This window comes from Papaver somniferum, chromosome 5 (assembly GCF_003573695.1).
Source record: "Papaver somniferum cultivar HN1 chromosome 5, ASM357369v1, whole genome shotgun sequence".
Taxonomy (NCBI): domain Eukaryota; kingdom Viridiplantae; phylum Streptophyta; class Magnoliopsida; order Ranunculales; family Papaveraceae; genus Papaver; species Papaver somniferum.
In genome coordinates, this window is record NC_039362.1 from 155,012,403 (window position 1) to 155,084,491 (window position 72,089).

The window sequence follows — 72,089 nt, forward strand, 5'->3', positions numbered from 1 at the left end:
CAAACAACTTTTACGTATTGAAAACCCTAATATAGCTCTAGAGATGAAAGCAAATCGGATTGATTCCTGATTCAACCAATCAAACAATCAAATCCTAAAACACTATAAACCATGAATCATAAACAATAAAGTTGAGACAAAACTAATCCATAGAATCAAATAACATGCATTGAGAAATCAACTTTAATCCCATAACCAACAAGGGTATTTAGTTACTCATAATAACGGAGTTCATCATCATCAGTAAAATAATAAAGATGATGAAAGCAAAGCAAACCCTAGAAATAGTTTTCTCCAAAGCTCCAAGAAGAATAATAAAAACGTGATCTCTCAAAAGTTGTAGGAGTCTTTCTTTTATATCCCTTTGCTTTCCAAAATTAGGTCTAATCTTCAAAGTCCATTAGGTGAAAATCCGCGTGGCCCAAAAGTGATAAAAACCCATATAGAAACTCTGCCAATTTGTCGCCGAAAAATGGCCGGAAGTTGGACGGAGAGTCACCGGAAATCGGCTGGATAGGTGGCCGAAAATAGTACTCAAGTGACCGGCAAAGTCCACCCGGTCACCGGTCAGACGAGTCAACTCGAGTCAATGAGTCAGCATCTTACTCAACTCGAGTCAATGAGTCAGCATCTTACTCAGCATCTTGCACAGGCCAGAGCTGTGTTGCACAATGGTACTTCACCAGTTTCAGCCTCTGCCGCTTCATTTTGTTCTCTCTTGTAACTGCAGCTCAGTCATATCTTTGGCAACCAACAGTACCAGTTCATTGCCTCATTTGCACACGGCAACTTCGACTCCATCTACTTCATTAGAGCTCAACATGACCAAATCCACCAGCAAAACATCATAACCTGTAACAACATCCGAGCCACATTCCACCTGCAACTCCATCATACATTCTCCCATCTCAGGCCACTAATAACTCGAATTACATAGCACCTTTCTGCAGATTTCATCCCTGGCATCACCACCAGTACCCATTAGCTCCATCAGTCACATCACCAACTGCATCAATCCATCTTGAGAACAAACCACTTACTTACACTATTGCCACCATCTGTTGCAGCTACTTCTTTGAGTTTCAACTCCCTGTAAACCCAACATACATCTAAATCATATGTAGCGGTCCCATTCTTCACAAGTCATCACCATAATCTTCTCAGCTCAATTATGCAAAAACTATTGCCTCAATCCATCTGCACCAGCAAATCCATCCCATAAGATCTCCAAATTCATCTCAATTGTTCATCTTCACCCTTGGTACTCAACTGCAACCAACTTCTATTAAGCTCACTTCCATTTCAGCACCACTTGCGACTTAAGCAACCCATCTGACCTGCAATTGCCTCAAGCCATCATCACTGCATTCTGCAATTCCCATGAACCAGTTTCATCAACCACCATTGCAGAGCATCCATTCCCATGACAATCAACATTGTTCTCAATTCAGCACAAACCACACTCCATCTCAGATAATTATCACCAACTGCAACAACTGTTAAAACTAACATTTCTTCCATTTGTTCACTACCTCATATTCATGACTACCAACAGCAACCAATTACACCCCTACGGTTCATTATCAACAGCTGCAGTTCATGCCTGCAACTCCACTGAAACCAGCACCACCACCAGTTTCTCTTATTCAAGATACTCAAACACCGCCAGCTGAGCACCACTATTAGTCTTGTCACCACCAGATTCCACTTCATTGTAGCCTTGTTCTTCATCTCTTTCTTCCCCTGACCTAACTCACCACCAGGACCAAAAATATCAACCATTTGAATCATTTCAAACCCTAATTCGTAAATCAACAGAAAACCCCTCTCTGAGATCTTAAATTTCACACCTAGACATTCACAAATTCGAGATTTGTTTCAAAGTTTCAAACCCATCTTTCTTCCAGTGATTAAACGCTAACTCTGTGTTTCTCCATGTTCTTCTCTTCCAACGAAATCACTTAGCAGAAAACCACCATGATATCTCTCAATCGATCATATCTTCGATCTGATTATCTCAGCAGTAACATCTTCTTTTCAATCTCCCTGAGTTTATTATCACCACCAACAACAACGTATCTCTCGGTTTCAGACTGAATAATGAGAAGAATTACAAATTCTCTGAATTCTGAATTTGTGTATGGGGTGGAATTTATATTGACACCCGGTACATTAGGATAAGGGACACCCATTTCATCTATGGCATGTCAGTTTCGCAGAACTGACTGCCTACACTCTTCCTTGCTCAGCTGTCAGTTGTGGGGAACTGACCGTTCATTCTTCTCCTACTTTGCGCAACCTTAGTCCCCTCCAAGTATAACTCGCCAGTGAATTGACTTTGTTTCCTTTACGCTCCAAATGGACGTTTTCTCCTTCTTTTGCTCCAAACGACTCCAAAGTATCTAATAACTCAAATTCAAAATAAGATACATAATTTATAAGAAAAATAACAAAGAAAGCATAAATACTAGATATAAACTTAGGTGTTTTAGACACCTATCATGTTCGAGCAAGCTCAAACGAGCTAAGACCGTTAAAAAGGGTATTAAATACATCATGACCTTCCAACTTTTCCATCCTTGTTGGACGACTGAGATCTTTCCTGGAACGATCAAAAGGGTGCCGGTGCACTCACCGGCGACCCAACTTCTTTTCTGCTCGATATCGACTTGCTTGTAGCAAGACCAGAGGATATCAAATTGCTTGCCAAAACCAGGGAAAACGTGCTATTCTAAAACCCTAAATTTGAGTTGCGGCATTATATAACTATCGCAAATCAATCACGAGATTCACAACCATCCAACTTATCCAGCCTAATTGGACGGCGTACATCGCATCTCGAACGAGTGGAGAAGTACCAAAGTGTTCATTGGTGGCCCAACTCCTCCCTTGGTCGATTGACCTACCCGCAACAAGTCCTCAATGCATCAAGTCATTCGATCAAACAAGGGTGGACGTGGCCATTTTTAAAACCCTAATTGGTGTTTGCGGCAATATGTTACCGCCGCAAAACGATCACGACCATCCATATTCGCCAACCACATTGAGTGTCTTAGATCTAATTTTAGCTAGCCCAGGAGATGTCTGCATGCTCGCCGACAACCCACCTTTTTACATGAGCGATTGACCTGGTCGAACGAACGCCCAACGCTTCGAATCGCTCACCCAAAAGGGGTTGGTCGCGCAACCCCTAAACCCTAAGTTGCGTCAACAACATCATGAAGCTGCCGCAAATTATCTCATCCATTCAACTTTGCTAGCCTAGTTGGATGGTGTAGATTCATTTTCAGAAAACCAACAAGGTAGCATCGTGGTCAACGGTCGCCGTTCCTTTACAGGGAGTGATCGACTAGGTGATAACTCACCCCTAGGGTCTTCAAACGATCACCCAAAGAGGGCCGGTCGTGCTGCTTTTAAGACGCTCAATCTGTGACTGATTCGATCGAGCTCAAAAACAGCGATGCTTCTAACACATCGATTACTTTCAGCTGCTTATTCGAAAGCGATACTTTACATACATCGACTATAAGAAACGCCTTATAAATATCGGTTTTGCGAATAATTCATTATTTGTCCTAAAAGCACTACATGCTGATTTTAGCGGCAAGTCACATGACTTGACCCATTCACTCGAGACATCAAACATGTTACAAACTGGGGGATGCTAAATGGGGTATTGGTCTGGCGGTTTACAGCTTGCAGCATGCAACGCGCCAATTACGAGAAAGTGTCAGGAAAGGCGGACAGTTAACGGTAATGAAAGTAGTGGGAGGACGTGTGGTCGGTGTTCCCTCATAACGGAAACACGATGATCACCACCTTCGGCACAAACCCACTTCTCCACTACTTTAATCTTCTCCACTTCCTAAGAGATCAGGGTGCGCTCAATGACTTGTATAAATAGGTTTTCGACTTATTTCAACAGAGATAACATAAGTATTATCAACACAAGTAGCCAGAAACCATTTTTCTGATACACAAGTCATAAACAACCAAACCTTCATAATTCAACACTATGATCTCAAACACCTTCTCCGCTGCCCTCCCTAAGATCAACCCTTCTCCTTCACCTTGTGACCGTATTGGATCTGGAACGACCATTTCTTGGTTTAGGCCAGAGTCTTACAGATTGATCTCTCGAACCGTGCAGTGCATTTGTTTAGGGTTTGAATTCGTTTCTCGTCAACACACCCCAAATTACCAAAAACAGCAGAATCAGTTTTACCCCAAAATAACTGGCGACCACAGTGGGAGATTAATATCTCGGTCGTGAAGTTAATTTTTCAATACCCAATTCGATTTTCCTGATTTCAAAATGGTGGATCTTAGGTCTGGATCGGCAACCAATTCCGATGGAACTAGAACTGACAACACTCTCGGCGTTGATGTCCCTGTCAGTGGCGCTACCATACAGCCTGTCAATACGATCAATGCATCTCATGGAAGTATGTCCTCTACAACCAACACCAGGGAAGCAGGAGATATTCCCTCGGGTGTGACACCTCCTATCACTAGAGCCAGAGCAGCCACAAACCCCAACATTTCTTCAAGTGTAACGCCTCCAGTATTCACCAGAGAAGCTGTTACTCCCCCGTCAGGACTAGGGGCTGGAGGAATCATAGGAGTCCAACCCCCTATTACCATTGTTGATTTGATGGAGAGTCAAGAAGTTCTTGCTAAGGCTCAAACGGACATGGCTACAACTCAGAAAGATGTGCTTACTTTTCTCAAGACATTAACATAACGATTGCCACAAGATTCACGACAGCCCCTGGAACCAACAAGGAGTACCTTCAACACGCCTGACGCGAGACGTGCCTATCTAGATGAAGAAGCCCGTATTGCTCCTGAACACCCATGGGAAAGGAACCAGCCATCCAACTTCATCACTCGTGAGGATCTGGAACGACTTCTCCAAAAATCGAGGCAAGGAAAACCCGGTGGACCTGCACCAGCACCAACCTCCGTATCCTCCTGATGTGCAGAGAGTTCCCCTACCGAAAGGATATTCCTCTCCTCAATTTTCCCTTTATAATGGTACTGGTAACGCTCGCGAACACATTTCTTATTTTCTGGAATCTTTGGGAGAACACGAATACAATCACGTCCTCCGCCTGAAAGAGTTCTCAAAGTCACTTACTGGAAGAGCATACACCTGGTACAACAACATCGCACCAAACAGCATATCAAACTGGTGTGAGATGGTCACCGCTTTTTACAAAAAGTATTTCTTCGTGTCCGATAAAATCACTTTCTCGGACTTGGGAAGAATGTTTCAGCGAAACAACGAGCATCTGAACGATTACACCAAGAGATTCAGAATTCAAGCTTTGGATTGTCACGACCCAAATATGACCGAAGGAGTCGTGCATTGACGGTATGGTTCCCATCTATCGTGCTTTACTGGAAAACCTGCGCTTCCAGAAAACGATCGTCTACGACCGCACTAGCACTTCTAGAAAGAGCCAGACCGACCAGGGGTGAGGATGCGCGAAATCGAGGAAACATGCGTCTTATCAACAAGCAATACAACACCGGTCTTTCTGTAAGCGTGGTAGGTGAAGGAGGAAAAAGGAAAGCTCCAGCAACGGAGCAACAACCCAAACACGCAGCGCCAGCGCAGACGACTCCATACCGAAAAACCACGGCTAAGACTCTTGAAGCTGGAGATGCTTCTCCAGACTTCCCATTTCCAATAGATGAGGTCATTGAACTCCTGGAAGCGTGGATTCAAGATGACGAAATCAAGCTACCTCCTCTTAGACGTCCGCCAACTGAAGAAGAGATGGTGAATCCCAAATACTGTCGTTATCACAGGTTCGTCAATCACCCAACCAGTGACTGCAACAAGTTGAAGCGCATTTTCAAAGAGAAGGTGGACGCAAGAGAACTTCAACTAGGAAATGAAGGAGTCAACAGAGACCCTCTTTCTGTCAGGAGCTGCATGATTTCTAGGGACTCTGTTCACAAGACTATGCAGTCTATGATGGAACATTTATGTGAAATTCTGTATTTCTCTAAGGCACAGTGTCAAGACATGTTTGGGGCTCTCAACCGTGTCGTATCATACAAGCGTCTGTTTCCAGTTAAGGAAGTCGCTCTTGAACCCCAATCCTTCGTGGGAAACGCGAGATGTAACTGGGGACTCCTAACCATCGCTCGCTTGAAGGATGTCGAGTTCGACAACGCGCTGATTAATGTAGCATCTCATTTCAACATTGTCACTGTCAAGGCCCTAAAAGCTGCAAATATTTCGAAGCAGGAAGCTGTTTATTTCCTACCCATAATTAAAAATTCTGAAGGAGAGTCTAGAGACGCTTATGGGTACATCGACCTCAAAATCAAGATAAGAGACGCTCTAACACGCCGTAAGTTTCATATTGTGAAAGATTACCCGGACTATGATATGATTCTGGGGCACTCATGGGTGCACAAAAACAAAGCAAAGTTAGGTGTGTGTCCTTTGCCAGTGTCTATACCTGTAAGGATTACCAACAAGCCATCAAATCCCGAAGATTATCTGTCGCCGTATCGACAACTGGCCAATGTGACGCAATTACCTGGAGAGGTCCCATCAGCATACGTTAGAAGGTTCCGGACCCAAGTAAGTCTTATCGAACAACTTATTTTGCAACCAGTCACTCCTTCTTCCGCTAAGTCTCGGGGACTCGCTCCAATCAACAACCCATCCGCCACTAGGAGATGTGAATGGGATGCTGGTCCTTTCAAACGCTTTGTTAAAAGTTTAGAAGCTGTCTCGGTCAAAGACGGCAAGCCCAAGGATCAAGTATATGTACAACGCCCAAACCCATTTCAAATTGGAGATTTGGTAATGAAGGCGACCGCGTTGCAAGTTGGGGATGTTACATTGAAGGTGACCGCTCAGTCTGATTCACCTACAGGAAGGGAAGATAAGCCATACCTGGTGGCAGACGTTATCTCAGGCGGGTAATGCAAGCTTGTATGGGCTGTTGTAGGCTCAAAAAATTAATAAATATATTTCTCACTAATTAACTGGCAATATAGAGGTAGTAAGAGATCGTTCCCATATGGAGCTGTGTAATTGATAGGTTATTTGATCAGCAAAATAAAGTGAATAACAAAAGGGGGTTTTGGTTTTAAGATATAATGAAAAAGACAATAATAAAAGAAAGATTACTAAGGAATCCTTCGTCGTTACCAAGCGTTAACAGGATTAGAATACTTATCTATCGTTCGTAAGAACCATTCATCACCAACCGTGGAATAACTGCTAGATCACTGTTATCCCCAAAACTCCTTCTATCACTGGATACGGAAGTTCTCGACTACCAGATTCTATCCAATGAACCACCAAGTAGTAGATCACTCAAGGTGTAATCCAATCGAGCGCCTTAAGCTTTGTGAATTTAGGTTGATTCCAGTAGTTAAACTCTTATATCAAGGTTTACTTGTTGGTGTTGTTTTTACACACGATTGCTCCACGGAATTCCTCTGTAAGGTCTCGCGATTTCTACTTGTGTAGATAGTTAATCGACGATTACTTATCTCATAACTTATACTAGCGATAGAACAATCAATAGATCAATCTAGCGTGCACTCCAAATCAATCTAAGAATCACTCAGATACCCTAGATATGGTAAAGACAAACGATGATGATAAAAACTCTCAATAGATTTGTATTATTAATAAATCTTCATGCTTAAAACATTGAATTCATCCTTAATCAACAAATAATTTAGATACTCATATTACAAAGAAGATGACAATGGTGGTTTCCCCCTAAAGGGGTAAACCCTAGGTTTTTGATATAGAACTTGTGATATGAGATTCGATTATATGATTTTACATAACCTAATATATTTTTATAGGTTTACATTGCTTGGTCTCCAAGTATTTAGTTCGGTTTAAGAACCTGACCCGAAAACACGAACTAACGAAACCAAACGTGCCCTTAGGATTTCCAAGGTATGCATAAATGTTTCCTACTGGCTAACTACGCGAAACCAGTCCGCGAACTTCAAATTCCAGCATATAACTTCGGAATTAAAGTATGAAACCCATCCGCGAACTTTACTGTCTTCGGTATTCAATAAAAGCTTGTTTTGGCCACAACTTCTTCATCCGAACTCGAACTGACCTCATTCTTTTTGAATTATTTTTATCTTTCAATTTTCTTCAACATGATGATGATAAATCCTTAATTTGAATGATTTAATATCGGTCTTTGGCCCTTATCTTGATTTTGAGCGTTTTGCTCCTTTTCGTCGCACTTCTTCAACTTCTCTTGGACTTGGGCACTTGGATAATTAGAATACTTCTCTTACTAGATATTTTCAGCACTTTGTAGATCCTTTTTTGATGATTCACCTAATTGACACAAATAAGAGAAAACCAATAGTAATAATACGAATTGCAAGAATAATAGCTAAAACAAGTATGGAATGGACACTAAAATCATATGAATTATGCACTTATCAAAGCTCGTCAATGCCGACAAACTGGAGGGCGTAAAAATCCATTCACGATGGCTCAAACCTTTCAATACCTAAAACGCTATGCTACCTTTTCCTCCAGCGTTCTCTTTAGTATTTCTTCCAGCAATTTCCTCTTTCATGCAATATTTGTAATTCCTCCAAAATGATTGCACTGCTTGCATTCATAATTAGGGTTTCAATTTGTCAGTTAATCGAAGTATTATTTCCTTTAATAAATCTCTTTACTCCTGAATCATGACACAAAGTCTTGAACAAACTTAAAACCCTCACCTACCCATCAGTTCAAACCAGAAAGAAACATCTCATATCTTTCGTGAAAACATTAAAGGAGTAAACGCAGAGAGAAAAGAGGCAAATGAGTCGTATGATTATTAGGGAAAGCACCCCGTACTCTGAAGAGAATTCCACTCCAACAATAAAATAGCCTCTCAATTGCTACGCGGTTAGGTGGATTGCAACACTTTATTAATTGGAGGGAAGACAGGTTCGTGATCAATCTATGATTTCCATTATTGCATCCCCTTCATTGTTTTTAGGGTTACATGCAATCATCATGAAGGGTCACATAAGGACCCATCACCACTTATGAATGATCACGTTCTTTTCGGCCGTACGACTTGATGGAACAGAGAGATTCCATTGCAACCCTACTGGAAATGCTACAACTAAGGTTTCCAAGATATCGTAAAAAAAAAATCAAAATCAATCATCCAATGAAAACCAGGCTCAGCCACAAAACTACTGAGTATAAAGGGAGATGTCTACAAAATATGGAAAGTGCGAATAAAAGCAACAAAAAGAAGTCTAGTCATCGGAGGGATCAAAAATATCTTCACTGGAGATGTTATTGGAAGCTGCTTCAATGCCTTCATCGCGATCCACTACTGCATCCTCTCTGGAAGCCGCATCGACTTTCCCTTTTGATACCGCTGCGACGCCTCCCTCAACAGTTGCCTCAGTATTCCCTCCAGGAGACGCGCCGATATCATCCTTGGAAGTTGTTTCAACATCTTCACCAGATGCCGCTACCATGATCTCCTCAGCAACCGCTTCAGTGTTCCCTCCGGCGGTTGCTTCAATACCCTCCACGGAAACTACTTCAACCTCTCCCTCAAGAAATTCCCAAACAGCCTTTTGAGGATACTCTGGTTCGTCCATGTCGGAATTGAGGATGATGATTCTGTTACGGATAGGGTAATCATACTTGTTTTCACTAGAGGGCCTCTCATGCTCGATCCTTCGCCGCCTTATCTGAGTTGCAACTCGTGCTTCGGTTGAAACGCTTCGTTGCGCCTCCATTCTTCCTCGATGCCAACTGGAGTCAAGAAAGCCTGAACACGCTCCCGAACGAGACGTAGGTGCAGAAGAGAGATACCCTGAATGGAACGGCCAGCTTCACGAAACCGGGGATCTATTATGGCCATGACCTCCTCAGACGCACTAGCCTTGGGTTTGTCGACTTCAAAGCTCTTCTATGGAGAAGTAAAAGAGTGATCATCACCGGGAGTTCCTATCATACACTGTAAAAAGGGACATTATGATCATACCAACAGATGGTATATGTATATAAAAAAAAAGAAGTCGTTATCATCAATCAAAACCAAACCGCATAATGAAAATGGAGCAATACCTGGAACAAATAAGAAAACAATTCTGCGATGGGAGAGAGGCTCAGCGTCTTCTTTATATTCCACAAATCAGCAGGATCCCGGGAAGAAAAGGAGTCTCTACTTGCCGTGTATAAAGGATCCAGGTGCAGGATGACAATAAAGTAGATACTTATCCATCCGAAGACAACAGATGTGCGATGAAAGGAAATGCATCTTACTCAAGAGCTGAGTCAGCCTCTATCCGGGTAATGTACGCCGGACTCTTCTTGTGAATTTCTTCGTCTATCACCATCTAGTGCTTATCTCGCAATAGTGTCACCATTACGTGTTAAGAAGGGGACTTAATGATGATGGTGGTTTTTAGCTCAGGGTCAAAACTGTAAAACCCTGGTGCGCATACTGGAAATCCCAGATATTCTGTGAATTCTATTTTTGCCAGCATTACCAACTAATACATGACTTGCCTAGTATTTGTACATGTTATGTTCTCAGCCGAACTCTCATTATTGACATGACATCACGATGAAGTGATCACTCGCAGCAGAGTAGCATGAATCTCCTGAAGTGCCAGTATTGAGATTTGCATGAAAATACTCACACAGGCTGCGTCACTCTCTAACAAAGATAATCTCGTATCGGCGCACTTTAAGTTAGTTCGATCACGCTTGAGTTCCTTAGGAAAATCTAGACTGTTAATATCAGTCTTATAAACGATCAGGCCACACAATTTGGCCGCGTATTTCAGCAAGCCTAGACCACTCCTGACAGAACTACGCAATCACCGTAGTGACCATTGGCGGGCCCACTAATGCCCTAGTTGATAGAGTTTTATTCAATTAACTCTCAAGCACTCCGAACGTCAACTCTAAGATGGGTGTTCGCGCAAGCTCAAACGAGCTATGACCGTTAAAAAGGGTTTTAAATACATCATGACCGTACAACTTTGCCAGCCTTGTTGAACGGCTGACATCTTTCCTGGAATGATCAAAAGGGTGTCGGTGCACTCACCAGCGGCCCAACCTCTTTCCTGCTCGATCGAATTGCTTGTAGCAAGACCAGAGGATACCAAATCGCTTTCCCAAACCAGGGAAAACTTGCTATTCTAAAACCCTAAATTCGAGTTGCGGCATTATATAACTATCGCAAATCAATCACGACCATCCAACTTAGCCAGCCTAATTGGACGTGTAGATCGCATCTCGAACGAGCGGAGAAGTACCAAAGTGTTCATTGGCGGCCCAACTCCTTCCTTAGTCGATCGAACTACCTGCAACAAGTACTCAATGCATCAAGTCGTTCGATCAAAAAAGGGTGGACGTGGCATTTTTTAAAACCCTAATTGGTGTTGGCGGCAATATGTTACCGCCGCAAAACGATCACGACCATCCATCTTCGCCAACAAAATTGAGTGGCTTAAATGTAATTTTAGGTGGCCGAGGAGATGTCAGCATGCTCGCCGACAACCCACCTTTGTACATGAGCGATCGACCTGATCTAACGAACGCTCAACTTTTTGAATCGCTCACCCAAAAGAGGTTGGCTGCGCATCCCCTAAACCCTAAGTTGCGTCAACAACATCATAAAGTTGTCGCAAATCATCTGATCCATTCAACTTTGCTAGCCTAGTTGGATGGTGTAGATATCGTGGTCAACGACCACCGTTCCTCTACAGATAGTGATCGACTAGGTGATAACTCCCCCCTAGGGTTTTCAAACGATCACCCAAAGAGGTCGGCCGTGCTTCTTTTAAGACGATCAATCCGTGACTGATTCGATCGAGCTCAAAAACAGTGATGCTTCTAACATATCGATTACTTTTAGGTGCTTATTCGAAAGCGATGCTTTACATACATCGACTATAAGCAACGACTTGTAAATATCGGTTTTGCGAATAATTCATTATTTGTCCTAAAAGCACTACATGCTGATTTTAGCGGCAAGTCACATGACTTGACCCATTCACACGAGACATCAAACATATCACAAACTGGGGGATGCTTACTGGGGTATTGGTCTGGCGGTTTATAGCGTGCGGCGTGCAACGCGCCCATTACGAGAAAGTTTCAGGAAAGGCGGACAGTTAACGGTAATGAGAGTAGTGGGCGGACGTGTGGTCGGTCTTCCCTCATAACGGAAACACGATGATCACCACCTTCGGCAAAAACCCACTTCTCCATTACTTTATTCTTCTCCGCTTCCTAAGAGATCAGGGTACGCTCAATGACTTGTATAAATAGGTTTTCGACTTATTTCAACAGAGAGAACATAAGTTTTATCAACACAAGTAGCCAAAAACCGTTTTTTTTTATACATAAATCATAAAAAATCACACCTTCATAATTCAACACTCTGATCTCAAACACCTTCTCCGCTTCCCTCCCTAAGATCAACCCTTCTCCTTCACCTTGTGACCGAATTGAATCTGGAACGACCATTTCTTGGTTCAGGCCAGAGTCTTACAGATTAACCTCTCGAACCTAAAAGCATTCGTGTGCAGTGCATTTGTTTAGGGTTTGAATTCGTTTCTCATCCACACACCCCAAATTACCAAAAACAGCAAAATCAGTTTTACCCCAAAACACTTGGCCTCAACTATACGAAGTTGGTTTAGATTTTGTATAGCGGCTTAATCCTGAGAGTATTCAATTCTTGACAAGGTCCCGGGTTTTTCTGCATTTGCGGTTTCCTCGTTAACAAAATCTTGCTGTGTCTTTTACTTTTCTATTTCCGCAATTATAATTGTTTTATTATAATTAGAAGTAAAATACACAAACGTTAATTCATATTTACTTGATAGCAATCTTATTGTGTTTGGTTAAGTCTGAACCTATTATCAAGTAATCATACTTCATTTTTGTATTGTCTCGATCTTGTATCCATAGTCAACCACACAAGTTATCTTATTGTTGTATTGTCTCGATCTCGTATCCATAGACAATCACACGAAGTGTGAACCGATTAGTTGTATTGTCTCTACTATGTCCATAGACAATCACTTTCGGAGAAAGAACTTATAGGTGGAAAATTTTTAGATTGAGATATATTTAGGCACCCTCGTTTTTTCAATTTGTATCAGAGCAGGAAAACATGAAAAGATCTAAAAATCTGTGTCTGGTGCGATCCAACCTATAAGAAATTGAGTCTAGTGAGTGATTCAGTTAACGTAGAGCAAGAAGATGATATACTTCAGAAAGGATGTTTGTTTTCAAAACATGATAAACAGCTCAACATTTTTAGTTCACTTGTGGAACACATCTCAGGAAATATTAACCATGATGAGTTAATACGAAAACAAATACTTGTGACAAACAAGTCAGATTCATATGACGGTAATGAGATTAAATTTTTTATAAAGCTTACTGAAAAATATAATCTAAAGGATAATATATATTATCCATCTGCCGAGAAGATCGTCAGAGAATCTTTGATTCATGAAGGTGTTGAATCTAAAGCACTTGACTTTTTTCAAGCCAAAAGGGTTATATTAGTTAAAACAAGGATACGAGATTCTAATCTGGAGAATCTCTTAATTAATATACAACACTGTGATTCTAATAGTCTAACCACTTACAAGAATCAAAATAGATGTGATTTAAGGGATAATCATATGACTAGTATCCAGTCAAAACCGTCTGACAATGATTATCTATTATACAGGGGGAAAGATCAACTCAAGTACACAAAGAAAAATGATTTCAGATCATGTTGTTTTGTTGTTGATCAACTGTCCAAAATAGAATCCAGGAAATAATCTCATCAAATGATGTTATCATATTCCAAGAAATTCCTGGGTCAATATAAGAGTTCTGATTTTTTCACGACTCAAAGGCTTTTAAGTCAAGCTTATGATCTTGTTTATCAAACTGATCATTCTGTTAAATCAGATCACTCCAGCTGTGACTCATTAAAAGAAATTTATTCTTGGAATAATCCCAAAATGGAAGATATTCGAAAATATCATGATGGATCATGTTCCACAAATTCTAAGCTATCACAAGCTCACTCCAACAACTTATGTTGGTGATTGGAATTTCCCTGGATGTGCTCGGTTCAAATAAATGGAAAGTTCTTAAAAGGAGCACAAGAACATGAAGGAAGTATAATATTATACTCGATCTATTTATTTTATGAACATCTAAAGTTTTTTTCTATGCTTGGAATACCTTTTCTATTTTTAGAAAAATGCTTTCGATCTTTGGAAAGTCCATGAGAAAATTTGGGGAAAATATTTTCAGATCCTATCGATCATACTGATTCGAAAAAATTCTTATGTTGTTTCCGAGTGTATATTTTCACAAATAATATACCTTGATTAGGTATCTCAATCTTGGAAACCATGTTTGATTTGTTATATAAACCATCTATAGGACCGATACTTCCCTCTATGTTTTATCTGCGGTCAAAGATGGGTGAAAATACTATTGACGTTGAATCTCAACTACGAAAACATGAAACCTTTCAAGTTGAGCTCAAATGCTATTTCTCAAAAGAACATAAAAATAATTATATTATTTTGAACTTATGCTTATGTTAATGGGAGATTTTGAAGTTTCTCATGAACTCATGGAAACTGTAGTTTTGAATGAAAAATTGCTTGGGTCAAATCTCTTAAACTTGATCGTGGAAGTTAATCTCTTGAAAAGGAGACTCAATCATCTGAAAGAAAAGAGAAGACTCAAAAATCAGAACGCTGAGGAATCTTCGGTGAATAATGAGAGCACTTCTAAAGATTAAGTTCTTTGCTGTAATACTTAATCAAGAAAAATAAACTTCAGTTTTTTATTTCTTTCAATAATTGTATAAGGTCTATTATGAATAAAACTATCTTATTTATGAATAAAATTAGTTTATAATTTTTCTTGTGATAGTTTTCGATTACATAGCCTTGCTTGAATGCTTTATTTTATTGCTTTATATGTTTATGGGATGTTTTATTTCGGATTTCATACCTTAATATTCGATCTCATACGGTGTGAACCCTTATGCTTTGGCTGACTTTTTGGTTTAGCAGGATTAAGTTCTAGCCCATGCTGGTAGGCTTTATCAAAGGATCATAAGGGGTTCCGATTGAAACTCATGCATGAAAAAGTCACAATATGTTGAATCGTTTTTGGTTTAGCATAAATAGCATATGTGTTTCGTGGTTTCAACTTCTGCATCGCATTAGTTAGAACTGGTTTTCAACCTTTCTCTGGTAAAGGTTGGTTTTTGTTGTTGTTCTTTTGTCTTGCAAGAGGATGATGATGTGCGTTGTTATCACAAAAAATTAATCAAGATACTTCTCACTAATTAACTGGTAATATAGCGGTAGTAAGAGATCATTCCCACAGAGAGCTGTGTAATTGATAGGTTATTTAGATAGCAAAACAAGATAAAACAAAGGGGGGTTGGTTGTAAAATAAAATAAAAAGAATAAAAGAGAATACGATGAAAGATATGATCAAGGAATCCTTCGTTATTACCAAGCGTAAATAGAATTAGTATACTCATCTATCTTTCATAAGAACCATTCATCACCAACCGTGGAATAACATCTAGATCAATGTTATCCCCAAAACTCCTTCTATCACTGGATACGGAAGTTCTCGACTACCAGATTCTATCCAACGAACCACCAAGTAGTAGATCACTCAAGGTGTAATCCAATCGAACGCTTTAAGCTTTGTGAATTTAGGTTGATCCCAGTAGTTGAACTCTTAGATCAAGGTCCACTTGCTGATGTTGTCTTCACTCGCAATTGCTCCACAGAATCCCTCTGCAAGATCTCGCTATTTCTACTTGTTTAGAGAGTCAATCGACGATTACTTATCTCATAACTTCTACTAGCGATAGAACAATCAATAGACCAATCTAGTATGCATCCCAAATCAATCTAAGAATCATTCAATAAACCCTAGATATGGTAATAACAAACGATGATGATAAAAACTCCAAACAAACTTGTATATCAAACAAAGCTTCACGCTAGCACATTGAATTCATCCTTAATCAATGGAAATTAGGTACACATGAGTTTACTAGAACCCATGAAAAATATATGAAATATGAGAAGAAAATACGTTACAAAATACCAAGGTTTCCCCCTAAGGGGTAAACCCTAATTCCTTGCTCCTAGCTTCTTCTCTTCTAGTGATGTAGAACACCTCTTTTCTCTTTCAGGAATTCTGTCGAACATTGTGTGCATAAACTCGGGTTAAGGAGGTTGGGGAGATGACTTTCTGTTGTGATTTGAGCCTCTATTTATAGCTTTTGAATCCTGAAAAGTAGAATCTGATAACAACCCAAACTTCCTTCGCCGACTCAAACCCTAAACTCGTGTTTATCATCCACCGTTCATCATTAAAATCAACGACAAAGGGATATCCTGGTGACTGTTTTTCCGACTTAATGCTCATCCATAATCTAAATTCTCGGTCAAGTTTTAGCTTCCAAAGATTACACAATCTCCACAAACGCGTAGAAATCATTCATAGTTTATCCGAGCTCCAAAACCACCGCTTAATCCTCTCCATTCATCTTATTCCATCAAGGGAAACAACATCAGTTTCCGAGATGATTTCTCTCTCAAGTTTCGAGCAGCTACACCTCCTGGAACTCCATGTTTTATTTCTTAGTGACTCTATCTGGCTATAACCACTCTTCCAATCAAACTGGGACTCCAAAGTCACAATCCCAGTCATTCGCTAAGAGCTTCTCCAATGGAATGTATATGTGGAAAAAAGTCTTAATCCACATAGGATACACAACCATATTCAAAAAAATCATCTCCAACCCATTGATGTGGGGATGAGGTGGCAAAAAAAAAGGTTAGACATCCTCTAGATGAACCTCTAGTTTTAGACATTCACTTAGAGGATGTCTTCCCATCCTAGTCACATTTTTACTAATAAAAATCAATGAGAACAATAACTGAATTTTTTTAACCAATTATATACCTACAAATAAGTAAAGAAAGATGAATAAATTTAATGGGTTGAAGATAAAATTTATTTTTTCCTAATGTTTAGGATTTTATACCTAGAGGATGTCTTAAAAGTGATGCCATGTATGAAACATCCACACTCACCATTGGAGAATCTCTAACCACCAGAACCAATGGTAAAAGCCATCTTGCTTCATCTGATATCGAGCCCAATACCAGCTCAGCCTTCATTCCCTTTATCATTACCAATCAACAACATCTCCCATTCTTTCGCAAAACCAGTGCCAAGAGTCTGCACCTTCCCTGTTCTTCTCGTCAATCAATCATCCATCTCGCAAGTAAATTATGGCAGCAGCACTTTCTTGCTCTCGAAACATTTTTACAAGCATCAGCAGCATCGTACTTCTCCATCAACCATGGCAAAAACGTTCACTGCCAGGCTTGAGGTTTTCTCCCCTACCCGTCTTCTATCAATCACCTATCCCTCCTTCTCATCACTGCCAATGTAGCGGCTCGAGCAACGCTGTAACAGATATCCATGCAGAAGAAACTGCACGCGGGATTTTTAGGTTTGAATAATGAAGATGGATATGGCAGCCCCGAGTGACACAACGGCTGCATTCAACAGTATTTAAATCCAGCTTTCCCCCTTGTAAAGTACGTGACTGCGTTTAGAAGTTCTTTTGAAATCTGACTGCCCCTTAACAGAGTGACTGCCCTTTAATGTACAGTGGGGAAGCTAATAACACTTGTCCTGTGAAATTACCATTTTCCCCTTTTTGCCTCCCAAGTTCTTGTTTTGCTCATAACTTTCTCATACAATGTCGGAATGACCTCATTCTTTCGCCGTTGACTTTATCTTTTCGTCCTCTTCAAGATGAAAAGTATAAATCTTGTGCTTTAACAAGTTCCACTTTGTCTTTGGCCCTTCTCCACTTGTAGCTAGCTTCTTTTATTGCACAATTCACTTCTTTGGATGATTCACCTAACAAAACATAAATAAAAGAAAACAAACGTAATATACAATAATTTGCAAGAAAGCCAACAAATACTAGCATGAAATTGACAACAAATATATGTAAAATATGCACTTATCAAATTCCCCCACACTTGGCTTTTGCTAGTCCTCGAGCAAACTACCCTAAACAAATACAAAAACTCCTTGTCGTTGAGGAAACGGTTGCACTTAGCATGTGCAACAGGCCTTTAAACCCCTAGGTGTCCCTAGTGGACGAGTTATGGTCTCGTGGGGGCTTACTAGAGATATACCCATAGAACCTACTCCAACTTCAAAGCCTTCCAGCGTCCCAAGCATCCAAAGAGCTATGAGGACATAGAGATTCTGCATACTAGTAATAAGAAGTTAGAAATACCAAAGAACATATTCATTCTTAAATATTGAGTGAGAAATCACCACACCATAATGAGAGAATGCGTGTTTGAGAGCGATCAATAAGCATTTCGCCTCGAATTCTGCCTTACCAATAGGGTTTTATGATAATTGCACTGAATAAGACGGCTTTTTTATGGGTCTCACATGTTTGCAGGTAAGAATGAAGAGAGAAATCCTACACACGTTGAATGGTGGGAAGGAAACCTTCCGAATTGTTTCTGGAAACTCCACATGATCGTGGAAAACAAAGATATTTTTCTGATGATCTCTAAGAAAGGAAATCAACCATTATTATTAAAAATAGAGGATGAGAGTACTTACCACCTTCACATCTGATTGCAATGATGAAAGCACCACTCTCACAACATCCAATATAAACGTCTTCGATCGGCTCGTCTTCTTCATCTTCTTGGTCTTCGTCTTCGGTCTTCAATTGCTGATGATAAGCTCTTGAACTTCGTAAAACTCTAACAATTTGTAACTCTTTATCTTCAATTTCCTTGTTGCTTGAAACTTCCTTATAGATTTTTCTTCCCCATGGCCTTATTGAACAAATAACAACCCAAATGCAAATCTTTTTGTATTTTCTCTTTCTCTTTTTTTTTTCTTTACATTTTTCATTTTTTTTTTAAAAGATTGCAACTAAAACAATAATCGTGAAATAAAATTAACATGGCCATGAAAGAAGTACTTTACCACTTTGATCTTCACAACTTGTATTGTATCGTATCATAAACTTCAATAACTCTCATCTTTTGATTTTCTTCGCTCTTGTAAATAAATCTTCATACTTTGATATAGAATTTCTCTCCTTGTATTGTAAGTCTTCAACATGTATACAAAAATCTGCTCATTGTATGTTGCTTTACTTGGATATGAAATCTCGCTCTTCCTTGTACTGTTGCTTGTAAACCTTAAACGTCTTCAACTTTCCTTGTAGATTTTGATGTCGCTCCACTCGTTGATGATGATGGTGTTTCTATGGACCTGTTGTTGGCGAGAGAGAGAATGGTGCTAACTGCAAATCAAACTACAAGAAGGTGGTTTTCATCTAGAGACGTCACCCTTGTGATTGACAAAATTAGCACTCAAGAGATCAAAGAGTAGTGCTTCTATTGGTGGGAGGTTGGGTAGCTCACCATTCTACCCGGAATTAACGTACGGTGACACACACTCAAAAGAAAGCTTTTTAGTCAGCTACTAAGAAAATTTGGTCTGGTGCCTCTGTTGATCTGAAAATAGGTAGTCTCCACTAATGATTGATCAGCAACTCTAATAATGCATTTCCCTCTGCACCTCATTTGCATCACCGGCATGACTAAATCCATTATTTAACACTCTAACAAGTAAGAAATCCGAAAGTAGTTCCCTAACACTTCCAAGTTCAGTTATGTCGGTCAGAATTCTCTATGTAATCATACCTATAAGTATGCTAGTGACTCTAAAATCTCTAAAAGTTGAAGTTTTTTATGCAAAATTTTAAACACTCTATATTCAAAATACTCCCCCACACTTAAACTTTACATTGTCCTCAATGTAATTGACTCATCCTAAGTAAACTCAAGGTGGGAAATCAAAATATTATATGAAAAGCTAAGAAAAATAAAATACATAAGATAGAGATACAAAACCAGTGGGTTGCCTCCCATTCAGAGATTAATTTAACGTCCTCAGCCTGACCTTCTCGTTATCGGCCATAAACCAACAATCTGAAAATCTGGTAGTCCTTCCAAAGAACAATCTGCAATTCTAATAACAGCTTCACAAAAATATTAGCATAAAATATAAATACTGAAGCTATCACTTTATTGAAGTTTCCCCAACACTTAGTCCTTTCTACACTCGAAAGTGGATAAAGAATATAGAATTCGGGAACTTCTGCGGGTTCCTCAGCTTGGTGAACCTGCACAATACTCGAACCACACACATCAAGTGGTGGATACTTAGAAGCAAAATAATCCGTTAAAATTTTGGAAGCACACAACTCCAATCCTAAGTGAGGTATTTTCCTAAAAGATGGATTAACAACTCTTTGAGAATCTACTTCAATGGGATGGAAATGATCAATAGATGTAGAATTATGCAAAGGATTAGACAAACCTTGTATCGGATCCTCATCTTTCTTAATTAATAGTGAATTATTTACCTCAAGTATATCGTGGTCCTCTATCAAACTTTTAATTTCCGCTTCAACCGAAATCTCAGCATCATTATAATCATTCTCAAGCTCAACTGGGTCTTCCACGAGTTCAATCAATTTAGTTTCATTCTCAATATCCATCTCTTGAACAATTTCATCATCGCAATCGGAATCCCCTTCAAAATCGTCAATAGAGAAAGACGTTCGAATTCCATATCTATGGCCTGGTTAATTTCATCAAGAATCTTTTGTGATGCACCGGATTCCTCCAATTGGTTGTATCACGCATATAATTTTCTGACGTTAACACGCTTTCCACTGTTATGCTTAATCTCCTCTTTTGGAAAGAGTGAAGGAAAAACACGATGAAGAGGAGTTGGTTTTTATTCAGTATCATAACTTTTTAGTTCCAAACTCTCTGTCATCTGCACATTACTAGAAAACAATTGATCAGAAGCATAACTATCATCCCATCCCTTTGATTGCTCACTTACATACCCGTCATTAGGTTGTTGATATGTATGTGAGCATCCATAAAGCTCCGTAGGGTATGGTTGGTAGTTGTTATATGAATGAGATTGAAATCCATATTGATTACCACTATTATATGTTGTCTGGTCTTGTGCTCTGTACATGTTATTTCCGTAAGGAAACATGACGACTCACAAGAGCAACAAAGAAAATAAAAGCAAAAACCTAAAAAAAAAAAAACAAGCTAAACAAATAATAAATCAATTACCAACTGTTCCCCGGCAGCGACGCCAAAATTTGATGTGTGTGGTTACCACAACAAATTAATCAAGATATTTCCCACTAATTAACTGGTAATATAGCGGTAGTAAGAGATCGTTCCCACAGAGAGCTGTGTAATTGATAGGTTATTTAGATAGCAAAACAAGATAAAACAAAGGGGAGTTGGTTGTAAAATAAAATAAAAAGAATAAAAGAGAATAAGATGAAAGAGATGATCAAGGAATCCTTCGTCGTTACCAAGAGTAAACAGAATTAGTATACTCATCTATATTTCGTAAGAACCATTCATCGCCAATCGTGGAATAACATCTAGATCAGTGTTATCCCCAAAACTCCTTCTATCACTGGATACGGAAGTTCTCGACTACCAGATTCTATCCAACGAACCACCAAGTAGTAGATCACTCAAGGTGTAATCCAGTCGAACTCTTTAAGCTTTGTGAATTTAGGTTAATCCCAGTAGTTGAACTCTTAGATCAAGGTCCACTTGTTGATGTTGTCTTCACTCGCAATTGCTCCACAGAATCCCTACGCAAGGTCTCGCGATTTCTACTTGTGTAGAGAGTCAATCGACGATTACTTATCTCATAACTTCTAATAGCGATAGAACAATCAATAGACTAATCTAGTATGCATCCAAAATCAATCCAAGAATCATTCATAAACCCTAGATATGGTAAACACAAACGATGATGATAAAAACTCCAAACAAACTTGTATATCAAACAAAGCTTCACGCTAGCACATTGAATTCATCCTTAATCAATGGAAATTAGGTACACATGAGTTTACTAAAACCCATGAAAAATATATGAAATATGAGAAGAAAATACGTTACAAAATACCAAGATTTCCCCCTAAGGGGTAAACCCTAATTCCTTGCTCCTAGCTTCTTCTCTTATTGTGATGTAGAACACCTCTTTTCTCTTTCTGGAATTCTGTAGAACAGGTTGTGTGCATAAACTCGGGTTAAGGAGGTTGGGGAGATGACTTTCTGTTGTGATTTGAGCCTCTATTTATAGCTTTTGAATCCTGAAAAGTAGAATCTGATAACAACCCAAACTTCCTTCGCCGATTCAAACCCTAAACTCGTGTTTATCATCCACCGTTCATCATCAAAATCAACGGCAAAGGGATAGCTTGGTGACTATTTTTCCGACTTAATGCTCATCCATAATCTGAATTCTCGGTCAAGTTTTATCTTCCAAAGATTACACAATCTCCACAAACGCGTAGAAATCATTCATAGTTTATCCGATCTCCAAAACCACCGCTTAATCCTCTCCATTCATCCTATTCTATCAACGGAAACAACATCAGTTTCCGAGATGATTTCTCTCTCAAGTTTCGAGCAGCTAAACCTCCTCGAACTCCCTGTTTTATTTCTTAGTAACTCTATCTGGCTATAACCACTCTTCCAATCAAACTGGAACTCTAAAGTCACAATCTCAGTCATTCGCTAACCACCAAAACCAATGGCAGAAGCCATCTTGCTTCACCTGATATCAAGCCCAACACCAGCTCAGCCTTCACTCCCTTTATCACTACCAAGCAACAGCATCTCCCATTTTTTCACAAAACCAGTGCCAAGAGTCTGCACCTTCCCTGTTCTTCTCGTCAATCAATCATCCATCTCGTAAGTAAATCATGGCAGTAGCACTTCCTTGCTCTCGAACCCATTGTTACAAGCATCAGCAGCATCGTACTTCTCCATCAACCATGGCAACAACGTTCACTGCCAGGCTTGAGGTCTTCTCCCCTACCCGTCTTCTATCAATCACCGATCCCTCCTTCTCATCACTGCCAATGTAGCGGCTCGAGCAACGCTGTAACAGATATCTATGCAGAAGAAACTGCACGCGGGATTTTTAGGTTTGAATAATGAAGATGGATATGGCAGCCCCGAGTGACACAACGGCTGCATTCAACAGTATTTAAATCCAGCTTTCCCCCTTGTAAAGTACGTGACTGCGTTTAGCAGTTCTTTTGAAATCTGACTGCCCCTTAACAGAGTGACTGCCCTTTAATGTACAGTGGGGAAGCTAATAACACTTGTCCTGTGAAATTACCATTTTCCCCTTTTTGCCTCCCAAGTTCTTGTTTTGCTCATAACTTTCTCATACAATGTCGGAATGACCTCATTCTTTCGCCGTTGACTTTATCTTTTCGTCCTCTTCAAGATGAAAAGTATAAATCTTGTGCTTTAACAAGTTCCACTTTGTCTTTGGCCCTTCTCCACTTGTAGCTAGCTTCTTTTATCGCACAATTCACTTCTTTGGATGATTCACCTAATAAAACATAAATAAAAGAAAACAAGCATAATATACAATAATTTGCAAGAAAGCCAACAAATACTAGCATGAAATTGACACCAAATATATGTAAAACATGCACTTATCAAATGACAACACAGTGATATTCCTCCCCGGAAAGATGCAAAGAAAAGGTGAAGAGGATGCGGAATTTGAGATAACGAATTTGTTAGTTAATCATTTTCCTGTTTAAGAAAAGCCTGATTATATTGCATATTTATTGCTTTTGCTTAACAAAATTGCGGTACAATTATTTTTATTCCCATTATTTGTGTATGGATGTGTGTGTGATTCAATTTTTTCCGGTTAAGAAAAACTATTGTTATCTTTCTTTATGGTTTGGTATCAAATGTTTAGGCTTACAAAATTTCGGTGCAATTCTGGTACTTTAATGTCTATGTTTGTTATCAATTGCTTCCGGTTGAGATAAATAATTATACAAGTTGATTTATTTAGTTTGTATGAATTGTTTATGGCTTAACAAAAAAAGGTTTTCGGGATCAATTGTTTAGTCCAATTCGATTACGGATAAGAGAAACTAATTAATTCTGATCTTACTTAGACTTATCAACGTGGAGGTTTCAGTTATTCAAGTCTAATCGAATGCCTTAACAAGAAATGCTAGTTAACTAACCTAGTACTTGTCTTGTTTAAAAGTGAAAGGTCTAAGTTATTGTTTGAATAATTCGAACCTGATGAGAAAACTAGAGTTAATTCTTATCTTTATTTTGGTCTTATCGAAATAGCGATTGTATTTGTGCAATCGGTTTAGCAAAAGAACTAAGGTGCTTAGTCAATTTGTGATTTGCTAAACTATTAGAGAAAATTGCTTCGGGCAATTGTTTCCTTGGTAACATATCAAAACAGGATTACATTGTAGTTTCGGTTTTGATATTGGTTATCTAAAATGGTGTGTGGAACCCTCGTGCTTAACTCTTATAGGTTGCAAGCCTTTTAAGATTTGTAAGATCTTTTTGGTTTGTCCTTTATTTGCTCATACCTTTGTCATTTTGTGACAAAAGGGGGGAGAAATATATGGATTAAACAAGTGATTTGATATCACTAAAGAAAGGACAATGGTGCTTAAACGTTATATCTAACGAAAGATTAAAGCATAGACTAAGGGGGAGTAACATATCATATTGATACTTGTGGTTATCTTAACTACAAAGGGAATAAAAAAAGACGTACGGATTGAAAATCTACCTATCTTACCTTTAGGGGGAGTATTAGCTTTGTTATTATGATGTCAACAATGGCATATATGGATACAATGTATACAGGTTATTGTGCTGTTGAAACTTGGAATCAAGCGTATGTGTAATGAATTCTTGTAATTTATTTATCCATAAGATGTAAGAGTTTTGTCACTAAAATTGACAAAGGGGGAGATTGTTAGAGCATAGCTCGGTTGAACCCACCAAGCGTTGGTATGTCAAGTTTGGTTGTCATATTTTAGTGAACCAAAACTCATTTAAAGAGTCGCTTGATTATTTACTAGAGTCAAATTCGTAAGGTTAGCTAGAAAGTTACTAGGATATGAGACTTAGAAGTATTACTCGAAGATTTGAAGAATGTGAAGAAGTAAAGAGCTACAACGACGACATCATCCTTCCTCTTGAGGTTAGTAATATTTGACTTGAACTGTTTCATTCATATCGTACCTTTCAAGTCGTGCATATTGAAAACATAAATGTGAAGCTGCAAATGATTATACTCTAGTTAGGCATAGTATTAAGGAATTACAATATGAAGTATAACGTCTATCCTTTGAACTTCGTATATAAGACATCGACATAATCGTATGAATGCTATTGTGATTATGTATGGGTATGGGTGAAGATTTCGTCCTAGGAAACAATGTTTTACATTCGTTAAAGGAAGTACAATTCATAAACTTGTTTTGTGAATCGAAAAGGAAATCGCTAGGATTATCGGTATTGTTATTCATTGCAAATATTTGGATTACTAATATGTGTGTTTAGTGTAACCGCTCATAACTTGTTTATGTATCTTGGTAAAACTTTTCATAAGGCCTGACTTTTGTATTGGTATGACTTTTATTAGTGAAACCGATCTTAAGTAATCACCTGAGATGGTATGATGGATATATTGTTTGGTATGACCACCTCTAGTCATTGGGGAACCGATCCTAGTAAGAGGTGCAACCGATCACAAGCATGTGGAATCGATCCTTGTAAGAGCTACAACAAATCTTAGTAATTGGTAACCGATCTTATGACTTGTGCAACCGATTACAAGTTAAATACCATAATTATGTGGTAACTGATCCTAGTACCTAGTCAACCAATTTTTGGAAAGCTAGTGTGACCGATCCTAGTACCCACATAGAGGTAAAACCGAAACTTTTTTTGGTAGAACCGTGAAACCCATTAGTGGTGATTCGATAGGATAATCAATCACATAGTTCTTGGAAGTCAGATGAACCAATTCTAAACTCGTTTGGAAGTGTGGCAAATCAGTTCCAAGATTGTAAATATGAAAAAGCATTTACAAAGTAAAGATGTCGATATACTTTGAACATGTGCAGTAATTTTTATCTTTTATTGTTCAAAGATATTCCTTAATAGCTAAAAGAGAATCCCAGATTGAAATAAATTGAGAATCTTTTAATTAAGGTTTTTAGTTTTATATGCATTTAATTTCAAGCAATTAAATGCATATCTTTAGAAAATAAAAATTGGTAATGTGCATTTACTAATTGGAGATTTTCTACTGATATTTCGGTCAATATTTGGACAGAGCATTTCCAGGAATTATGAAAACCGAATTTGGAAATATATTGCATATCTTGAGAATATTTTTGGTTTTGGAAATTCCTTGGTCTATAAATATTGAAGTTTGCATTTCGAGCAAACTAATCCTCAAAGACAGCAAAACTACCTAGTTGTGTTGTTACTGGTGGAGTCGTCTATTCGGAGAGGAAAGTACCCTAATTAGGCGAAATCTCTTACGACCGCTCGTTTTAAAGACTTATTTGGGATTGAGAAGTTTTACGAGTACCGTTGGTGGGGAACTAGTTAATTGCAGTTTATTATTAGTTTTCGATTGATTTGATTGATTAATGGTTGCTGAAATTTGATTGCACCTAGTTTGTTTATGCTTGAGAATCTTCTCTTCTGATATAAGATTCACTCAAACTAGATCGAAGTGTTGATGGGGATCTTTAGACTGTTTGTAGATCTAAAGACGTCTTGTGATAATCCATTGTTAACAGACTCTGTTCTGTATGTGATTGATCACAAGAGATTCAAGTTGATTGTGTGCAGGTGTTTATTGAAGATCTAAGAAGATTTGAAGACAAAGAAGATTTCTTATTTGAGTTCATAATCTTTGGTGTGCACAAAACTTGATCGTCAAGGGATCCAACTATAATCGGTTTATCTTTGTGATAACCTTGATTGATTAGTTGAGTAGATCGGCATCAATACGTTTCTTTGTGATTAAGAGTATTCACTGCATAGTCTAAACAATTACTTTGGTAGTTGTTAATAGATTGATCTAATAACCTGACAAAGGAGTTTATTGGGATAAACGGAAGAGCCTTTTGTCAAACTCATGTCACTTGTTTAAAAAGAGTTGTTACCGAACAGATTTGTTGTTCCTTTACTGTTTGGAATACGAACTAAAGGAATTGTTCCAAGTGCGTGACTTGTTGCAAGTTGGAGGCGCAGGGATACAGACGTAACTAGGTGAACTATAGGTTTAGTTTCTTGGTCTCAACTCTACGAAGTTGGTTTAGATTTTGTATAGCGGCTTAATTCTGAGAGTATTCAATTCTGGACAAGGTCCCGGGGTTTTTCTGCATTTGTGGTTTCCTCGTTAACAAAATCTTGATGTATCTTTACTTTTCTATTTCCACAATTATAATTGTTTTATTATAATTAGAAGTAAAATACACAAACGTTAATTCATATTTACTTGATAGCAATCCTGTTGTGTTTGGTTAAGTCTGAACCTATTATCAAGTAATCATACTTCGTTGTTGTATTGTCTCGATCTTGTATCCATAGTCAATCACACAAGTTATCTTGTTCTCGTATTGTCTCCGATCTCGTATCCATAGATGATCACACGAAGTGTGAACTGATTAGTTGTATTGTCTCGACTCAGTCCATAAACAATCAGTTTCGGAGAAAGGACTTATAGGTAGAAAAGTTTTAGATTGAGGTATATTTGTATACCCTCGTCTTTTCAGGCGATACCAACTCTAGAAAGGGTTCTGTATATATTAGGAAGACGGGGAGAAACAATAGGACATAGACGAGGAAAACAAAGTGCCCTTTCAATATCGTTTTCAACCTCAATAATAAGTCCCTCAATAAAGATGAAGAATATTGGGATATGAATAAAACTATGGATTGTCTTCATAACCTTCCACGTACACTTGACCTTCACGGACATGCAAAAGTCGCACGACTCAAAAAATCCAACGAAATGCACGAAGAAGATAAAATTACACGAGCACATATGGAACCATCTAAAATTCTTAGTAAATTGATGGAGGACAAAAAATATAACAAGTTGACTATGCAAACTATCAATAATGTAAGAATTACTTTGAGAAGAAATAATTTTCAAGGTAGGATGGTGATGCAACAATTGATGTGGTTAGGGGTCGGTGAAGCATAACTACGCTTGCCAAAAGAAGTGAATGACTTCGGTCAAGTCACACACCGTTTTCTTGCACACCCAGAATGTCTCCACTTTCCTCTCTGCTTCCCATAAGTTATTATATAGGATTGCACGTACAAGAATAACAAATATGATATGTCGTTGATGAACATAATTGTGCATACGTCGACAAAAGCACCGTTCACCGTGGTTTTTTGTTTCTTGAAAAACAAGAGGAAAGAAAGTTATGTTTGGGGGTTAGAACAATTGAAGTTAATCTTCGGGGTAGGTGCTCTTCCTAAAGTTTTCGTACCCGATCAAGATTCATCGTTGATGTATACAGGTAATAAGGTATTTCCGTATGCAACCAACTTTCTTTGCACGTTTCAGATATGGAACAACGTGAGGAAAAAATGTAAACCGATAATTCAACCATTTAAGTTGAAAGAATTAGAGAATATTGCTAAAGTACTGGAGGAAAAACGAGTAAACAAAAAGAGAGAATTCATGAAAGAGTATGACAAAAATGAGAGGTTGTAGGCATGTTTCTCCGGCGAGTGGGAATCTTTGGTATGGTCAATCTCCGAGGAAGTCTACAAAGAAAAGGTTGAAATGCTTATTGATCATTTGAGGACCGACTACCCCGACGTCATTATTTATTTGCTCAAAGACGTGGAACCTCATAAAGCAAGGTTTATGTCCTGTTTCACCAACCAACACAAACACTTCGACAACCAAGCAACAATTATGGTAGACTCGGATCATTATCGGTTGAAGAAGAATCTTTTTGGTTGCATTGATACGTTTGTCATGATATTTGATGCAATGAATGGATATTTCAAAAGTGATGTTGTGATAATTAAAGCGGCATTTGAACATAACGTATGTTCAAACACAAAGATTATGATAGTAAATTGCTACAGGGATTAACTTATAGAGTCTCCCATATATGCATTGATAAAGTAATGAAAGAAGAGCAGTCGATTGAGACATTGTACGCTAACTTGAAGGAAGAGTGTGTTTGTCAAATGAAGACATCTATGGGACTCCCATGCCACCACGACATACCTCGGTACAAGGATGGTATCATAGCATTTGAGCATATTGATCCTTTTTGGAAATAACTAGCCTCTCCCAATGGGACACGGTAAATGGGAAAAAGTTGGCGGACATGTATAGGAAAATTTGCTATATAATAAAGTAAATTATGAATTACCGACTTAACATGTTTGATAATGAGTACAAATTATTTAACCATTATCATACCTATTTTTCTGAGTTTTCATCATCATTTTTATGTTTTTCTAGTTGGTATTTTTTTCATTAACTGCATAAAGCCTACTGCCTCAGATGATGTTCAATAAGTGCACATTATATCTATGTAGATACTACCGTACTTAAATTAGAGAAACACATGACCGCTAATCTTTTCCTAATTCAATATAAATAAATTAACTATGAGTACAAATAACTTAACATAAAAATGTTAAGTTATTTGTACAAATTCAATATAAATAGCTAATCTTTTCCTAATTCAATATAAATAACTTAACATGTTTGACAATTAGTACAAATTATTTTACCATTATGATATAACTGTTACTATTTTTTTGGGTTTCCATCTTCATTTTTTATTTTTTTAGTTGATATTTATTTTTATTAATTATATAAAGGCTACTGCCTCATATGATGTTCAATGCATGCACACTATATTTTATATAGATACTACTATACTTAAATTAGAGAAACACATGACCATTAATCATTTTCTAATTACATATAAATTAATTAACTATGAATTACTGATTTAACATGTTTAATAATGAGTACAAATTATTTTACCATTATAATATAACTGTTAACTATTTTTTTTTAAGTTTTCATCATCATTTTTTTAGTCGATTTTTATCTTTATTAATTGTAGTTATTGTTACGAAATTATCACGGGGAAAAATTAACTGTATAAGGACCTTCTAATCAACTTCGCACAAGGCCCTCCAGGACTCCGAATCGTCCCTGGGTTGGTCAGCTTAACCGAGAGAGGGAGGTTGATGTTTCTTTGGAACATTTTTTGCACTTGCAAAACCAGGTGAATCAACTTAAACTGGTTGTGTTGGAACCAAGTGCCTCTAGGAAAGAAGAGCAGACTACCTATAAATGAGAATTGGAAATAACGGAAGAAAATCAAATAAAACTCCAACGGCAGTTATGTGAGCTCCAAATGTTAGTGTTAATATTTCACTGTGAGTTTAGATCATGCAAATGTTCGAATGCGCAAATGGTTCAAACTGATAATTTGCGAGAGGAGCTGGCGAAAGAGGAAGCAAATGTATCCGAGGTACAGACAACAGTGGTTCCACATACTCCTTTGCTGCCTAAGGTGTGTACTTGTGACTTAAACCTGTATATTTTTTAGTTTGATAACACCATGATCAAGTAAAATGTCAACTTTGTTGTGTGTTATCTTTGTACTTTTGTTTAACAGAATTGTTCGACTGGGAAAAAGCTGTGTGCTCATATTTTGGAGGTTGTGGATTTTGATAAAGTGTGTTCTAAAATTAGTTTATCAGAAATGGTTAAGTGTGAGGATTGCAGGGATCATGCTAGTGAGAAGAGGGAAGGCAAAAGAAGGAGCAAGCATGACAATAACGATGCAGGCTTTGTGCAAAAGAAAACAAAATTAAAATCTGTTTGGGTGTGCTTAGAATGTGGACATTTTTCTTGTGGCAGTGATGGATTTCCAAACATTCCTTTAGCACATGCCTTCCAACATTTAAAGACCAGTCATCACCCTTGCACCATTCAATTTAACAACCCCAAACTTCTATATTGCTTCCAGTGTGGTGTTGTTATTCCTTTTGAAGATGATAAAGGTAGGCAGAAAGATCATCTATGGGAAATTGTTAAAGCTATTAACGGAAACTCATCGAGATGAGCATTGATGGACGTCAAATATGTCAGAAATGTTGGAGATATAAAGAAAGTTGTACATGCTGAATCTTTGGTTCTGGACAGAGATGGTCGGTACATAGTATTGTATGTGGCTTGCTCAATCTTGGAAATACCTGTTATTTCAATTCAGTCTACAATGCATTTTATCAGTGAACCCATTGCACGATAGCTTAACGAAACTGAATCATTGTGCTGGAACTCTTACTATAGAATTGAAGAAACTTTTCCGAGAAACAGTCCTCATACCAGACTCGAAAGAACCAATGATAAATCCTGGAGAACTATTTCCTCACATTCGTGCTCAGTCCCCCAGATTTACAGCATATCAGCAAATGGACAACTATGAGTTACTACAGTGTTTACTTGACGGACTGTGTGCAGAAGAGTCGGCTTTGAGATCATCTCTTGAAACTGAAAAAGGCGAGACAAATTCATATTCACATCCTGACCCGGTGGAACTGATCTTTGGAGGCGAACTTACGGTCTCGTGTGTTGAATGTCAGAATTCAATTATTAAATATGATCCTCTTTTAGACATAACACTAGAAGTACCAGCAGAGCAACTTCTGCCTCCAAAAAGGGAAGTAAGAAAAGGTGAAAAGATCCATGATGGAAGCAGTACTGCATCTGGTCCCAATGAAGTTGATGATAAGTGTGCACCAGTTTCCTTAGACGAGTGTTTAACACAATTTACAACGGCTGAATTTCTTCTATCCAGTGAAGGAAATGGTGTGAACTGTGAGAATTTTTTAAAGATTATGCAAGATGAAGTTCTAAAAACTATGGATTCAGAGTGTTCAGTTGCTGCAGAGAAATCTGGTAAAGGTGAGGAAGTGGAAAGTGTGAAAGTAAAGAGGGACGCGACTAAAAGGATTCTTATCAGTAGGGCGCCATCAATTGAGAAAAATCTGCCAGAGTCTTTCGTACAATCCGGAAACTCTTAACAACAACTCTGGCAGATTTTTCTCAATTGTTTACTTAACGTCATACTTGCGGTTCTTAAATTAGTATAGCAGAGCCGATTCTGAGTCCTGGAAGGCCTTGTACGAAGTTGATTAGTATACAACTAATTTTTTCCCCGATAATTTCGTAACAATAACTACAATTAATAAAAATAATTTGTACTCATTATATTATAATTAGAGAAAACTCAAAAAAAATAGTTCACAGTTATATGATAATGGTAAAATCATTTGTACTCATTATCAAATATGTTAAGTTGATAATACATAGTTAATTAATTTATATATGTTTAGAAAAAAATTAATGGTCATGTGTTTCTCTAATTTAAGTATAATAGTATCTATATAAAATAAAGTGTGCATGCACTGAACATCATATGAGGCAATAGCCTTTATACAATTAATAAAAATAAATATCAACTAAAAAAATAAAAAATGACGATGAAAACTCAAAAAAATAATTAACAGTTATATCATAATGGTAAAATAATTTGTACTCATTATCAAACATGTCAAGTCGGTAATTCATAATTAATTTATTTATCTTGAATTAGGAAAAGATTAGCGGTCATGTGTTTCTCTAATTTAAGTACGGTAGTAACTACATAGATATAATGTGCATGCATTGAACATCATCTGAGTCAGTAGGCTTTATACAGTTAATGAAAAAAAATACCAACTAGAAAAACATAAAAATGATGATGAAAACTCAGAAAAATAGGTATGATAATGGTTAAATAATTTGTACTCATTATCAAACATGTTAAGTCGGTAATTCATAGTTTATTTTTTTATATAGCAAATTTTCCTATACATGTCCGCCAACTTTTTCCCATTTACCGTGTCCCATTGGGAGAGGCTAGTTATTTCCAAAAAGGATCAATATGCTCAAATGCTATGATACCATCCTTGTACCGAGGTATGTCTTGGTGGCATGGGAGTCCCATGGATGTCTTCATTTTACAAACACACTCTTCCTCCAAGTTAGCGGACAATGTCTCAATCGACTGCTCTTCTTTCATCACTTTATCAATGCATATATGGGAGACTCTATAAGTTAATCCCCGTAGCAATTTACTATCATAATCTTTGTGTTTGAACATACGTTATGTTCAAATGCCGCTTTAATTATCACAACATCACTTTTGAAATATCCATTCATTGCATCAAATATCATGACAAACGTATCAACGCAACCAAAAAGATTCTTCTTCAACCGATAATGATCTGAGTCTACCATAATTGTTGCTTGGTTGTCGAAGTATTTGTGTTGATTGGTGAAACAGGACATAAACCATGCTTTATGAGGTTCCACGTCTTTGAGCAAATAAATAATGACGTCGGGGTAGTCGGTCCTCCAATGATCAATAAGCATTTCAACCTTTTCTTTGTAGACTTCCTCGGTGATTCACCATACCAAAGATTCCCACTCGCCGGAGAAACATGCCCACAACCTCTCATTTTTGTCATACTCTTTCATGAATTTTCCCTTTTTGTTTACTCATTTTTCCTCCGGTACTTTAGCAATATTCTCTAATTCTTTCAACTTAAATGGTTGAATTATCGGTTGACATTTTTTTTCCTCACATTGTTCCATATATGAAACGTCAAAGAAAGTTGGTTGCATCCGGAACTACCTTATTAACAGTATACATCAACGATGAATCTTTATCGGGTACGAATACTTTAGGAAGAGCACTCACCCGGAAGATTAACTTCAATTGTTCTAACCCCCAAACGTAACTTTCTTTCCTCTTATTTTTCAAGAAACGAAAAACCACGGTGAACGGTGCTTTTGTCGACGTATGCACAATTATGTTCATCAACGGCATATCATATTTTTTATTCTTGTACGTGCAATCCAATATAATAACTTATGGGAAGCTGAGGGGAAACTGGATGCATTCTGGGTGTGCAAGAAAAAGGTGTGTGACTGGACCGAAGTCATTCAACTTCTTTTGGCTAGCATAGTTATGCTTCACCGGCCCCTAACCACATCAATTGTTGCACCATCTTACCTTGAAATTATTTCTTCTCAAAGTAATTATTGCATTATATATAGTTTGCATCGTCAACTTGTTTTTTATTTGTCCTCCTTTAATTTACTAAGAATTTTAGACGGCGCCATATGTGCTCGTATCATTTTATCTTTTTCGTGCATTTCGTTTGATTTGAGTCGTGCGACTTTTTCATATCCGTGAAGGTCAATTGGACGTGGATGGTTATGAAGACAATCCATAGTTTTATTCATAGTCCAATATTCTTCATCTTTGTTGAGGGACTTATTCTTAAGGTTGAAAACGATCTTGAAGGGCACTTTTTTTCCTCATCTTTGTCCTATTCTTTCTCCCTGTCTTCCCAATATATACAGAACCCTTTCTAGACTTGTTATCGCCAGTTCCACTTCACTCACAAATAATTTCAAACCGATCCTTTCGGCTTTGTTGTCCACAAACTAGTACGCAATTATTTTCATTGCGTGTTCCTCAGCCAAAGCCCTTGCTTCAGGTTTACTTTTTCATGTCTACGTTCATTCAAAAACAAATAATTAGTATGAAAAACTTTGGAATATTCCGACACCATGAAGGTAAACACCAAACTCTTACATACCAAATCATTTTGGAAGTGATCCTTCATATATTCGTGAATTACGTCTACAGGATCCGGTTGATCGTCCATCAGTACAGGATCACCAAGCACGATCTACAAAAATATCACAAGGTAAGATATTACGAAGAAAAATTAATGATAAGGTTCAGCATATTTACTAATTAACTAACAAGCCGAACCTAGTACTTTTGAAGGTTCCGCTCTTACGATATTCATTACATAAGCCGAACCATTAACAAGTTTTTTACGAACAACTCTCAAGAATAGGTTCAGCTTGTTATGAAAATTTCAAATAAGCCGAACTATGATATAACAATTAGGCGGGAAGTTAAAATATACAAGTTCGACCGATAATTCTAAACATTTCAGTAAGCCGAACTGCTCATCATTTGTAATGAACCAGGTGGATTCAGGTGATTATAAGCCGGACCTAAACCTGGTGCGCCGAACTATGGTGAAAAAAATACAATATTTAGATGATTTCAACCTACAAAAATAAAATTAAACATAATCAGAAATATACATGTGTATTACCAGCATCGGGTTACTCATCGAAGTATTGATCATCTGGATTTGGCTCATAAAAATCATCATCATGAATTTGAGTTTGAGTAAAATTCATAATTTAAGAAATCATCCATTTCCGGATCATTATTGTAGTTGATGTGTATTTTCCTAGGTTTTTTAGATGAATATTGTCCCTCCTAGGTTTTTCCCTCACTTCCCCTTCTCCAAAAAACCCTAACTTCTTTTTTCCCCCAAAATTTATCATCAACACAAACTTTTATAACTTAATTATCTTAATCACTAAGCATTAATATTAATCACTAACCGAAATTATTAACAACTAATCATTATAATTTACACTAATACTAATAGGGCAGATTCTCATAATACTGATAGGACAGTTTTATCATTACAAAAAATATTTGGTTAATGGGTTTTTGAATTTACTATTTGCAATCCATTTTTGTCCTTGTTTAGTATGCCCTGATAGGTATGCCCTAAAACAGGATTCCCCACAAAAACCTCGTGGTAAATTTATATTTTTCCGAGACACACAAAAAAAGCCCTAAATGGATAGAGTAAAAGCGTTTGGGCTTGGAAACAAGGCCCTAATAATAAGTAAGAACGTGGCTTTCCCCTGATCCGGGCCTTGTGCGTCGCACACTCTGCACCGGCTCTGTGGTATAGGTTTAGAACTTTCTCTGCCCAAGTTTTGCGCTCAAATAATATGTAGTATGAACTGAACCCCGGTATCCTAGCAGGACTCTTTTTTCTGTGACCTCTTTAACTGCTAATACAATGTAATGGTTACATAAAAACGAAGAAGTTCGGACAGAAGTTGACAAATGAACAGATCATATGAGTATTTATAAGCTGTGTGTGTCAAGTCAACAACAATCAGTGTTGACTTGACTTATTAGTTTCTACGTCCAGCTGTATTGTATCATTGGCTATATAGAGGCCCGTGATATCCCTGTAGAACTATCGATTATCACTCCATAACAAGTCTGAGTGTCTTGGAAAATTAGTTCATCGGAAACTGTTAAGTGTGAGTGTGTGACGATGTAGGGAACATGATAGTGAAAAGGCAAAGGAAGGAGCAAGCATGAGGAGAAGAGTGCATGCCCTGTCCGAAAGAAAACATAATTAAAATCTATTTGGATGTGCTTAGAATAATTGGATTTCCAATTATTCCTCTTTAACGCATGCCTTCCAACATTACAAGACCAGCCGGTCACCCTTGCATTATTCAATTTAACAAGGGAAACGCAGACAGAAAGAGAGAGTTTGTTCCTTTCAGGTCTCACAGGTCTATTTGAAGAAACTTTTAACTGGTGTGTCAGTTAATGCGCCTTCATTCACATGGATTCGTGGAACACTGAGATACACTTCCACTTCTCATATTTTCCAATTGATGTGGCACGGTACAATACTCGAAATCAGGAAATTTTTGACAGCAACGATTCTTTATGTGATTTAAGAAGTTCGGGCAGAACAGATCATTGTATTTCTTAATGTAATTTAAGAAGACTACCGATACTAGTATCGGTATCAGTAATCAGTATCCAATGCAACTCCTACAAAAAAGAAATGCTCTTTACAGAAGAGAATGAGAGAGACAGATGAATCCTGAACAATTGTAATAGAGATAAAAATGGGTGGCGAAAAAAGAGATTCTATATTTTTTCAATTTGTTATTACAAGGGTGACAACCAAACTTTGTCGTCTTCATATGTACCTGCCGCACCTGATATCTTTAACTCTTCATATGTACCTGCTGCACCTGATATCTTTTTGACTGCTCGAAAAATGGCCAGAACAACAATAGTAGCCAATCATATCCGGCCGAAGATCAAATTTACAGATAAGTGGGCAAAAGAGAGTCCCATCGATCGCCAGAAGTATATAGACTCAAACTCAATCCAACATTTGTGGATCACTAGAAACTTGGCCAAAGATATCAGGACAAGATTCCCAGTTCCCCTTTTCCCTTGCTTCCCAATAACCACCAGCATATCGGTATGTATCGCTTCCTTTATCCTTCTCAAACCACTGTGGCTTCCATCCCCTTTCTTGCATCTTCCGAGACTGCACCAAAAAAAGAAGAAAAAAAGACCAGCCAGTATCCTGTTATAACTTATTCAGCATCAAACTGGTGCATATGTTTAGACTAAAGCTACATCAACTCCCCAAATCTATTTCCCAACACATGTCCGGACAGAGGCCAATTTTGCTGACAAATTCTCATCTCGGTCGAGAATAATAACTACATAATATTGGCCATTAACTTTTCCACTAAACTCTCACATCAATGGGGAGCTAGCAATTTAAGTCAACACTCTAAAGACACAATACTTGCCTTGATTTGATACTACATTGGAAAAGCATTACACAGATAACCAAAATATACCTGGCGCTGCCTCTGCTCAAGCCGCAGTTTCTCTGAATTTGCCATTTCATATTCCCCATTCTCTAGGCACCTCTGGTCAGGTCTGAGCCTTGAGTCCGTAGGTGGCAACTTCTCCTACACATAAGAAGTGGAAGTTGTACATTAGAACCTAAGCCGAGTCAAATCGAGATACCACAACAAACATATCAACAGTTTTGTGGATATCAAACCTTCAATCCAGGAACGAGTTCATTGAGTGTAATAGCAAAGCGGGTCAAGTTATATCGCGTTAGGAATTTTGGTGGCTTGCTCCGCTTCCAAAGAATCCGTGAATCAGGAAATGATTCTGAACCTTTTCCCTTCCCTGAACAGTCTCCAGGTACATAATGCATGCTGCTATCCCATTTACCAAAAACTGTTGCTACTGTTTTACCATTCCTATCTTGGACTGCACCTTGTACCTAAAAGATGCCAGTGCATATACCTCTCATTTAGAAATTGTCATTGAATGTTTCATCTACAATTTTTTCTGGAAAGATCATGTATTTTGACTGCAGTAATAATTAAAAGGTAAATAACTTTCTAATCTATCACTGCAGTAATGACAATAGAGATCCCAACAACCAAGGGTGGTGCATAAATCAAACAAAACAAAAGTGGCTACAACCAACCTGATGAGGATTTCGGTCTATGATGGATTGCTCTTTGAATTTCAGCTTGCATGAATATTCACGATTTCCTTGTATACGCATTGTACCATAGTGGTCACAGTAGAGCTTCCCCAGTATAAGGTTGTAAATGGATGTCGTAACCTGATTGTAAAGAATCCACCACTCAGCTCAGGAGAAAATAATTCTGGTTATTTATATCATGTTTCTTTTCATACCTTATTCCATTGAAAAACTTCTCCATCATCAAACTCAAGAGTAAGAACACCGACAGGATCGAGTTGAATTGAACGTCCCCAAAATTTGCTTTTTAAGTTACTATCTCCCCAAAATTTCCACCCATTACCCTCGCAATGGCATGCAACAACCATGGGATGATGGCTAACCTGCTTTACCAGAGACGAATCAGTAAATAAATGGTGCTTAAAAGGGCATAAGCAATAACAGATGGTAATGAACAAACAATCGAATTCCAAACCAAAAAATAGAGTACAAAATCTAAGTAAAGAGTCATACAGGCAAAAAAAAAAATGATTCTTCAGTGCTTAATGGATGCATTCAACAGTTCTACAAGCTAAAATGATCATTTCACAGTTCACACTAACATGTTTTTAAGTTATCCGAAACTATTAATCATGCCCTCATCTTAGTACTTAGATATCAGAAACAAATTAAGAAATTCAGAGTTCGGGTGTTCCATTTAATCATACAGCAGTGACTGCAGTCGTTCCATGCATGACTTCGTATTCGTAGAAGAACCTGTAGTGCATTATTCCAGTGCCTCGGAACCTCTACATCCTTATAACAATACCAACACTGTTCTCCTCGACGGTGGTTTAATTAATTCTATACTAAAATAATGGACACAATAGACCAATCCTAAAGGATATGAAAGACCTATATTACAGGGCACATATCTTAAGCTAAAAGAAAATATATAATGGACCGACAATATCTAAGTAAAGAGTCGTCGATGTATTCGACAACAATTATTTGCACCCATGACATACAACTTCACCTGCACACTAATATGGAAATCCTTCCAGGAAAATATGTGTGTGAGTCTGTATACATAATAATTCCTATCAGAGCAGAAAATATATGTGTTGTGTCTATATACATATGCAGAACAGAGTAAGGCCAAACAGGTAGAAGTGAAGACGAAACCTTTTCTGAGAAAAAACGGACACCTTTGTCTGGATAGTCAGCTTCATATGTCTCACCCAAAAGTGGATTAAATGGCTTGCAATTTCTTCCCTCCGTGGAAGCATATCCAGATACAGCAAATGCTGCTACATTGAGAACCCTCATAAGGCTATTACCCTGGAAAAACATAAGGATAACGGTGTCAGAAAATGCAATAGAAGTGAATGCTACTATCAGTTAACTGAAGTCTGTTTTACTTTTTCCTGAACGAAGTTGACACAGTTACTAATGACAACAGCAAGGGAAAATAAAACGAAAAATTAGTCTAAAAAGACAGCTTCGTAAAGTAAAATAAAAAATCAATCAATAGGGACCAACTATAAATATAGCCAAACTAATATTACGTTCCGATTAGTATCCCAAAGATCCCAACCAATAGAGTATGGGGCCTACTGGCCACACAATCCCTGTGTTTATGCTCTCAATCCATCATCTCTGTTTGTGGTTGTGATTGAAGCCTCCCAAGCAAGGATGTAAACTAGAGGACAATGTGGTTCCACCAGCAAATATATCAAGGGGCAATTTCTTCTCCCAAAATAATATCCCCCGTTGTCTGTGTTCCTTAGTTTTCTATTACCAAAACCTCAACAGTCAGCTTGTTGTCTTCATAATCTAGCGTACAATAATACTTAGAATTCCATTCAGTAACCGGACGCGTCTCTAGATTTCACAACCCTAAAGATACATGCTCTGATTAATACTCAGAATTTGACCTTCACAGCTTGGACAGGAAGATCAGATTTAAGTAAGCTGTTCCTCCAATAAATGACTTGCAGGTACTCCACTGAGTACGATTACAACGGCTACGACGATATATGTCTTGCAATTACTTAAATTGATGCAATTTGGATGCATAAAAAATATAAAAAACAGAAAATAAATCAAGGCATACATAAAAATGATAAAGGTTAATTATCAAGGCATCAAGAAGGTATTCAGTGCAGTATATAAATCGACTTTTGGTGGATTTTTTTGAAAAGAGGGACGCTTACCCTTTTACCATATTCATAAGCTCGGTCAAGAAGGAAAGAGTACTCCAAATCTTCATAACATTTTTGTAAAGACGACAAGGGCTCATTGAAGTAGACAGGAAGACACACTTTTGTAAGGTCTTTGCCAATGTTATCTTTAATCATCGACCAGAGGCTGATTCCTTTCTCTTTTTCCACCGGGTCAGGCAATTTCTTACGCCGCCTAACATAAGGGTAGTTAATCCCAACAGATATAATGGAAGCATCTGTGCCATCTTCGGAATCAACAGCATAAAGCTCTTCATCATCCGAGTCAAAGGATGATCTATGAAACTCAGAACCACTGCTCCTAAATGAACTTGTTGACAAGAAATCCCGTGTATCAAAGAAAGCATTGTCATCTTCGTCAGTTTCTTCATCCGCAGCATCATGTCTTTCATTATCATCATCAGATTCACTTGCAGATCCTTCTGGAAAAAACATGGCGAAAAGATGTTATCAGTATAGATGCTAACATAAAAAATACAGGTATAGTTAGGTTGCTTAAGCTGTCTAGGCATCTGAATTTTTCAATATACCGTACCACTAGATTTGTCTTGCCTTGATCTTGAGGAATCACCTTGTTCTTTCGATTGTCTTTGGCTCTCATCAACAAGCGTATTCTCCAAGTCAACCTTTTCTGTCTACATGACACAGATATAAGTCACGGTTCAGCAACAAACTCTTTCTGAGTAACTTAGAATCGATGACAAAGGGGGGAGACTAGCAGTAGCACTAAATCAAAATAAAACTATAAACCATGACTGCTGAGCATAATAACAAAATCGATTTACTAATGTATGCTGCTTTGCTAATGTGGGTCGAAAAGATACTTGTTGAAAACAAAAGTAAACAGCATATAATGAATTGTAGGGTAGTTAAAAATTACAATAACGATTTAGAATAAGAATAAGAAACCATTATCATTAGGGCAAACAGTTCTTTTGCAACAGTACACCAGCATCAAACAAAATAATCAATCAACAGCAAAGCAAAGATATAATAAACATTAAAGTGGATAAACTACAGTGCCAAAGATAACTTTGTGTACAACAGTTGTAAAGGAAATACAGATGTGATGTACTGAAAATCAACTTATATTGGGACCCAGAGAGAGGAAGTCATTCAAATTTATGCATTGTTCACTCAACAACGTGTTATCAAATAAAATGTGATATCATTAAACTGCGACTGAAAGAGAAGCGCCAGTATGTTTAACGAGACTATAATGGTTAAGCCTCTACCACGTTAAATGTCAACAAAAATTCAGGACCCTTGTGGTCCAATCTTCAGCCAACAGACATTTTAAGCTATGCAACTTTTCTTTGGGTCACCATTCTTGCGAAAACCACACTATCTAGTGCGCTAACAGAACATCAAAAGTTTCAATGTTCGGGATGAGTTATACGCGGATTCAAAATATAAACAATAAATTTGTTACTAGACTCTGTAATAGAGACCAACCAAGTCAGAGCTGCCAACAGATCTGTTGAAAAATATAAAAGCCAGAATTCAGCGCGAGAAAGTAAATATCTCTTCTACGAAACAGACAGTTCCATATTAAAGCTGCAGTTAAGATAAACTCTTGAGAATTTTTGGCCCTCGAAACAAGGCAGAATTACAAACTTAAGACACAAGGGTGATATGGTGTGGCAACACTTGGAAATAATGACTGAAACTTTATAAAAGCAAGTCTAGCCTAGAATAAAATGACTACCTTTCAAGAGTTCAGAGTTGTACCACGCAATGACGGTAACGGATATTATAACAACACAACGGCATCCCTGCTACAGAAGTGCACAAAGCACTCACCTGATAGTTTATTACGGATATACATTTGATTTAGTTATCATATCACTATCAAATATCCGAAGCTGGTTTCACCCCTATAAGAGATATGTTTCTGACCTGGGCAACTGGACCTGTGTGGCAACTACTTATTTCTTATGTTCAACCCCTACAACAAATTTGATTATCTCTGAAGATCTAATTGTACACCTAGATAATTTTGAAGTAGAAACTTCATTCTAACACAGCATAAAAATAGAAAAGATAAGAAAACTCTTATTCTGTTCACTAGGTAAATCATGACAGATGGTACAGAAGGTTTCCGATGTTTTATAAATCAATAGCAATTTGTACACAATAGTAGAAATAAAGAATCAGTGAATTACAACTCAATAAATTGCTACTTATATACGTACTAAAGTATAGAAGAAAAGAATCAATCAAATCTCTATCTTATTTTAAATGCTTATAATTTTGACTGTTCGAAAAACATCAGGGTGTTCAAAACTCTGCAGAGAAGAAGAATTCTGAATTTGATGTTTTTTACGAATCGATGAATGTACCTCTAGCTGGCGAAGTGTATCGATGAGGAGAGACTGTTTCTGCTTGAGAAGAACGAGTTGGTTCTGCAAAGCTGAAAATTCGGTCCTCATAATCTGTTCACTGTCCTGAATAGCAGCTTCACTAACTCCCTCCTCCAACAATCGTTGCCTCAACTTTTCAGTAGAGACGACAACATTATCAATAGGAGCCATTAATTCGCTGTTTGACATCCTAGGAAACATATCTTTCACAGCCTGCAATGCTTCCATCCATGCTGCTCGATCTTCCCTAGAATCTGCCCTCAAATGTAACCTTTTCGTTCCCGTAAAAATGGAGAATCTCTTGTCATCCGACTTACTCTCTCGAATTGAAGAAACCTACAAACACATTTCCTTACTGAAATAACCTAACAGTCCATTCCAAATTCTAACTATACCTGAACTAAATAAAATGATATACAATCTAATAACCCTACTTGTGTAATTGCTATCTTGAATTGAAAGAAACGAACCCAAAATTACATTAAAATCCGTCCAATAAGGGGAAATTAGGAGTACCTTGAGATGAACTTCACCGAAAGCTTTACGACGATGTTGACCATTAGCATGATGATGATGATGATGCCTACCATGACGAGAGATTCTACGAATAGATTCTTCACCAATAACTCTGGATCCTTTCTCCGTTTCTTGATTTAATTCAATCCTATCAGGTCCATGAATCTTGTAATAAGAAAGAACACCATCTTGTAACACAAACCATCTTGGTCTCCAACCTTTACCATAATTGACCCATTTATACAATATACCACTGATTCCATTCCCAACTATATCATTTATTTTCAAATCTCTATGATCCACCAATAACAATTGCGGTGGTACTTCACTTATAGAATTCTGTCTTGATGATGAATCCATTCTTTGCCTCGGATCACAACTATTCATACTACTACTATTGCCGCTGCTGATACCGTTGTTTATTATGTAATTGCTGTTGTTTGTATTGCTGTTATTAACTCCTCTATTGTTATTGCTATTGATCCGAAATCCATTATTGTTTGTATGGTTGTTGTTGAGATTAAGATTTGAAGAAGTTGTAGAAGAAGAAGTAGCAGAAAGAGAAAACGAATCACGAACACCACCACGGTTCAAAGAATTAGATCTCACGATCGACATCGATGAATTCAATGTAACATTATCATTAACAAGAAATTCAATGCAAAATTCAACAACATGAAGAAAAAAAACTCCGATCAAAAATGAATCAAGAAAGAAGAAGAAGATGATGATGATTACAAAATCAGCCTAGAAATTCGGTGGCGATTTCGTTATTAGGGAAAAAATATGGAGAAGAGAAAGAAAGGGAAAGAAAGGAAAGAAAATGGATGGAACTGCGAAAATCTTGCGTTACAACAAAAACAATTACGTAATTTATTTTTTATATATATATATTCTTATTCTTATTGATCATATCATATAACAAACAGTTACAAGTCCGTGGAAGGAAGCTCAGCTTGTTACAAGTCGGTGGAAGGAAGCCTGGCTACAAGCTGAGCGACAACCCCCTTTTGAATTATAATTCCTAATTTATGGAAAAGGGCACCGTCTATTTTGTAATTCGCATTGTGACTGGTGAGGCAGTTCCCTAATCTTTTCAGAAAGGCAATTGTATCTTCACCTAATTCCCCTAGAGTAGTAAATGCGAGCACACCGAAGCCGTAACCATGTGTGGAGCACTTCTCGAGGTATTTGTTGCATTTGCGGTTGATGGCCATGGAAATAGCGTGTCCAGGAGTGAAGCGTCGAGTTCCAGCACCGGTAAAGGGAGAAACTACTGTGACATCGAAGCAAACGTTCTTCCCTCCTTCCCAATTGAGCACAAGGATATCCGCTGGCTTTAAGTCTTTGCCGGAGTCAGATCGAAGGCCTAAGGAGGCTTCTTTTCTGGAAGGTACATTGGCTTTGTGGCATATATCAAACACGGCATCTCTCGCAATATCATGTCGATATTTAATCCCTATATCCTTGGCACAGTGTAGAGCGTGATCGCCGAAAGCATCCATGAGTTTGTTGCAGCTGGAACAGAGACTATCATCATTGAAGAACGGTATCCCGAGGCGATATTGGAGGACAGCTCGAAATTGCTGAGGCCCAACGGCTTGGCCAAGCCCACTAATAGGAATAGCTTTGAGGAAGTTCATGGCATAAGGAAGCCGGTTACTGTGCCATAAGAACAAGTCACGCTCGGATAATGAAAATTCTGTAGGTAGGTTTTCCGACACAACTCCGAAGTATTTTGCTGCCAATTTTTTCATGAACTTAGGGGTAGCGTCGTCGATGTTGCATTCATAAGAAGGTCACCTACAAGCTTCTGCGTAGTCTTGCAAAGCAATCTGATAGTTGGTACACGGTTTCAGGGCATCAGGGCATGACAAGATGGTGTTCTGAAGATGCCGGGTTTGGAGGATTGACGAGAGGTAACAATAATCACCAGCATCAGTCATCGTTAGAATGCCCAGGCCACCAAGTTTGATGGGTAGGGTTGCAATACGCTGCTGCACAACTCCAAAACCTGAACCGTCGCCGACAATCAACCTGCGTAAGTGATGCATGAGATGCATGTCAAAGTTGGAGGCTGCCGGATGAATGGCCGGAGTACATGTGGTGCGTAAGGTGAAGTATAGTTCCGAAACACCACAACAATTGCGTAGAAGTAGCAACTCCGATTGCGGATCCTGCAATTGCTGGATTTTGTTCATTAAATCCACTGTTTTATCAACTCTTCCTTGGACCATGTTTCGACAAAACTGGAGGTCAAGGATGACAGGCCCCCCTAGCAGTTTTACCCCTAACGTTTGCTTGCTGATCTCTTCTGGGAAGACCTCAACGTCATCCCTCCGAGGGTCATACGTTGGCCAGTACAATTCCGTTTTGGAAAAATTCAAGTATAAACCTCTTCGTGGTCCCTCTTCCTGCAGTATTTCCAGGGCTTTACCAACCTCCAGGGTGTCCCCTGCAATAGTTTCGTCATCTAAATACCAGGCGTGAAAAGCTAGAGTACATTCGGAAGCAATCAACTCAGCTATAGGCTGTAGGGCTAGAGCAAACAATAAGGGGCCAAGGGGATCACCCTGTTGAACACCCTGCGCCGACGAAAGGACATTTTCATTGTAGTATAGTTTTGCCGGTGATGAGTAACAAAATTCGACCCATTTCGAAATACTGGGGCAGTGAGATCGTACTTCCCTAATCAATGTAGATCTGTCGACCAAGTTAAAGGCGTTTGTGAAGTCTATTAACATCATCGTCATGCTAGTATCATGTCCTTTCAACTCCAGTAATCTGTTTGCTGCATGAAGTATTCCTTCGCTGCCGCTTGGAATGCCAACACCAAACTGAAAAGTGTCTAAATATGCGGTCATATCCTTGCAAACGGAAGCAGCTGCGAGTTTTGAACAAAGCCTACGCCAGATTGTTCCTACGGCTATAGGCCGTAAGTCACCCCCTGGTTTAATCAGTGGAGTTAGAGGAGCACTCGCAACATACGCTCCAAGAGGTGCCGGACACTTGCCATCCATCCACAGGTTAATGACATTAGCGATAGAATGTAGCAGGTCATCAGCAATGGCTGTCGCAGGACCACTCAAAGCGTCGAGAAGGTGTTGCGCCCTGAGGCCATCTCTTCCACAAGAGGTACCCATGGGGAAGCTTCTGATGGCTGACTTAACAGCTATGTTATCCACCGCTAGCGCTTCTGCAGAGATGCTTTCTGTAGGGATCACAGGGGGTTTTGCAGATGGGTGTTTGAGCTGCAGATCTTGTAATGTGGCAGGGGTATCAGGGGCAACTCCATTGGATTGCAGAATACGATTTGCTGCAGAGAAATGAACCTGGCTTATTTTACGCCTGCAAGCCTCTATGTTTGCGTCGTTCTCCCGCTGCTTGGTAGTACCTTGCCGTCTTGTTGATGGTCTGGGAATGTCAAGCAAACATTGAACTAAATGGTGACATCCCTGTGGATCGTTCCATCTGACAAGGGCTTGATTAATAGCTGCAATCTGTAGCTTTTTGCGAGTGCCAGACCGAGCTTCCGCGGAGGACTTAGGAATGTAGAGGTTCAGAGTGCAGGCGGGTAAGAGAAGAAGTTTCAACCAGACTTCCAAATTCATGGGTTTAGTAATGACATCATCCAGATAAGATTTAAGGGTGCGGGAAAATTGTACCCTATATTATAGTGGGATACTTACAATTATTGTGATTTTGCGTCTGAAAATCTTGTCGAGCATGTCAATTGTTAGGTTGAAGACGTCATCGGTAACAAATGGTTGTGTGATGGATGATGAAGCACCACCACTTCCCTGGGGTTTCGTTACTCCATGGATGAGAGAAATGTAGAAATGTAGAAAAAGATTGAGAGAAATTGACGGTAAGATGAAACGACTTTTCTTTCACCCTTCCACGACGGTTCAGTATAACTGACAGTTTGACTAATAATCCCGTTTCACCGGAATCTGACAGCAAAATCACCGTCCAACCGGCACTATTATATCTTAAAGTACAGTATATGACTGGCTGTGTTGATATCTTTCTGTGCTGTCTATCTGTACTATTGAATTGTTGTTTTCGATTATGAATCTCAAATGTGGGTGAACTTTGAGTTCACTGTGAGTTATACGCGTGGTCAAGATGAGTTGTTAGCTTGGCACGTGGCGGATGATTGCATAGAGAGGACAGCAGACAGTAATAGTAAAGTGACATGTACCTGGAATATGAGAAGGTGGTGTGGTCGGGTCTCAGAGTGGTAAATTACTTGGAGGTTTTGGTGAAACTCTCTGGGCGGCATACTTTTTGAGTCCATTACGTGTTTGGTTTGGTTAAAAATAAGGTGAATGGATATTCTTTTGGGACCTCCATGTGATCCGATAATTCAAGGTTAATTATGCTCTTAAAATGACGCCATCAGTTGATTTCTTCTTTTTTTCTTAAGCAACAACATAAATATCTTACATGGCCATATGATGCTTGATTGCTTGTACTACCAGACAGGTGGAATGGGCCATGCCATGTGAACAAACATCATTTTCTTCACCGCGTCGGGCTAGATTGTGGCCTGTCTTATTAGCGGTTTTTGCTACAGGCACAAGGGAAGTGAAGATTTGACTGTCTTTTGTTGTTGTGTTTTTGTTTGTGGTAAACTGAATAGGTTAGCAAACACGAGGGCATAATAATATCGAGGTAGGCCTTCTTCCCTTTAAAATCTTCCTCTTAGTGCAATTCAGTAGGACCGGTAAATGAAAATATTTATCCGTTTATCATCTGTAATGGGACTAGCAAACGAGTAAAATGGATAGGTAAACTCTCAAAAAAGGGTTTGTCAATTGAGTCTCAGGTTGAGACGGTCAAACTTAAGCTGAGATGATCGCGTCAACTAGGGCCATTGATCTTATCTGGGTCGATGCTCGGCTCATATGTAGACATGTCTCGTCCCATGTTGAGTCGAGCGTCCTTGTTTGAGCCATCAACGGTTCTAATTCCACTTCCTATAAGTATAACCAATTTCAACTCCAGAATCACACCTTCTACACCCGCAACTTCAAAATTTTATCTCAATCTTAATCTTTTAATCTAAAACTCCTAAAAATTCCTCAATTTTAATATTTCAATCCCAAACGCCTCATTAATTTTTTCATAATCTTAAGAAAAAACTCTCAGAAAAATGACAACCCCGTCGGAAACACAAAATAATTCATCACAATGAATTCACGCTCCAAGGTTTAGTCTGGATGAAGATAAAGCTATTTGCAGAGGTTACGTATAACATTTACGATTGATCAAATCAATGGTGTTTCACAGCCGTATCATACGATTTGGGTGAACATTTTTACATAATTTTGTCAGGAAACTAAAATCCGAGAAAAAAAAAACGTGATGATTCTGGGTTGTCAAATTGTATTGGTACAATTAGCAAAGATCTCAACAGTTTGGTAGCTTTAATGGTTGCAAATGACCCGATAAAAAGGAAGTGGTGATGCTAATGTCGATGTGGGGAGAAATTGTTGGAATTCCATAAAAGAGTCCCGGAAGCGAGGATGCATGCCCGAGAAAGGTTGTCCTTTCTCATACTCACTTTGCATATTGAGGAACAAAAAAGAATAAGATTATATAATTCTGATCTATATCATAATTCACATCCTCGAGAGGAATGGAAAATAACAAGAAGTTTGATTTTCAAGCACAAAGCATGTCAACGGGGCAAGCTAGGGTCAACCCAGCCCTAGCTTGCCAAGCCATGGATGGGTTAGGGTCAACCCTAGCCCTTGCACTATTCATGTACAAGCCCAAAACCCCAACCCTAACCCTAGGCGGGTTGCCTTGTCATTTTTAATGAGTTTAATCAATTTAGAATCTAGATTTAAAAAACGAAAAGAAAAAAAAGACTATTGTTAACGAGAATCGAACCTATTTGACCTGGGTGGTCACATACCATGCTAACCACTGGACTATGAGAGCACAGTCGCTTGTTTCTCGTTAATTAAATACATATTCTTTTGTTCACTGCACTTGATGTTTCCACAAAATAAAAACCCAACAAAAAATCGCGTTTCTCATTTGTTTTTCACATCACCTTCTATTTCCTTTTTCTTACTTCATCTAAATTTTGTTCTTCTTTTATTGTTGGCTTTCTTCGTTTAAATAAAAACAAACCAATTCAACATCCTAACTCAAAATCATTCAGGATCTTAGTCTCATCCCTTTTTTCTCTCTTCTAAGATCCTGATGGAATTTTGATTTGATCTTTCGGGTGTATTCGTATGAGTTTGATACTTTTATAATATGTATGTAAATGATTATGGATATGCTCATGAATTTTATTTGATTAATATGTTAATTGTATATATATATGGTTGTAAAAACAAAATTCCTTTTAGATCTAATCTAGACTATCGTGTAAATCTGAGTGTGATCGTCTTAGTCATTAATCATATTAAATATTCAAAGAGTAGATTGGATGAAACACGTTTGTATGATTTAGGGAAACCAATGTTAACATTTCCCCAAAATCACAAAAATAACTAATCCTAATTAAACGATGGGTTGGCGAATAACCCGGGGTTAACCCTAGCCCGACTTGTTTTCTAGTAGAGTCAGAAATAACAATCCTAACCCGGCCCGTTTATCCAACAAGCCAAGATGGGCCGGGTTTAAACAAGCCGGGTTAGGGTCAACCCGCAAGCCGAGTCAAGAATTGACAGCTCTCCACATCCTCAGAAAGCTGAAGCGATATAACCCTGATCCATTGGATGGATATGTTGTACCAAAAGAATCCCCCTACGAGACCAATGGATCTCAACATGGTGGATCCCAACATGGTTCTCAAGGTTCTCCTTATTCTTCACCAGAAACAAACTTAAACCCTCGCCCCAACATTGGTGGATCAATAAATGGTACTTCTAATCTGAATGTTAATGAAAAAGATGATAAATGGGATGGAGTGGGTGTTAAAAAAGCTAAGAAAGAAATCTCAATATGCAACACAATCATCAACTTCAGAATTTGTGCTTCAAGATTTCTTTGAAAAGAATGATATTGTCAAAAGAGTTGAGTATAAGAAAATGTCTTCATAAATAAAAAACGATCGTAGGAAATTCAGAAGAAAAAATTTAATGCACACATGAGAGGAATAATGGGATGGACATGACAAAGATGAATCGGCACAACTAAAATTATGAAGAAAAAAAATTGATGAAATTCAAGCACATAAGGCACAACAATGCCCAACACTAGCTGATGTTGATTCTGATGAGAAGGACACCTTGGATGAGGAACCCAATACTGCCATTACACTGGATTAGTTTTAAATTATGTATGTAGTATTTAGTTTAATTTCAGTGTAATCCGTTGTTTTAAATTCAATTTAATCCTTAGTTTGAGTTTCAATTTCGGTGTTGTTTTTTTCTCCAATTTAATCATTAATTTCAACTTTAATCAAATTACACAAGTCATATTACATTATATTGAAAGAAAAAAAACTAACCCGTCAATTAAATGAAAGAAAAATAAATTTTCGACCAAAATAAAGAAAACTAGATCCCCAATTAAAGGAAAGAAAACTAAACCATCAATTAAAAGAAAAAAAAGGCGACAGACCAGTCACCTATGCTCAAACTCAGCCTTTCCTTAATCTAATTGATCAGATGGGATTCTTAGACCTAAGATTCCGAGGAGACCCTTACACTTGGGCAAACAACCATCAAGGCCAAGACAATATCCAGGAACGCATTGATAGAGTTGTATCAAACCAACAATGGAGAACTGCCAATCCTCACGCGGCAATCACGCATTTGCCACGAATAGCTTCAGATCATGCACCCATTATTCTAAAAATCAAATCCCTGGACTGGAAAGGAAACAAAAACTACAAATTCGAACATTTATGGCTATATCACCCGCAATTACAACAAGTGGTTAACTCATCTTGGGACAAAATGCATGTCTCAGATCCCTCCTTAAATCTCCAACTGAAGCTCATATCAACCAGCGAAACCCTGACGGAATGGAATAAGGTAACCTTCGGCCATTTACCTACTCTGATTAAAAATTCAACCGCCAAAATCAAACAGGCACAACACCAATGTGCTACGCATATGGGACCAACGCTAGAACATTGTCTCCTTTAAGAAAAACAGCTTCGCATAAATCACCTCACCCTGCTAGACTTCCATGCAACCTACTGGCAACAAAGATCTATAATACAATGGTTGCAATCTGGATATCGAAACACAACATTCTTTCACACCAAGGCTACAATACATCAAAGCTGCAACAACATCCAACAACTCAAAGATAAACAAAATATTGGATCCATGATAAGGACGCAATCATCAAAATTATGCTAGATCACTTCACCTATCAATATACTGCACCAAGTACAAGCATTGATGACCAGTTGTTTGAAGACATTTCCCCGAGGATAACCCCTCAACAATGTTCTGTTCGTACTTCAGAGGTAACCCCCGAGGAAATAAAAAAAAAACGCTTTTTTCCACCGGCTCCGAACGTGCCCCAAGACCAGACGGCTACACTAGCAGGTTCTTCAAACTTTTCTGGGAAACAACCCAGACACAGCTAACTGATTTGGTACGCAGATTTTTTAACTCCGTTAACATACAACTACTCATGAATCATACTAACCTCACCCTTATCCTGAAAGTAGATGACTCTTCTAAACCCTCTCAATACAGACCAATAGAACTACGCAATGTCACCTACAAAATTATCTCAAAAATCTTGGTCAACCGTTTAAGTCCTCTTTTCCCCTTCCTCATAAGCCCTTACCAGAGTGCATTTGTGCCCCAAAGATCTATTCGTGACAACATATCAATCGCTGGTGAGATTTTCCATTATATCAAATCCTCTAGCCGAACCAAGGACCCAAAAGTGGCTCTCGAGCTTGACATACAAAAAGCTTATGACTCTTTAGATTGGGGATTCATCAAACGAGCTTTTACCAAAATGGGTTTTCCACAACTCTTTGTGGGCTACATCATGCTATGCATCACCACAGTAACATATTCAGTCAACATCAATGGCACTCCACATGGGTACATCACCCTCACTAGAGGAATTAGGCAAGGTGATCCCCTCTCTTCTTATATCTTTATTATCTGTGCGGAAATCCTCTCAACAAATTTGGGAAACCTAAAAACGCAAAAAAAAGGTATAGGGACTGCGCATATCTCAAAAATCCCCTCCAATACTGCATCTCATGTACGCGAATGATCTGCTAATAACATATAAAGCAACAGCAGAGGGCACAAACCATATCAAGCACATATTGCAAACTTACAGTACCTCAGCAGGTCAACATATTAATACCTCAAAATCAACAATAATCCATCACCCAAATCTCGAACAACATCAGGTAAATGAACTTCAACAAACTTTCGGCATGCCAACAACACCAAACCCACTCACGTACCCAGGAGTTCAATTTAAACAAGGAAGAACATCTCAACATATTTTTGCCCCCTTTCTTCAGTGACTAGCTAGAAAAGCAAAAGGATGGATGACGAAATGCCTAAATCAGGCAGGAAGATTAGTTCTTATTAAAACTTCACTCACGCCTACAGCCAATCATCTGATGCAAATTCAACTGCTTCCAGCTCATATCCACGAAAAAATGGATCGCATAACAAGAGACTTCTTCTGGGGCCACGACTCAACCGTAAGGAAACTTCATCCTATAGGATTTGATAAACTCATCAAACCTAAATCAAAAGGAGGATTGGGAATTCGAACCATTAAAGATCATAACAAGGCCCTCCTTATGAAGATAATCTGGAACATACATGAAAAACCAAAATCTATAGTGGCCTCGTTGTACAACGAGAAATACCTTAAACATCAACCAATCCTCCGAAACATCCCTCCTCATACCTTGTCCACAAGCCCCCTATGGAGAAATACGACTTCCTTCTTACCAACCCTAAAAAAACATCTCTTTCACCATATAGTAAACGACTCCACCACCCCAATCCAAGAAAACTGGATCCCTCAGTTCGAAAATAACATAGATCCAACACTTTGCTACCCCATACAATCAGTACCTGATATCATTGACCCATTAACCCGGTCTTGGAACCACGAAAATATGAGCATCCTCCCACCAAACACAGTGCAAAGAATTGTCAACCTCCATCTTCCATATGAGAACCAGACGGATAGAATAATTGTCTCTTCACAAAATCAGGAAAACACATAACGGCTTCAGGATACAAATGACTAACAGACATTTCAGATCAACTGCAGCACAACCCACCACGCTCCCATGTCCACCAAAAGTATAACTTTTCTTGTGGAAAGCACTTAACGAGGGTTTACCCACCCTCCAACTACTTCATCATATCCAGCTCACCAACTCCAATCTTTGCCCCCAATGCAATTCTGACCCTGAAACTGTAAGGCATATCCTGCTACACTGTCTGACCGCTATGGATTCGTGAAACCTACTACTTCCCTGGATACCCACTCCACAGAGCACCCACCGACGAATACCCACTTCAATAAACCCACAGACATTTATATACCTACTTCTCCAGGCTAAAATCGGTAACGAAACCACCACCACATTCTGCTTTCTCTTCTGGTCCCTCTGGATATCTAGAAATAACGTCGTATACAACCAAAAGCAAACGAGCCCAACAAACATACTCCAAATGGATACCCGCCTACAACAGGAATACACCTTGGCTCAACGGAACCTCCCACCGGTGCTACCAGGAATGCATCCATCTACAAACATCACGCATCAGATTCCCAAGTCAATCACCATTTTAGTAGGATGGAGTAAACCCCACACGGATTGGATCAAAATCAACACAAATGGAGTAGCTAGAGGACATCCAAGACTGGCAGGAGCGGGAATTATTTTCCGAAACGAGAATGATACCACAATCTTAACAATTGCACAACTATTAGGGATAACAACAGCACCCACTGCCGAAACTTGGGCCATGCTCATAGCATCAAGAACAACTACTTATCGAGAATGTCCAAAGGTACAATTCGAAACGGACTCGGAAAATCTTCTAAGGTTTTTAACCTCGACAACAGAACCACCTTGGTACTTAAACAATATGATAGCAGAAATCAAGCTCAGACTGGCCCAAATTTCGCATTGCACCATAAAACATATTTACAGGGAAGGAAATCAGGCGGCGGACGGTTTATCGAACAAAGCAGCAGATGACAGCACAACAGGAAACATATCCACAACAATCTAGGACCACCAAACACCACCGTGTATTGGTCCTATTGTAATGGCAGACTCTATGGGTACAATGTACCCTCGTTAATTTCTTCATAGCTTTAATACAATTTCTTGCTTCAAAAAAAAAAAAAAAAAACTAAATCCTCAATTGAAAGAAAGAAAATTAAATCCTGTGAGAGTTTCCTATTCCAAAATCAGTCTACAGGTGTGCAGTGAAATCCTCCCTTAGTCTTAACTGTAAACCTTTATTTTGAATTTTTTTTTAACATCTTATACTCCACACACTAGGCGGGTTGAACTTCTTTCCTCAAATCCTTATCTGGATACTTGTCCAACTTTTATTCCTTCGAGATTCCTCAATTACCATATTATGCAAAATGATGTAGGTGAGCATAATCTTATTCATTTTTATTGGTTTAAACGAACGATATGGTCCACGAATTATACAGAACTCCCTCTTCAAAATTCTGAATGTTCGTTCAACATCCTTCCTACACACCATATGTTTTTTGTTAAATCACCTTTGAGCACGTACAAATTCCCCACCGTAAGTTTGAACTAAAGTTGACCACGCTGGATAAATTTCGTCCGCCAGAAAATACCTTATGTTATAGTTATTGTAAAATTAGCAGCTAGAGCATTTCCATTCTTTAATTCTTTGAACAATTGTGATTTGTGCAAGACATTGATGTCATTATTGCAACTCGGGAGGTTAAAAAAGCACGCCACATCCAACAATCATAAGAAGTTGTCGCTTCCAGAACCACAGTTGGTCTTGTGTAGTGACCCTTATACTGACCTTTCCAAGTATACAAACATCCATACCACACCCAATGCATGAAATCAAGGTTACGTACCTAGCATTCCTGAAAAGCCTTTCTTTTTATTTTCAGCTAGTAGTCGGTCGATATCCTCTTGCCTTGATTAACGTAAAACACGTGGACCAAAATGGTTGACTACAGTTTCGCAAAATATTTTGAGATCATCGTATGGTGTTGTTATTCCCGTAAGAATGTAATCATCACAAGCATCCGCAGGTATACCATGACCTATAATCCTGAGGGTTGTAGTAACCTTTTTTCAGGATTTCTCGTATGCATCAAATAGTTGCGCTTCCTCATATTCCAAATTAGGATCCGTAATGAATGAAAAGAATGAAAACCAGAAATATGTTAAAAAAATTGAAGATTTTTTTTGTGAAAATAGGAAATAGATAGTAGTTGAGTGTGTTTAAAATTGTTGGATTTTGTATGTTTATACAGGCAGAAGGACATTAGCCGTTGGTGTTTGAATAACCAAACTCGTCTCATGTTGGGACGCTCGTCCTAAGATGCCACGGTAGGTTCAGTTTGGATTGAGAAACAATTTTCCCACTGCACAAAAATGAGTTTGTCCATCCACCTGGCATGGCAAACCATCAGATTTTGGTAGTTCCATTGGAGTTTCCCTAACAAATTAACGATGCTTGCTCATCTTGTTATTACCTGAAAGAAGGTGACGATATACCCACACAAGCAGAAGAGGTGAAATCTTCTAAATTAAGAAATAATTTTGATTTCATAGATAATCATTATTTTTTCTGTTTTATTATCATATTCCCAATATTAAAGGCATAAATAAACTTTATTATGGTGATACTGTCCAAAGTGAAAGCAATTTTTATTTTATGGAATTAGATTTCCGCCTATCGACTAGGACAAAAAGAATCCAAAACTTCTGCCTTTATATAGGAGATATTTGTAAAAAGGAGGAGTTTAGTGTCTAATTAGGGTTTGGGTAGTGGAACATGCAGTTGATGCATTAGGGTCATAAATGAACCAAATACCATTAGGAATGTATCATCTGACTTTTTTTTAATTTACCACACACCATGACCATCAGTTGACTGTTGTTGAGTGGTTCAATATTGCCAAAACCTAGATTATCTCATCTTTTTTCATCTTTCTAACTCGAATAATCTATAATACAAAACATAATGGGATTTTGAGCTTGGATGGTCGGATAACATTTTGAGAGACAAACGTTGCATCCGGCCATCCCAGTCTCATCCCAGCGAAAGACATCCGACGGTCGTCGTTTTTTTAACCCCTCCCATTATGAATCAAATTTATTAATCTTTAATTATTGCATCAACTCTAAACTCAAGATATTCAAAGAAACATTAAATGAAATTTTAATATATCATAAATGCATTAATTGGATTTATGGTGGCATGATGAATATAATGGGAAATGAGATTTATTTGTTTATTTTTATTCATAACTCATAAGTGAGATATGCATGCACACTATTACTTAAATGATTTTGTGTTCGTTTTTGGATAATGTATCTGAATTTTTTTACAATGTACTTATAAACATTATTTTCGTTTAAAACAAAATACAAAACTATCTTGCAAATGAACACGATTTAATTTAAAGTCCGTAAAAAAAAATTACACCAATCAGATATCATATTAAAGTAGTGTTGTTACCCTGTTAACCTCATGCCGTGTCGTTATGGCACGGGTTATTTCTAGTGATCAAACAAAACCACAAAGGAATAGCTTCATATCTTTCGAAGTTACCTAACTCCATATCTCTCAAATAACAAACCACATAGGAAGAAAAAAGAAACAGATTGAGATTTTCGTTGTGAAGTCAAAATGCATTTCATATACAGATGGAATGCAGTTGTTATGTACTAGTATCGCGTTTTTTGTGATTAAACGAACTGAAGGTCGAATTTTTACTAATTATGGGTATGATAACACTTGTGCTTGGATCCTTACTTAATCGTGATGGTAATGATTGATATTTGATGGTAAAAAATGGATTAGGAGGGGTAACAAATATGTATCCTGGTTTTAGACAAGAGAAACAATCAAAGAAGTGTATTGTTGTTATTGATTTTATGTGATGAATTGTTTAGAATCGATGAGTTTTAGAGTATACGAAAGATTGGAAACTTGATTTGTTATCGAGTTGGATAATGATGCAGGGAAGGAGCTATGAAAGGGTAAGAATATCACAACAAACTTACCTCTATATCTTATTTTTTTCCGCACATAAAAATGGTAGTGAAAAGTGAAAAAGAGAGGATACCAAGTACACCACTAACTTTTTCGTTTGATAGGAGTATGACCCTGTGTAGTACCTTTAACAATCAAAAGATGCGAAAAAGTAAAAAACACACACACACGAGAATTTTATTAACGAGGAAAACTTCACTTGCAGAAAAACCCCGGGACCTCGTTAAACTTTGAACGCCAAACTGTATTAAGCCGCTACAGACATTAGCCTGCTACCCTTTCAGACTGTATTGTAGTTAAGACCGAATTAACCTTCCAAGAAATTCAACTACAGTCGTGCTTTTTATATCTCTTGAGCCTCGCAAGGTTCCACGCAATTGATTTTCTTAAATGACGTCTTTACAACCTAAGAGTTGCTTCAACATAAGTGAAGACTTTTGCTACCAATATTCCTCTAACTGATAATGCTATTTGATTTATCTATTAGTTTTCAACAGAAAAAACTAGCAAACCTCATGAATCTGAAAGACTTACACTCAGTTAGTTGAGAAGCCTGGATTACTAACCACCTCTAAAGAAAAATCTTAAATGTATCAATAAAAAAAAGTTTTAGATATATATCTTGAGGAATCACAAAGTCAAATACGAAGAGAAATTTGTGATTTCTATATATCTCGTTCCTGGTCGGAGACTAACAAAAACCTGAATGATCAATAAGAATGAGATTAGATACACGAACTATCAAGGTAACAGTAGTCATACCTGGATTCATGAATTCCTAAGTGAAGTTTTTAAGTCGTAAAACTAATTATGTATCTTAAGGGGAACCTAAGTTAATAGAGGACGACTCTAGAAATCAATTAAGACATACAAGTGTCAGGATTGGAATTCCCAGTTGTTTGAGTCTCGACTATAAGTAGCTTTGAATTTAGGCTAAGATAACTTGAGATTCGGGAAAACACTTTCTCAGTTTAGATGAAATTCTTGGTAGGAATTCATGTAAGCATGTGAGAAGTGTGTCTTGAAATTATACGGAAGAATATACATTATGGTCCAGGGTTCTGGAACCACGTATATAATGATAGTTCTTGCCAAATATGCTTTATGAACTTATAAGAATAATCGTGTTCATTAACACTCAAGACTTAAACCATGATTCACAAACACAAAGTGATTTAGTGATCAAAGTCGTCTTAGACGTGCTTATAAGAGTTGTAGCATTGCCAAACATATTTATGAAAATAGTTTATGAGCATCTGCTTAATTCGTGCATGGTAGGTATGTGTAGGGGTACGCATACCTATGGACCACTTTGTGAATTCAGGCACTTAAGGTACGCGTATTGGGTTTGCATACCCTTAGTTATTCAAGAATTCAGGTCTTGGGGTATGTGTACCTCCCCCCATTCACGAATTTAGAACCTCAGGGTGCACGTACTGGTATGCGTACCTACTCACCATTCTGGAACTCATATGTATGGGATACACGTACCTACCCTGTATCCAGAACTTCAATAGTTCTGAAACTATCTTTGAATAATTTGAAATATTATCGATCGTCATAGATATGAAATATCATTGCTTGAGAAATTTCTAAATGATCAACTTGAAACAAAAATAGCTCTTGAACAATAAATTATTCAAATAAGAATTCTAAGGATATATTAACATCCATTACTTGAATCATATTTCGAGATATTCAGCAAGACAATGTTGAATCGAAATTTCTTCTTTGCAATATTAAATCTACTAAAATCATACAACATTGTCTCATAAAGATAAAATGGTAAATATCATGAGTAAATAGGATGGTTCAATCTTTACATACTTATTTGTCGATGAATTTCTCCAAATGTCTTTGTTTGATCTCCAGTCTTCAATCTTCAAGGGTTATTCAGTTATGTTTGATGCTAAACTATATTTACCTTGATAGTTTATGTATCATGATCTTGTTCTTTTTGTCACCGATGTTTTAGTAATCTCTTTCAGGAACGAGATAGATAGAAATCATAAAGTTCTCTTCATCCCAGACATTGTGATTCTCAAGATAGATATCTAAAACTCTTCTTAATTGATCGGCTTAATATTTTTCTTGATAGATGTTTAGTAATCCAGGATTCTCAACTAACTGAATGTAAGTATTCCGGATTTGTGAGGTTTGCTAGCTTTATCTATTGCAAACAGATTTCCAAGCCTTCATCTAAAGGGAAATCAAATAGGTTTATCTGTTAGAGGAAGATTGATATCAAAAGTCATTTAATGAAATCAATTGCGTAGAGCCTCGCGAGGTTTAAGACATGTAAGGGGTATGATTTGATTGAATGGTGAATTCGGTCTCAACTACATTCTAGTTAGACATCTAATACTAGGTTAGTGTTTGTACTTTAGTGTTCGCATCTGGATGAGGTCCCGAGGTTTTTCTGCAGTTATAATTTTCCTCTTTAACAAAATTCCGGTGTCTTGTGTTTTTACTTTTTCGTATTATATTATTCATCTTTCTAATATATATAACACAAATAATACGTAATCAATCTTAGTAGATAAGTCAATATTATTGTGATCAATTACGAGATTCGTTCTAGTAGAATTCGTATCTTGGAAGATAAATAATAATTTTCATACTTGGCAGAATTCAGATTCAATTATTTGGATACGACTAGATTGATTTTGGATATTGTTTTTTGAGATTCTCCAAGTACTTCCGGACTATGAATGGAAAGAGATATAAACTTGTAGTTACCTAAAATCTGAGAGAGGTTAAAAGTGGGATTCTAGGGTTTCTGAAAGTGAGTTATGGGAGGTTGAGCATGAAAACTCTGTCTAAACCACGCACAGTGGACGTTCAAAGGCTGCTTCATTCACGGGGAAGAGGTTTAGGCTGGTCTTAGAGAGGGAAGCAGACGAAGAGACAGATCAGAGAATTCTAGGGTTTGAAGAAGAATTGCTCTGAGAGGTTATGATAAAGATGATCGTAGCTTGGAAAAATAGAGGACCTATTTATATCTGAATGCTATAATCTCAAGGCGATGAAGATAAGGATTGTTTTCCGTGCCGTGCGGAGAAATTCTCCCATCTCCTCAGGAATATGGATAAACTAGGTTGAGTTTATCTCATTATTCCACCGCATTTACTCTCTTCTGCGGTGAGAAATAATCCGAGTATTCCTCACACGTGTCGTAGACCGTCAGACCAAAACCTTAATTGATATCCCTCCATTTGTGTGAACCTGAGCCAGCCTTTGTGATGATGTGTTGACAGAAATACTCTCTTGAGCCGAGTTTGCCAAGATAGAGAGATATTCTCTGATTTTTAAGAATGACTAGGATGAGTCACGTGAAAGGGTATAGAAAATTCCTTAGGAATCGGATGCAGAGTGTGAGAGGAGATGAGGCTGATCTCCCTCTCCCCGTGGCCGGTCACATATATTATGTGAAGACCGTATTATTGTTTGTGGGTCCCTTTGTTGAGCATGCGGAGCTCAATAGAGCTTATCCACGTTTTTGGATAGCCATGTATAGTTCATGCTCAATTTACTAGCCGTGAGTGTATTTGAGAGGCTTAGAAATAGGCTTGAGAGCTAGGTAAGGCGTGTGCCTATCATGTGAATCTGTCCAGATTTTGAGGAGAGATTTGAATCTCTTCAATATTTTGCGGACGGCTCAAAATATCTCTGTGATTTTGCAGAGAGATTTGAATCTCTAAGAGATTTTGCGGACGGATCAAAATCTCTCCGATTTTTTTAATGGATCCGAATCTCTCTGTGGTCAGCTGGGACTCGGCCTGAAGAGAGGGAAAAGGCTTTGTACGCCCGATTAGTGCCTCTGCGAGACTTTGGATCACTTGTATTTGACCAGCGTATCTTATAAAGATGTGATATGAATCATCTGTGTGTCCATATGATGATCCGACAAGACCAGTGTATCTCGAAAGGATGTTCTAGAAGTCTGTTGAAAGGGCTCAGAGGTAGAATAACCACCGTATCTCGCGGGGATGTCCTCGGAGTTATCCGGAAACCTCAGTAAGTCGAGTCAGAGCCTAGATCAGACATGACCAATGTATCTCGCGATGATGTACTAGGAAACAGTCCTTGATCTCAAATAGGGTGAGTCGTGCTTACAGGAGATATGTATATCTCCGCTCTGGTTCATAAGTCCGCCGGGGACGTATTTACGCATCTACATAGCCTACATGACCAGCAACATATAGTTGAAGATGTATACTAGGAATCATGGCATCACAATTAGCTGAGTCCCGCGAAGACATGCTGGAATTATGGCTTTTCTGGTTTATAAGTCTGTCGGGGATGTTTTACACTCTACAGAACCTACATGACCAGCAGTATCTCGTCGAGGATGTGCGCTAGGAATCACGGCATCACGACCAGCAATGTCTCACAGGGACGTATACTAGAAATCGTGGCTAAGGATTCCTTGAGGGCCAAGGGTTTAATCTCTCCCGTGATAGTTGAATTCTGCCTATAGGGTTGAAATATCACTTTTGCCCCTTATCCAAATTTCACCATTTACAAAATTGTTAGAGCACTGCTCAGTCGAACTCGCATGCATTGCTATCTCAAGAATGTTTATCAATGTTAGTGATCAAAACTATAAGTCTTGATTTCTAGCATATTTATAGATGTCTCGGACTAGCACATAGATTGTGTAGTTAAGCATTAGACTTCACGGCGTTCATCATTTGAAGACGAAGAACTACTAAGGGGAGCTTGTGGAACTTCATCAACAAAAGGTATGTGGAGACTGAAACTCATCTATCACTTGGAAAGTCTAGTTCTACTCTATCTCCTATATTGAGACATAAGTCGTATTACGATATCATTTTCTATTCTACACATTTGAGATTTCAAGCTGAGTTTATCTCGCTTACATATTTCTCGAAATATGTGTTGGCAAGCTTTCACTTCGACCAAGTTCATCTTATATTCTTGACGATTGTCAGAATATGATCAAGTGAAAATTGTCGAGTAACATCTTACATGGTTTGTGTGATACAATCATTTGGTTTATACTTGGATGTCTGGGCAAGTATGCGTACACGAACGCATACTAACGTTAGTTATTTCCATAAAATTAACTTGAGCTAAAAATTGTCTACAACTTCAAGCCATGGAAAGAGCCTCATTAAATCTAGTTCTTTCTAAAGAAAAACAAATTGTGTATATTAGGAAACGACTTTGATTTTGCAATTGAAAATTAGCTTGAGTTGCTAATTGCCTACTTCCTGAATAACCCAGCCTTGATTGACCATTATAAATTGGAGACATTAGCAACACAGAAAACACAATCCCCACCGTCATGTGTGTATTGTTGCAAAGTTGTCATCAAAAGACCTAATGATCTTCGAGATCTACGGTTCAAATTTAAAAGAATTCACTTCGGATTCGTGAAGCGCAGATGCACCTATGTTGAACAAAGATTGTTGCTTTACCTGTATATGTATTTGTTCTACTTATAATTCTTGTTTATTCTAAATTTATTCAACTTGTCTGCTCTAGTCTTGGATTGAATTTCACACACAAAAATTGTATATGGTTCCGTAAAGAAAAAGTTGTTGATGTGCTTGGTACCCTTTCCTTTTCGCCTTGTAAGCCCGACAACTCCACTGGTGCGTCTCTCACCATCAAATCCTCTAGCATAAGATTGTTCAGTGTACTCCTTGTGCAAGTGGGGTGCCCAATTACACATCTAACTGCTTTGGTCAAAAATATTGGGCGATAAATAATGTTTTCCTCAGCCACCGTAATATTTTAATATTTTACAAAATTTCTATCAATGGGTTTGGATGCAGAATTGCATAGGTAAGAGTTATGTGTCCATGGGGTTTGGTGAAATTACGTTTTCACCGGCATGTTTGCTTGCCCAAAGTCTATGGAATCACATTTCCTACGGAATCACTTTTCCATCAAATCCTCCATATGGAGTCCGACCCCTCTCCCCTAAGATTTTCTGGAATATCAAGGATTCATGAACCAACTTTTTTTTAACCCCAACATCCCATATATACAATTTTACAATTTTTTTGGTGATGCCAAAAAAGTACACGAACTTTAAAACAAGAAAGTCCTATGAATCTCAATTTTTTTAACTGATCTACTAAATGACGAGGAATTTGCATGAATCACGAGACTTGTAATCCTTTGAGATTATAAATTTCTTGGAATTGTGAATTATGCAAACAAGCCATATATGTATCATCAATTCAGAAAATACAAAAACCACTCGCTCCCAGGTGCGCCACATAAATCAGCAGAAGATCTAATAACATAAGGTTAACTCTTCTAACATTAGAGCAGTTCCTATGGAATGAACAAACTCAAAGTTTGTTCGTTTTGCTCCCACTATGGACTCAACAAACATGAAAAATGGATGTGCAAACCAACAAATTTGTTGGTTTGTTCATTGAATTGGATGATGTAGCGCGCGCTTGATGGAAGGCCGGGCGATCGTGGAACAAGCGCTGGCGTTTGAGCCAGAAACGCGCGGGCAACGCCCGCGACTATTCCAGAAACGCCCAGTACAATTCATGATTTCTTTAATAATTTTTTATTCACTTTATCCTAATCTCACTTCATCTTATTTTATCTCACCTAAATATTATATTTTATATTTTAATTTTATCCTACAAAATATTGTATATTAAAAAGAAATACTAGTCCCTGGAAAACCAAATTTGTTGATTTTGCTTTAGTTTAGAAGCCTATTATTGGGGCTTTACATTCCACTATAAGGGCCTCACCCATGATTCTAATATCTATTTAGTTAGTTAGGGAGTGTCCTAAAGGCATTCAAAAATTCTATATTGTCCTTCAATCTATTCAAACCTAATAAATGAGAAAAACTAAAATCATCTTTTCTTTCATATCTTCTCCTAATCAAGAGCAGTGATGATGATAGACAACAACATAACTAAAAATTGATATCAATAACTCAATCAAAAAAACCAACATGAAACTAGTGCAGTTTTCAAATTCCTCAACCGTACCCAATGGTTTTGTGATGTTTGATTCGGCACAAACCCGTATATTTTTTGCTATTTAGTGTTTCAAATAGTTTGATTTATTGAAATTAATAGAAAAAATTAGGATTGTAAAACCAGTTACGGTTAGGTATCCTCGGTTTTCTAACCGTAATTTTGTTCTCTGAAACTGCTACGGTTAGAAAAAAATAAATTATGTAAAAATATGCAATTAGGAACCTAAACGTAATTGGATTCTTTTTGAAAATCTGACCGTATATATCTCTGAGTAACAACATTTTTTGAAGTTTTGAAAATTAGATACGACTGGATTTGATTCAGTATACACGAACTGTAATTTTAATACGGATGGATTTTTTTTTTATTTTTTTTTTAAAATAGTAATTTAGTGGATATTTATTATTTTACGTTGGAATTTAGCTTAAATAATCATACAAAGCTTTTAAATTAACCGTAGAAAAATTCTTGTGTTATTATATATTGCCGAAGTTAAAGTTACGTTTGACTTCGTATTGGTATGTTGCCAACCGTAGTATATTCACGGTTTGTTTTGATTTCATATAGTCAACCGTAGATCTTCTTGATGAGAACTGAGCAGGGAGCACGAAGAGTTTGTACATTGCATGTTCAAAATTCGATATTCTTATACCCATTTGGCTACATCTAATTGGATATTCATAATGCGTACATGAGATTAATGTTACGCAAAATTCACGCGCGTCTGCCCATCGGGCAAGATAGTTCTTATATGTATGTTTATCCAAGTTGATATTTATACATTATGCATGTTTATGTTTTGACTGATTCAGTCAGTAGGTCAGCGATCCAAAACTTCACGGTGCATAATACTAATAGTTATCCGATATTACATGGTAGAAACATAATGTTCAGTCAAAAGGCCCTACACATGCTTGGACTAAACTACACGTAAGAAAGAAGTAGAATCAAGTTGGGATTTACTCATTCCACACATTTCCGATAGGAACAGTTAAAACTGAGTTACGGCTCGGTACGAGAAGGCAAAATCACAACTGTAACAAAATTCAAGAAATGAAAATCTAACCATAACTGGTTTCTAATTGGGTATTCATGATTTAACCAGTTACGGTTATGAGTTTATCATCACCTAACCGTAAATCGGTCTTACGTTTGGATACGAAAGAAGGATCCAACCGTAAATCATTCTAAAATTCCAAAAATCAATCTTGTTAGGTTGTGTCACCAATTTCAGTCATTGATTACTTCACTTTGGTTGAATCAAATTCTAGGGTTTCAAAAGAAATTCCCAGAAAAATAATTTTTCCTCTACTTTTTCTTTTCCACCAAAATTTCTTCTATGTTTTTTCTCCACCAAACTCCACCAAAGGTCCAAAACTAAGGCTTGATCCGATTTAATTTAGTGAAAAATACTAGAACCCCCTACTATATGGATTCAATATATAGAAGCCCCACTAAGTGGATCATACATTGTCAACTCCATAATTTCAGAAAATAATATTACTAGGCCCAAAATATCAATTTTTCTTCATATCTGTCCCATAATTTTATATTGTGTATTTTGATATTGACAAAACTACCCTTTTCTATAAATACAAGAGGAAAAGCAGTAGATATTTTCATTTTCCTATTTTATTTCTCTCTCATCTTTATCTCTCTCGGTTGCAGAGAAAAAAAGTTTTAGGGTTTTTCTGAGATTCATTTTCATCTTCTCCTTTTAGAGCTCCTACTGCAACAACGATGAAGAGTTTTAGGGTTTTCTTTCACATTTTTTCATCTTCTCTATCGATTCCTCTATATTCTCGGTTGTTACGAAGATGAATCGAATTTGATAGAGAGATGATATGGATGATGAAGAAGATTTATTTCATGCGATTACTAACCAACGAAGATCAACTGCATCTGAAGATTAATATACGTAATCAAATCGACCTGCAGATGAGATTTGTCTAGGTATTGATTTAATCGACTTTTGTTTCACTGGTTTCATTTGAGGATTTATCATGTATTGATTTAATCGATTTTTGTTTCAGTCGATTTATAGATCTGAATGATTTGATTCAAATTTATTTAACAACTGATTATCAATCAATCTACGGATTCTTAATTGATTCTAGTTTGTTGTTTCAAAGCTTCTCCATGTAAGGTTTTCTGATTTGAATTTGTTTCTTTTGATTTTTGAGATCAAGAAGAATCATCACTGTTTCGGAAGAATAACAATAGAATCAAGGTACATTTTGATTTTTAGTTGTTGTTATTGTTTGTAATTATTCTCGATTTCAATTTTAATATTGTTGTTGTTTCTGTTGATGTTGTTATACAAGTTCGATTTGTTGATAATACTGGTTGAATTCAATAAGCTAAGAATATATTCTCCATTCAAATAAAACGATGATCTCTCGTAATTCTAATGGAGAAAGTTGTTGACACTTGTTAGTGTTTTATTTTGCTTATCTTGCCTACACATGTTGAGTTTTATTAACAAATCTATGGTGGTAGAGATGCAGGTTATGGAGGAGTATGAGGAGGATGTGGTGGTATTGGAGCAGGTTTGAAGGAGGATTCTGAAGTCAGTAGTGGTATTTTTCAGAATTGATGAATTGAAGGAGATGATGAGAAGAAAGAGGATGAACTATTTTAAGTTTCTACTGCTGGTGCTAGTGGTCACAGGTAATTAGCTGATTTCAGTTAGGAGGGGTGTTTTTGGTTGTGCTTTCTTGCATGTGTTTGTCCTGATTAAAATGCACATCATATGGAGATGGATTACCTTCTTTTTGTAGAGTTTGTAACTCTGTAAGGGTAAACTATTAAGTTTGGTATACTTGCTCTAGTTTGTTCAGTTATGAGATAGTTTTGACTGTTCTGTATCCACTGGTTTTTGATTTTTGGATATTCTGTTTTGTTCATTTGTATGAGAAGTGTTCTGGATGCTATGATACTGATATCAGTTGCTTGTCATGTAGTTACTAAGAAGGCTGACCCCAAGGTGCAGGCTAACAAAGCTGATAAGGCTGTCAAAGCTGGAGCATCAACCATTAAGAATAAGGCTAAGAAGATCCGCATATCAGTCACATTTCACAGGACAAAGACATTGCAGAAGGCAAGGAACCCCAAGTACCCACGTATTAGTGCACCACCAAGGAACAAGCTTGACCACTACTAGATCCTGTAATATCCAGGTAAGCCTTCTTGATTACTTACGACCATCTACTTCTTTTCTTGATAGGTAGTATATGGATATATAGGTGAGGATATAGGTCTGGAATGGTTGCACTTAACTCATTTTCCGTTTTACATATGTTTAACTGCATATTACACAAGCCATATAGATGTGTAACTGCACGTTACACAAGCCATATGGATGTGTATCTACTAGTTACACATGAAAACTTACTGGTTAGAAGTATTTGACAAGGATTTGATACAAAATAACATGAACTGGTGTTAATCGATGCGAATGAATGCGAAATACCTTGATGCGGAATATGTAACTGTTGATTACGCATGCCATATGCATGTGTAACTTCAAATTACACATGAATTTTTAATGTGTACCAGATGACTACAGATGCTTGTTTTAGTAGTATTTAGACAATGGTTTTTTACGAAAGTAAAATCTAAATAATTATTTTCATTTTCTGGATCAGTGATGTCTAGAAGGTCTCGATGTGGTTTGCGCGCGCTGAAAGAACACTATTATGAGAAGCACGAACATTTATCAACGCTTCTGGGTATTTTTGAAGTTTATGCTTGGATAGAGAAATATGTTGGCTACTATCAAGGTGAGAAATAATGATCTTTTGCTCTTTACAGTTGAAAATGTGTGCTTAGGGAGTTGTTAGTCTAATATGAAACTAGTGTTGGTAGACTTTGGATATGTAGCTACTAGTTACACATGTTAACTAGACATATCATGCACACTGGAATAACCAACCAAGGTAATAACACAACACAATTAGCCGTGTAACTGCTAGTTACACATGCTAACTGAATGTGTAACTGGTAGTTATACATGTTATGTGGATGTGTATATGTTGCATATTTTGGAGGGAGGAAGACAAGAAGGAAAGGAAAATATTTAAACTTCATAAAAGCACAAATCAGACGTCAGACGCATGTGTAACTCTCAATTACACTAGATAGATGCATATGTAACTCTCAATTACACTAGACAGATGCGCGTGTAACTTCTAGTTACACATGCTAAGAAATTACTGTAAATGAATATTAAAGTAATACATGTATTTTTTGTATGTGTTCTTTTTGTTGTCTATTTTTTTGATGTGTAACTTTGCATTACACATGGCATAAGGATGTGTAACTCCTGTTTACACATTCACACTGTATTTTAATAATTTTGGGCCTAGATTTAAATAATTTGGGCTTAACAATATATAAAAGGGCATGGATGTCTTTTAATAACTCGGAGCCTAGATTTAAGCTTCTTTTAATTAAGGACCTCATATTATGGGTTATCCATGGGTTGGGCCTTAGCCTAATTTTCCCTTTAGTTTATTCAGTAAGTATAAAAGAAACTTATTGATCAAATCACTAGCTAATTAAAATTTTAACCTGACTAAATAAGGGCTATTTTACCTGGCTAGATCGAGGTATACCCAGATTAATTGGGGTATACCCAGTGAGAAGAAATAAGGTCATTTTGAAGTAAAAAAAAGCCCCTTAACCAAATATTTTCAAAATGGCTAATATACTCTTGTTTAATTAACACTAAAAATTCTGATTAGATTAATTAAGTAGATTAAAACTTATGAATTTAAGTTATGATTTTTTTTTTTTGATTGAACTCATGTGGGAAGATTTTTGATGAAAAAAATTAGTCTTGAGATTTTTTTTTTGCAACGGAAATGAAAACATACTACCCAAACACTTCTAAAAAGGGGATTGCAAAGCTGATGTATGAAATCATACTCAAAATTAAAGAAAATATCAACACTTTCAGTTCTGAAACTATGAAAAGTCGGCAGGGTCGACGAATGAAGACCATGCCGACTATATCTGGACGGTAAGGTCTACGGTTGCCGACCATATCCGGCCGGCAAGGTCGGTGAATGAAGAAGATGCCGACTTTATTATTTTTGACACACATGAAACTGTTGTAAATGTTTCACTAGTCGGCATCTTATTGATTTTTTACCTTGCCGGCTACCTTATAGTCGGCAAGGTCGACAAGAAATACCTTGCCGACTAAAGGATTTTTGATATACATAGAAAGGTGTTACAAATGCATAATTAGTCGGCAAGGTTTAATTTCATAACCCTGCCGACTAAACTATAGTCGACAAGGTACAAGGATGAATACCATGCCGACCCTGTAAAACGCTAATTTCCGAGATGAAAAGTCGGCACGATATTCAACCTAGGAAGCTGCCGACTATATTTTGGTCGGCAAGGTCGACAAAAAATACCCTGCCGACCTTTGGTTCGTATTGATTCTTCGTTTTTTTTTTTTTTTGGTTTCACATGTATAGTTAGAGTGTAGAAGAAAGATTTTGATTTTTTTTTAATATGTTTTGGTCGGCATGGTTTTTTAGTATGGGCAATTTGGTCTTTTAACACCTTTTAGACACCCCTTAGCACACTAGTTTGGATTAGGAATAAAATGGGTTACCCCAATTAATCTGGGTAGACCCCAATCTAGCCAGGCTATTTTAGCCATTATACAAACATTTTGGATAAGGGGTTTTTGAAATTACTGATAAATGACCCGTTTTTGTCCTATTAGTGAAACCTCTCTATTGGATTGTGAAGCCCCAATAATAGGCTTCTTAGTTTACCATAGTGCAAAACACCGTTTGTTCATCACGTGGTTCAACAAATATTTTTTTTTTTTGTTGATTGTCATAGGGATTGCCCTTACATTGGGATGACACTTGCTAAAACGGATCCCACCTGACCTAACTCTTCTCTCACTTGGGATTTCCTCCCGGATAAATCCCCAGCCGTTCAAATAAGCGGTTTGCCTAGAAGGACCGAGCATTTTAATATTCTTAGTCGGACTAAAACATACCAGCTCTCTTTTTGATTTTGATTCTTTCACATGGAGGATTTACAAAGAACCCTTGCACCTACAGGATTAAGCGTCTCCACCACACCAGAGAAAGGTCGATGTCTCATTTCTACCAGAAACTTCTCGCCAGGTCTCTATCTCCCTCTCTTGTTAACACTATAGTTCTTTTTAAGCTTAGTTTCATTTCAAAACCTTGCTAAAACCCTAGGATAAAAACAAATCGGACTAAAATTTTGGTGGAAATTGCGAATCTAATACAAATTGGATACATTAAGAACTGTTAATTTCATTCTTTTGTATACTAACAATAAAGCATCCTCACTGCAGGAGAAGTGATTATAACTCAGGAGCCATATGTTTGTGTTCCGAATAACTCATCGGAATCCAAATGTGATGGATGTTTTAAATCTGTTAATCTTAAGAAATGCTCAGCATGTCAAGTTCCTTGGTACTGTGGGAGCACATGTCAGGTAATAAATGCTGACTGTCAAAATCATATTTGTTTGAGGGCATGGAAAATTGTTTTCCTTTTCTTGTGTTGCATTTGCAATTTTTCGCTTAGATTTGATGCTTGGCATTTGCTAACAATCGAAATGACAAACTTGTATTCCTTTCTTATCATTTCAAATCACATGTTATTGTCCGACTTTCATTAGGAGAACCCTTAAAATTCTTTTTAATTTTTTTGGTTCTTTAAAATTTTAGATAGTTCAGTTTGGTAACAACTTTCTATCATATGATCCACGGGGTTTCAGAATATAAGACTCTGTTACTATTACATATTTTTCGATTCAAGCCACTAAGGTAGATCATGTGATCTAACTAGAACAGTAGGGAAACAAGAAGAATAACAGAACTTGAACAATTTGTTCAGTAGGAAAGTAAATTCATTTCTCTAACGAAAGACCTTCACAAGGTGTTTAACTGTTTGCTACCCTAGGTGTTGTATCTCTCTCTTTTTTCTTCCCGAACTCTTCTTCTAGTATTCTCTTAATCTATACCTACTAACTCATACCCTATTTATAGATTCAAACTCCTTGTTACTAGTTATCTAAGAAATAGAGTTTTCTGGGATGATTTCAGGAAATAAAACTTCTAGGTTTTCTCTCTATGAATAGAATTGTAAACCCAATTACTTGAAGGGTAACTGTATGGAAACCTGGATATAATGTCTTTTGATGCGAACTGTACCTAAAAATGGGTCATCCTGTCTCACACCAACCCAACAGTATCAATAACCCCGGAAGCATTCATGCACCTCTTAGTTGTCAATACCAAATCTACTCGGTCAGGCTCTCTATGCATATCTTCCTAAGATCGCAACAGCCTCCAAAACAGTGAACGATTGCCTTACTATTCCTTAAGGTACCAAAGCACTGAGTTGCTTCGAGTTGAAGATTTTGAGGGAGGATGTA

General features: G+C 37.6%; 1 protein-coding gene and 1 pseudogene across 1 annotated transcript; one reads left to right on the plus strand and one right to left on the minus strand.

Annotated features, from left to right (window-relative positions):
- Window positions 1–36,758: 36,758 nt before the first annotated feature.
- Window positions 36,759–44,294, minus strand: LOC113283289 (oxysterol-binding protein-related protein 1C-like). The gene is made up of 10 exons (XM_026532496.1): window positions 43,436–44,294; window positions 42,899–43,255; window positions 41,092–41,191; window positions 40,530–40,978; window positions 39,499–39,654; window positions 38,550–38,717; window positions 38,335–38,475; window positions 37,894–38,124; window positions 37,685–37,798; window positions 36,759–37,362 (listed from the first exon to the last, which is right to left on the minus strand). Exons 1-10 carry the CDS (start codon window positions 44,051–44,053, stop codon window positions 37,192–37,194), a joined length of 2,505 nt encoding a protein of 834 aa, XP_026388281.1. The 5' UTR covers window positions 44,054–44,294; the 3' UTR covers window positions 36,759–37,191.
- A 26,354-nt stretch (window positions 44,295–70,648) lies between these two features.
- Window positions 70,649–72,089, plus strand: part of LOC113283290 — a 6,599-nt pseudogene continuing 5,158 nt past the window's right edge.

Bases quoted from the DNA above. Each gene is read 5' to 3' on its own strand.
- LOC113283289 (XM_026532496.1), bottom strand. From the start codon at position 44,053: ATGTCGATCGTGAGATCTAATTCTTTGAACCGTGGTGGTGTTCGTGAT. The intron at 37,799-37,893 runs GTTTGATATCCA...TCTTATGTGTAG, and splicing joins AACTCGTTCCTGGATTGAAG to GAGAAGTTGCCACCTACGGA. The intron at 37,363-37,684 runs GTATATTTTGGT...TTTTTGGTGCAG, and splicing joins TTGAGCAGAGGCAGCGCCAG to TCTCGGAAGATGCAAGAAAG.